General features: G+C 43.1%; 1 protein-coding gene across 1 annotated transcript; it reads left to right on the forward strand.

Moving 5' to 3' along the window:
* Positions 1 to 31,844: 31,844 nt before the first annotated feature.
* On the forward strand, positions 31,845 to 53,894 carry PANX2 (pannexin 2; the record flags this gene model as incomplete). Its single annotated transcript, XM_082496527.1, has 3 exons — positions 31,845 to 32,070; positions 50,221 to 51,672; positions 53,533 to 53,894. 3 exons carry the CDS (start codon positions 31,845 to 31,847, stop codon positions 53,892 to 53,894), a joined length of 2,040 nt encoding a protein of 679 aa, XP_082352653.1.
* Between the last annotated feature and the right edge of the window lie 7,054 nt (positions 53,895 to 60,948).

Here is a 60,948-nt window from a genome sequence, read left to right on the forward strand (position 1 = left end):
ACCTGCCTTTGGAGCTGGAATGCCTGCAGAAGTGAGTATCTGGTCTTCGCTTTAACCTTGCTAGATATGGATCAGTTTACAATATTTTTAAAGCTAATATAATTTGAAGTATTGATAAATACAATAATCTGTGATAGTAGGATTTGATTTTGCATTCTTAACATAATAACATGTAACAGAACCATATTTTCTCCCACCTCATAAGAAAGTTTGAGCATTAAATAAGAGCTGTTGTTGGCTTTGGTATTTTTACATATCCCCAAATGATGCATTACTTATCAGATGACCATCACTTGGAAGTGGGAGATGGGAGGTGCAGGGGAAATGTTTAAGGTGACTTTACTGTAATTAAAGAAATTAGCTTGAAGATTGATTTAAGCATGTCCCTTCTAGTAACACATAATACATTGATAAATGGGTATTACCTACTAGATGAAACTCTTTTTACTTCTTTTTTTTTAATCAAAATTGTTGTCCATGGAAAGATAAGCAAAATTTTTATCCTGTTCCCTTTAATTGACAGGTGTGACTAGTTTTTTAGTGTTCAAGATGCATTCAGTCCTCATCTGTTTGGAAACCAAGAATACTTAACAGAAATTCAGTCCTGAGCAAATCCAGCACCTCAGGGTGTCCTCAGGGAAAGGCACATGTTCTGAAATGGTTGGAAGTTTCTCCAAACAAGATTATTTATGTTTTTTTAAGAAGTGAAAAAGTTGCAATTTAACAGTATAAAATAGTAGTGACAACTTACTTGCTTTTGTGTTTAAAATGTATATGACTTTATGCCTCTGCATGGAACAGTATGCCTGAATCAATAACACTATGCCTGAATCCTCCAAGCTTCAGAAGAATATTGATGGATGCTTATGTTAGCTTTTCCTTATTCTATAATTTTTTCAGCTTCTTAATTTTCTCAGACTTTTGTAGTACCTCCTAAAACTAGACTGTCCCAAGAAAATATGCGTACTGTAACTTTTTATTGTGGGAATGTTACAGTAATATATGCATGATGTGAAACGGAATGATATATTGATATCGCCACTTGACTGATGTTGAGTATCTTAAGCCAAGCATGCTTAAAAACCCTACTTCCAGCTTTTAAGGCCTTTGTATATACAGCTGAGATCACACGGGATTGTCTTGGTTTCCACTGCAGTCCAGTTGTCTGTCAAGACAATGCCTCAAATGGTGAGTTAAAAAAAAAAAAAAAATAATAAAGTCATGTTTTGCATTTCTACAAGTACACTGTAGAATAAAGTATCTTGTTTTGTTTTGACAAAATTAAAAATAACTGATGAGTTAGCAACATTCCTGCTAGTAGCTTTACTGGGCACTGTGCTGTCCCCTTAAACAGTGTTTTTCTCTTTTTCTTGTCCTCTTCTTGGTGATTAAGTCTTGCCCCACAACGCTTTAGGAACAGTTGGACTAGACACTGTGTATAGGAACTGCCAGTGCAACGAGATGGCTTTCTGTAACAGAAATATTTATTGATAGGACTGTAGCCTATAGAGTAACCAGTTGGGGGGGGAAGCTTTTTTTTGCTTGTTTACAGTCCACTCATATCACTTCCATTCCTGGTATGCACTTTACTTTCCTCTGCAATGCACAACATGTAGGTACTGAAACTTGTAAGATGGCAAATGTGGTAAAACATGAAAGCCAGATACTACAGAAGGGTACACCGTACTGTGGCACGTAGCGTAGAGAACCCAGAATGACCTCTTGCCCAAACTGCACTCTGTGACTGTCTCCAGTTTGAGTCACAGCTGTATTTGAGCTGTACTTGAGACTGTTCAGCCCAGCATCTTTGGCATGGTATTACACTGCTTAAACTGCTTTCACTCATGACAGGCCAGAATAGGTGGTTTGTGTTGCAGTATGATGCTGAAAATGATGATGCCATGCCGATATTCTACATCAAACTCAGGAAGTTGTTCAACTAAATCTGTCCTAGTTGCCTGTTGAAAGACCTCTTGTATTGGGATTGTGTTTTGACATACTATATCTCACAAACCACTGTTTAGACCCACCACTGCTTAGACTGCCTGCCAGCCTTGCTCTGTCAGCGTGCCCATGCTCTCTTCAGAGAACAGTGAAGAGATCATAATGGAGACAAATGATGCTTACTTTATTGCCAGATGTAACCCAGAAATTCTGATTAGTATTTCCATGACCTCTGCACAGCAAAGTAGCAGAGGACTGATTATACTTTGATACTTAACAGCTACAATTTAATAACTTTTAACTGTAATAATTTGCATGTTGACATGGGGGTTGGAATAGATGATCCCTTCCAACCCTGACCATTCTGTGATTCTGTGATCAGTTTCTACAAAGATAAAAACCATACTTGATTTATTTTTTAACGTTGTGCTTTTATTACTCAGCAAAAGTAATCAGTTTATTTTTCTATAAGAGTTCTTAGTTTAAAGGGCAAGTACACATTTTTGAGGGAAGAAAAAGAATAATCTTTCATCCAGCAACTATGTTTTGCCAGTGGAGAAACTCATATACCCTTTTCACTGACAACTATTCTTACTGTAACTCATGTCATCCAGAACTAGGGAAAAGGTTTCCAGATTTTGAGTTACTAAGAATAGCCTCTGACAGTTTTAAAAAGTGCTTCCAGAGAAGTGCTTATGCCTCACTGAGATGGATGCACAAAGCAAGCTTGCACTCTCTTTGTGTTGAAGAATAGGGGTTTCTGTTCCTGCTTCTGTTGTTAAGCACTTGAAACTACATTTTTTTTCCCCTTAACCCTTACACTTCAGCCTGCTGCTGCTTATTGATGACTGGGAAGCTGTACTGTGAGATACAAAGACAGGCGGAGAGATTTAGGGTTATTCAGCCTGGAGAAGAGAAGGCTCCAAGAAGACCTTATTGCAGCCTACAGGAAAGATGGGGAGGGACTCTTCATCAGAGAGTGTAGTGATAGGATGAGGTGTAATGGTTTTAAACTGAAAGAGGGTAGATTTAGGTTAGATATCAGGAAGAAATCCTTTGCTGTCAGGGTGGTGAGACACTGGCACAGGTTGCCCAGAGAAGCTGTGGATGCCCCATCCCTGGAGGTGTTCAAGACCAGGCTGGATGGGGCTTTGAGCAACCTCGTCTAGTAGGAGGTGTCCCTATGGCAGGGGGGTTGGAACTTGATGATCTTCAAGGTCCCTTCCAACCCAAACCATTCTATGATATAAAACAACTTTGTCTTCCTCCTTCTCTTGAAGAGTTTCTCGCATCTTTCTGCATACCCAGCTGCTACTGAAAACCTTGCATGAAGAGAGACCTACTCATTGGAATTGTACAGTATTAAATAGTATTTGCAATTTTAGAACAGTTTCTTCTGGCAGCTTGATGTATAGGCAGAGCTAGTTGCTCCAGAGGTGTTAGCCTCAATATTCTAGTCATCTCCTTCATGAAGACATATGGCCTGATGAGCTGGAATGAGAAAAAGGGGAGAAAACAGTTTGAGTTTTCGCTATTGGTTAAAATCATCTTTCATTTTTACCGTGACAAAAAAGTACATAGTTTTCTTTTGGGATATGTGAAAAAGGAGGATCAGCCACTGCATCACAGAGTGAGTTTAGAGTCAGATTCTTCCTTTTAGAGACGGATGAATTAAGTCTTACTTTGCATGAAAACCATGTTCCAGTTATTCCCTTCTATTTAGAGGAACAGTCTTTTCCCAAAGGAGATTAAAAAAAAAAAAAATGCTCTTTGTTATGGCTGTTTTTGATTTGTTAATTCCTTGCCTTACTAAGAACTTACCAAAGGCAGATAGAGGGCTTCCACCATGCGTTGAGGAGCATGTTAGAGGTACATGAAGTCAGCGAACACAGGAACGCTATTACAAATTTCTCTCTTTCCCCACTTCCCTCCAAATATCGTATTAGATATTGTGGGCTTAAGAAAAGCAAGAGCCTGAGAAAGAGGTACTCTGTAAAGCAGACAATTCCTGAGCCATCTAACATAAGCAGTTGAGAGTTGAAATTTAAGAAATACCTTCCAAAGAGTAGCGAAGACATCAGAAAAGCCCACAGGTTTCCTTACCAGAATCAAAGCATGTAGTACTCAGCTGCACGCTGAGCAGGTTCTTGTTGTTTTCTCAGTGTGTTTCAAAGAGTAGCAAAGGTCTGTGAAGTACAGTCTGCGTTGTAGCAGTCTCAGCCTTAGAGCCATCCCAACAACTGAATTCTGTGCGGTGGCAGCAATGGTTCACTCAATGGATGGTCTTTGCTGATTGAAAGAATTGCTTCCACTTCTAGGTGGCTGCATTTAGATTACAAGTAAAAGCAAAAGTATGCACTTCTAATGGTATTTTAGAATATGAAGGGTTTATTAGGGAAGCAATCCCCCAATATTGCTCATTATAGTCTTCCACTGACTATTTTTAATGTTTTTATGTTCCCCTGAAATTTCTGCTGTTCATCTGTCCACACTGGTGCAGTGTAGGTCAGGTGACACTAAATTGCTGATTGATGAAGGAGTTGCTGGGCAACTATTCTTACATGTTTCATTTATTATTTCTGCTAGTTCCACATTTTGGATCTAGTGGTTTAGTTCCACTTGGAATTAAAGCTGGCAAGGGATGTCAAGGACAATAAGAAGGGCTTCTTCAAGTACATCAGTAGCAAAAGGAAAACTAGGGAAAATGTGGCCCTGTTGCTGAATGAGGTGTAGGTGCCCTGGTGACGGAGGATGCAGAGAAGGCGGAGGTACAGAATACCTGCTTTGCTTCAGTCTTTCCTGCTACGGCTGGACCTCAGGAACCCCAGACCCTGGAGGTAGGAGAGAGAGCCTGGAGAGAGGAAGGCTTTCCCTTGGTCGAGGGTGAGAATATTGCATCTAGCTCTGGACCCTTCAACATAAGAAGGACATGGACCTGTTACAGCGAGTGCAGAGGAGGGCCATGAAGATGATCGGAGGGCTGGAGCACCTCTCCTATGAGGACAGGCTGAGAGAGTTGGGGTTGTTCAGCCTGGAGAGGACTCCAGGGAGAGCTTATAGCAGCTTTCCAGTACCTGAAGGGGGCCTACAGGAAAGCCGGAGAGGGACATTTTACAAGGGCATGTAGTGATAGGATGTGGGGGAATGGCTTCAAACTGAAAGAGGGTAGATTTAGATCAGATACCAGGAAGAAAGTTTTCACTATGAGGGTGGTGAGACACTGGGACAAGTTGCCCAGGGAAGTTGTGGATGCCCCATCCCTGAAAGTGTTCAAGGCCAGGCTGGATGGGGCTTTGAGCAACCTGGTCCAGTGGAAGGTGTCCATGCCCATGGCAGGGATTTGGAACTAAATGATCTTCAAGGTCCCTTCCAACCTAGACCATTCTATGATCATTAGGCAAATTTGACACCCACAAATCCATGGGCCCTGATGGGATGCACCCACAAGTGTTGTGGGAGCTGGCAGATGTTATTGCAGAGCTGCTCCATCATCTTTTGAAAGATCATGGAGAACAGGAGAGGTGCCTGAGGACTGTAGGAAAGCCAATGTCATGCCAATCTTCAAAAAGGGCAAGAAGGAGCATGCGGGAAACTACAGGCCAGTCAGCCTCACCTCCATCCCTAGAAAGGTGATGGAACACCTCATTCTGGTTGTCATCTCTAAGCACGTGGAGGAAAAGGTTTTGGGGAGTGGTCAACATGGATTCACCAAGGGGAAATCATGTTTGGCCAATCTGATAGCTTTCTGTGATGGCATGACTGGCTGGGTGGATGAGGGTAGAGCAGTGGATGTTGTCTACCTCAACTTCAGCAAGGATTTTGACACTGTCTCCCTTAACATCTTCATAGGTAAGCTTAAGAAGTGTGGGTAGGATGAGTGGACAGTGAGGTGGATTAAAAATTGGCTGAATGGCAGAGCTCAGAGGGTTGTAATTAGTGGCACAGAGTCCAGCTGGAGGCCTGTAGCTAGCGGTGTTCCCCGGGGGTTAGTACTGAATCCAGTCTTGTTCATCAATGACCTGGATGAGAGGACAGAGTGTACCCTCAGCAAGTTTGCTGATGACACAAAACTGGGAGGAGTGGCTGACACACCAGAAGGCTATGCCACCATACAGCATGACCTGAACAGGCTGGAGAGTTGGGCAGACAGGAACCTGATGAAGTTCAACAAGGGCAAGCGTAGGGTCCGGCACCTGGGGAGGAATAACCCCATGCACCAGTACAGGTTAGAGGTTGACCTGCTGGAAAGCAGCTCTGTGGAAAGGGACCTGGGAGTCCTGGTGGACAACAAGTTGACCATGAGGCAGCAGTGTGCCTTGTGGCCAAGAGGGTCAATGGTCTGCTGGGGTGCATTAAAAAGAGCATGACCAACAGGTCAAGGGAAGTCATCCTCCCCCTCTGCCCTGGTGAGGCCACATCTGGAGTATTGTGTCCAGTTCTGGGCCCCCCAGTTGAAAGACAGGGAACTCCTGGAGAGAGTCCAGTGGAGGGCTACAAAGATGATCAGGGGACAGGAGTACCTCTCTTATGAAGAAAGGCTGAGAGGCTTGGATCTGTTTAGCCTGGAGAAGACCGAGAGGGGATCTCATCAATGCTTATAAATATCTAAAGGGTGGGTGTCAAGAGGATGGGGTCAGACTCTTTCCAGTGGTGCCCGGTGACAGGACAAGGGGCAATGGGCACAACCTGGAACACAGGAAACTCCATCCCAACATGAGGAAAAACTTGATTCTGAGGGTAGCAGAGCACTGGAACAGGCTGCCCAGAGAGGCTGTAGAGTCTTGTTCTCTGGAGATATTCAAAACCTGCCTGGATGCATTCCTGTCCAACTTGCTGTAGGTGACCCTGCTGTGGCAGGGGGTTGGACTAGATGATCTCCAGAGATCCCTTCCTACCCCTACCATTCTGAGATTTTTTTCATGATAGCTGTTTAACTGCGCTTTATTTAATAAAAGTTCCATGCCTACCAGCTACATAGCAACACTTTGAAGGTCAAACTGTGGGCCTCTGACGTGAGCCTAGTTATTCAAGTCATACCAGCTCAGTAGTCCAAGACGCACGCGTGGCCGGATGCTGCCCGGTGCCACGCTGATCAGGCTTCACAGATAACGCTGGGTGTATTTTTCTAGATAATGGGGGGTGGGAGCCCTATTAATTCTTTCTGTCCTTCATTCTCCTGAAAAGTGGTCAGTCTGCACCTGAAGGGAAAATCATTGAGGCAGTAGTTACAACCTGTATTCAACGCAGTCTGATCTCATTTTTTCCATAGGGTGCATTATCCCAGTAAGGACACTGGATCAGTAGGGCAAGAAATAGAATTCAGGGTGTGCCAGCAACTGCACCCACTTCTTCTGCTTCGTCTTCTGCAACCTCAATTTGATAATGTTATGAAAGTTTAATATGCTTTTCTCCTTTAAATAAAATAGCTTCAAGGTGTCAAGGAGCATTGTGCTGCCCATTTTGGAGCTCAGATACTAGAATAATGAGTATTCTAAATCTTAATAAGAAGCAGACTCTTTAAAAAGCAATTTTGGTTTTTTGCAACTAGCAAAAGAGAACACCAGCATTCATTGACAGATTCAGAAACAATTCATTTGTCTCAGTTTTACCAGGCTTGTTAAAATTTATATACTTTGATTATTTAAACAATTGGCTTTTTTAAAAATAGTAATGGTAAGGAAAATGCAATACATTTCTAAGCTGTGGGGAAGGGTGTTCTTCTAGCACATGGTGAAGAGTGGGAGTGTAAAATAATCCTTTTAAACTGCTTAAATTTCCTTACAGCTTTAAGTGTTGTTATGTTCCAGTATCTCCTTAAAGATATTTCAGTACTGGCTTCTTGAGTAATTGCTCTACAAGAGCAGAAGGAGACGCTTCCACTGCAGTGTCTCACAGAAGCACAGGAGGTGATGTGCCGTAGAGAGACAGGAGTCAAACTGCGGACCATGGAATGAACAACTGTATGTAAATAGAGGACAAAGTGCTGTTGAAATGTTACCCTTGGAAAGGCTTGGAATTTGTCCAAAAGGCACAAATCATAGAATCATTAGGTTGGAAAAGACCTTTAAGACATTGGGTCCAACCATTAACCTAGCACTGCCATCACTAAACCATGTCCCTAAAGTGCTACATCTACACGACTTTTAAATGCCTCCAGGGATGGTGACTCCACCACTTCCCTGGACAGCCTGTTCCAATATTTGACAACCCTTTTGGTGAAAAAATATTTCCTAATATCCAATCTAAACCTCCCCTGGTGCAACTTGAGGCCATTTCCTCTTGTCCTGTCACCTGTTACTTGGGAGAAGAGACCGAACCCCACCTCACTACACCCTCCTGTCAGGTAGTTGTAGAGAGTGATAAGGTCTCCCCTCAGCCTCCTTTTCTCCAGGCTAAACAACCCCACCGCCCTCAGCTGTTCCTCATAAGACTTGTGCTCCAGACCCCTCACCAGCTTTGTTGCCCTTCTCTGGATGCGCTCCAGCACCTCAATGTCTTTCTTGTAGTGAGGGGCCCAAAACTGAACACAGTACTCGAGGTGCAGCCTCACCAGTGCTGAGTACAGGTTCTAGTCTAGAACTGATAGTTCTGTTAAGGAACACTAATGTCAAGGAAGAAAAAGTTAGGAGCCAGAAGAGACTATAGGTAATGAAAGGATACAGTCAACAAAGGGAAAATGGGGAAACAACTTTTAGTTAAAAAAATAAACAAACAAACCAACCCACAAGAATTAGTCACTCTTCTAAACTTTATTTGTTCCTCTTCAATGCTCTTCATATATGATTTTCTCCTGCCTAACTGGAAGGTGCGGATGGCGTGGAAGGGCTAGAACTGAACGGAAGATTTGTCTCTGTCATCTGGTGCCTACATAGCTGCTAACGCAAATCCCTGAGAGCTGTGTTCCATCGAGATTGTCTGGGCTATCTCTCTAGCTAACGGAGAGAGGTGACTCTGGAAGGTGGTTTACTTCATCCTAAAACATGTCTAGGATATGGGAATGAATCCCCGAAGGTGCCTGTCCCTCTCCGCTGTCTGGAGAGGGAGTGTAGAACCAGAGACCAGGTGAGGGGGGAAACCATCCCTGGCTGCCAGTGACCTTTTCCTGGAAGCAGAGGAGGCAGCGCCCTTCTCCTATGAGTTAATGAAGAGCAGTGTAGCTAAGAGGGGATACGACAGCATTTGGGAAAATGACACAATTGGAATTTTTTTTTTTTTCTCTTGCTGAGGAAGTAGAGCTTGCTGATGCAAGAGGTACACTGGTGTACCCCTGTGGAATACAATAGCACAAAACAAAATGCTTCAGTGATCACTAACTACTGGAAAGCTGCATTAGTAAAAGAATAATTCTGAATCACGATGACAGAGCTCAGTCTATCATAACATAGAATCATAGAATCATAGGGTTGGAAGGGACCTCTGGAGATCATCTAGTCCAACCCCCCTGCCAGAGCAGGGCCACCTTAGAGCAAGTTGCACAGGAACGCGTCCAGGCAGGTTTTGAATGTCTCCAGAGATGGAGACTCCGCCATCTCCCTGGGCAGACTGTTCCAGTGCTCTACCACCCTCAAGGTAAAGAAGTTCCTCCTCATGTTTAGGTGGAACTTCCTATACTCAAGTTTGTGCCCATTACCTCTTGTCCTGTCACTGGGCACCACTGAAAAGAGCCTGGCCCCATCCTCCTGGCACCCACCCTTTATGTATTTATAAGCATGGATCAGGTCCCCCCTCAACCGTCTTTTTTCCAGACTAAAGAGACCCAATTCCCTCAGTCTTTCTTCATAAGAGAGGTGTTCCAGTCCCCTAATCATCTTGGTAGCCCTATGCTGCACCCTCTCCAGCAGTTCCCTGTCCTTCTTGAGCTGGGGAGCCCAGAACTGGACACAGTACTCCAGGTGCGGCCTCACCAAGGCAGAGTAGAGGGGGAGGATGACCTCCCTTGACCTGCTGGCCACACTCTTCTTGATGCACCCCAGGATGCCATTGGCCTTCTTGGCCACAAGGGCACGTTGCTGGCTCATGGTCATCCTGTTGTCCACCAGGACTCCCAGGTCTCTTTCTACAGAGCTGCTCTCCAGCAGGTCAGCCCCCAACCTGTACTGCTGCATGGGGTTATTCCTCCCCAGGTGCAGTACCCTACACTTGCCCTTATTGAATTTCATAAGATTCCTCTCTGCCCAACTCTCCAGTCTGTCCAGGTCTCTCTGTATAGCAGCACAGCCTTCTGGTGTGTCAGCCACCCCTCCCAGCTTTGTATCATCAGCAAACTTGCTGATTGTGCACTCTATCCCTTCATCCAAGTCGTTGATGAATATATTGAACTGGACTGGACCCAGTACTGACCCCTGGGGAACATGAGGAAGTATGTTAACGTGAGGTGTTACATGCAGTCGATATCAAATTAATCTCATAACAACAGTGATCACACCCTCAGCAAGTTTGGCGATGATACCAAGCTGTTTGGTGAGGTAGACACGCTGGAGGGGAGGGATGCCATCCAGAGGGACCTGAACAGGCCGGAGAGGTGGGCCCAAGCCAACCTCATGCAGTTCAACAAGGCCAAGTACAAGGTCTTACATCTGGGTCGGGGCAATCCCAAGCACAAATACAGGCTCGGCGGGGAATGGCTGGAGAGCAGGCCTGAGGAGAAGGACCTGGGGGTGCTGATTGATAAGCTCAACATGAGCCAGCAGTGTGCAGTCACAGCCCAGAAGGCCAACCGTATCCTGGGCTGCATCAAAAGGAGTGTGGCCGGCAGGTCAAAGGAGGTGATTCTGCCCCTCTACTCCACTCTTGTAAGACCCCACCAGGAGTACTGCATCCAGCTCTGGAGTCCCCAACATAAGAAGGACATGGACCTGCTGGAGCGTGTCCAGAAGAGAGCCACGAGGATGATCCGAGGGCTGGAGCACCTCTCCTATGAGGAGAGGCTGAGAGAGTTGGGGTTGTTCAGCCTGGAGAACAGAAGGCTCCGGGGAGTTTTTATTGTGGCCTTCCAGTACCTAAAGGGGGCCTACAGGAGAGCTGGGGAAGGACTTTTTACTAGTGATAGGACGAGGGGGAATGGCTTCAAACTGGAAGAGGGCAGGTTCAGATTGAACATTAGGAAGAAGTTTTTCACTTTGAGGGTGGTGAGGCACTGGAACAGGTTGCCCAGAGAAGTTGTTGAGGCCCCATCCCTGGAGGTGTTCAAGGCCAGGCTGGACGTGGCCTTGGGCAACCTGGTCTAGTGGGAGGTGTCCCTGCCTATGGCAGGGGGGTTGGAACTCAATGATCTTCAAGGTTCTTTCCAACCTAAACCATTCTATGATTCTATGATCACATGGAGAATGAAATAAAGCCTATTTAAGTACAGTCTTACTAGGCTTGTGAATAAATTTAAATGTACAAAAGCCTGGTGCCGAAGACCTTGGCTTACTGATAAATGCAGAGATCTTCTCATTATGACAGCACTCCTCAAATAACACCACCCACACGACAAGTCCCAGAGATTTGCATGAATTGCCTTCAATCGCTTTAAAATGAATGAACAGTTTAAAGTGTTTGTGATACAAAATAAACATGGGAGTTCAGCGGTTGTTCAAATATGTACCCTTCCTAATGGGAAATAACATTCCCACATAGACAAGTCCTGGGCAGAACTTGGGTCCTTTTTCATTTGCTTTTGATAGATTTCAATATGATAGAATTTGGTTACAATCTTGAAGGGAAAAGCTGCTGCTTTTCATTTTACACCTTGGAGCATGCACAATGTAAATGGTAAAAGTATGCCAATACTGGTTCATGGTTCACTTCTTGTAGTTCTTTCAGCTGGGAAAAAGTGCATCCAAACAGTATCAAAATTAAGGGAAGGCAACAAGTGGTGGAAATTCAGAGATGGCAGAGCTGAATAATGCAGATGAATAATAGAGAAATCTTTCCTGTGCACTCAAGGAGAGAAAAAATGTGTGTACCGTGGGTATCCAGTAATATGGCTGAAAAGCACCAAAATGTGTCCCTGTATGAACACCAGGAAGATGATCCCAGTCACTGTCAGCCTGGTAGGTGATCGGTATTACAATATTTGAGTGTGTTTAGAGGGGTCACAGCAACCAGAAGAGGAGTCCTGCTAGCGTGAGGGGCAAAGGGGAAGCGGGGTCGTCCCAAATAGCGACACTTTTTAAGCAACCGCATGTACCATGTTGACCATAAGCCAAAAAATGCGCTCCAGAGGAAAATCCCAAATGCTGCAACCTGTGTTATTTCCGTCGGTCCTCTTTGGCAGGGTGGCCCTGGGGCGAGGTGGGTGTCCCCAGGGTGAGGTGGGTGTTCCGGGGGCGAGGGAGGGTGGCCGGGCAGCAGCCCACAGCAGTTCCACAGCCCAGTGGAGCCACAGTTGCCCAAGGCAGGTGTAGTTACTGCTGCGCTGGAGGATCTGCCCTCGGCACAGGGCCGCTGCACCCAGCCACGTTCGGTCACCTGGGATGGAGCAGAGCAGCACCCCAACAAATCCCCGGCAACAGTGGGGAGGGGGACAGAGGGAGGGAGGGGAGAGAAGCACAAAAATATGCGTATTGTCAGCTCTTGGCAACTTGCTGAAAATATTTTTGGGGAAGTCAAGGGCCTCGTGGTGGTTTCCATACTGTTGCTAGCAGCCGTGCCCTGGGGCAATGAAGAGGATAAGATAGCGAGGACAGAAGGGTAGTGAAAATTTCCCTTTTGGCTTCCCTTGAATTAATGAGCAAACAGCACAGATGGGATAAGTGAGGCAGAAGAAGAAATCCAGCATAAACATTCCCAGTAGAGTGCCTAAAATGAAGACATCCTTTGTGTGGAACAGGACAGTGACCAAAAGGTATTTTCACCTCTGTCGATTCTGTTTTGGGGAGAGCTTTCTGAAGACCGTTCAGGTCTTGCTACAGAAGAGGACAGTGACGGTAATTATCAGCCCTGTAACCCTCCAGATGTGTATTTCCATCCTGGAAATAGCGTGCTGGTTTTCATAGGTGCCCTACCTCTGCCACCGGCTGGCAGGGGCAGGTGCTGGTGTGGGCAGAGCCCATCGCATTCAGCCCCTGCCGTGCTGCTGTCACACCGACAGGTGATGCAATTCGTGTGGCCTGTCCAAATTTCCACAGTCTTGAGGTTGTGCTGGAGTTGCCTGGTTTAATACTTGGATGTTTGTCAGATGTGACAATGTTTAACTTGAGACCCAAGGCATTGCTAATAACAGGCTAGGAAATAGCACGCAATTGACTTTCTCGGGCTGCTCATTAGTTTTACCTAAGCCACCCGCTATTTTTAGAAGCAACTTGTTTGCCAGTCTTCAGTCAAATTTCTTCATCCAGTATAATACTATCAAGCTTTTATATAAAGTGTGTTGTGCTAGGTATCACTAACTAGGTAACAAGTAGTCCTAAATACATTCCATTCCAGGTGAATGTTACCGTCTCATTTGCACTGAAAATGGTACCTTTAATATTACCACTTTGTACTTTAGCACATCCTGAAATTAAGTCTTAAAAATGATTGTGTGCTATAAGCGTAAGCCTTTACGGTAGTGCCCTGTACATGAACCTCATTTGTGTGCGGAGTCACTGCTGCCACCACAGAAAAGTCTAGCAGGAGAAAATTCAAAGAACAGATATTTTTTTAAAAAGTGACTCACTGCAGAAGTACACATGGAAAGAAACAGATTACAAAAAAAAGCAGAATTGATTTTTACCTAATTTATTAATAGAAATAAAAATAAATTCATAACAGGCAGATTAATGCTGTCATTTGTAAATTGCTGTTTAATCTTTCCCTAGATTAAACTGCAGATCTGCCGGGGATTGAAGTCAACAAGATTTGATCTGGACTCAAAAGCCAATCTTGTAGAGATATCCGGAAGTAAAATAAATTAACGTTGTTTCCTCAGCATGAGAAGTATTAGTAGTTCAAGATAGCTTTCCCTTCTGGTTTTCATTCGTACGTCCTTGTGTTTGCATCCAGGCAAGAGCAGAGTGCTACCTTTAGTCAGAACATACTGAAGAAGGACTGACAAGTAATGAACGCAAATCAGCCCTACACGCACCACAGCTGAAGATAAGGTAGTGCATGTTCTGGTGACAGTGGTTTGAACTGCATGGTAATGTGGTCTCAAAGATTTTCCTTTTATAAATGATGTTTCAGACATTTTAAGAGCAAATTATTCAAAGAACCTGCTGGAAATCAACTCGTCTCACACAGCAGGTAGATTTAAAAAATCTCTTGAAGCCAACAAAGTGTTTTAAAAGCACATTACTTCTCTCTTTACTTCTGTTAGTCCCCAGTGCATCAAGTTCATCGTTATCTTCTACAAAGTAAAATTATGTTTGAGATGCTGGAGCAACTGTGTTCCAAAAATGTCTATTTAAGGAACTCCTTGTGCTTCTACTGTAAAAGGAATTTGCCATTTCCAGGTTTTCATACTGGGAGTTTTTGCCTTGAACTCGTGGCTGGAAACCCGCAGCAAGCCGTACCTTGTAATCCACAAGCCTGAGGTAGCAGGTGTCTGGATTCAGACAAAATTCCAAATAAAATTTGTGTCAGCAAGCCTTCGCCTGAATGACAAAATAGCTCCTCGAGGGATTATCTGATGTAATCTGAAGATAGGGCCTAGACACAAAGAAGTAAATTCACTCATGAGCAATGCCATTGAAATTCAGGCACATTCCTAGACAGTGCTGAGCACTCCATGCCGGAAGAATAATGTAATTTAAGCTTGTGAGTAACCTCATGGACTTCGCAGACTTTTTGAATGGGCTTTGAGAAGCAAAGGGAAACTGTGGATCTATATTTCAAGAGTTTCAACTTTTTTTTTTTTTCCAATTCTTTTTGTGCAGTAGGTTAGGGATGTATGCAGAAAGCCTCAGGATGTTTGAGGAAGACATTGACTCAGTGTCCTGAGCATCGGAATGTAAATGTAGACAACTAATGGTATGCTAAAAGTGTGAACAAACCCACAACATCCATGCAGTCAGACCTGTGGAGCTGTCAGTTTACTTTTTTTAGAGATTGGGAACTGCAGAACTGGTTAAGGACATGAAAAATTAAATTACCCCTGTTTCCAAGTAAAGGTTATCCCAAACATTAACTTTTTAAAAATATCTGTGTATTGTTTGCATCTGGAAAGACAAGTTCTTACTGAGCATTTTTGAAGCACTTTATGTAGTGTGGATACAGGCTCTGTATAAGGACATCCACTCTCCATTGAAAGCAAAGGAAGGAATTCCATTAAAAGCTCAGGAGGTAATATAATTTTAAAAATAATAATAAAAAAAAAAACAACAAACATTTTCAGGAAGTGCATTGTCTTTAAAACAGTGTGCATTTGCATGCATTGGGGCTGAAAACCTTTAAATTATGACCTTTTGTCAGGTATTTATTGAATTTCTCCCCTATTAAGAGAATATTACAGCTATAATGCGACTTTTTGAACAGCTGCCTGCATATTTTGTGATAGATGTGTGCAGTGTAATAATCCATTAACACCTGAGCGGTTCCATTAGCACAGACAGAATGAGACAGGTTCCTCAGGAATTCTTCCACCTCACCGACATCATCTGCGTCAGCAGTGCCTGGGGAGGCATCTCCCTCCCTCTCCCTAGCAAAGAAGGAAATTACCGCACGCCCTCTGCAGTGCCTCAGACTGATCAAATCTATTGCATTTAAAGAAACCGCATAGCTTGATTTAATTCCCCCTGCCAGCAGTTTCATGCCATGTATTTTAGACTTTGCTACAGTTACTCCTCCTTTCCGTTGGGTGATGCAGAGCAAGGTTTACACAGGCATCTTGTTTCTTTCTTCAGATAATAGTCAGGGTTTTGCAGGTTTAATCGGGAAAATGTTAGAGATTGTTGCCACTATGACATTCCTCTAATATTTTTTTTTCCAGCTTCATTTCTTTTACTAATCAAAAATGTGTATTTATCTTACCTTCAGATAAGAAAATACATTATAATCTAATATTGCAGAGACTAATTTTCCTTTTGTGGCTTTAGGATCATGACGAACAACTACAGCCCACAGATACTAAGCTGAACACTCAAAGGGCAGCATCAGATTTTCTGCAGATATTACGTGTCTTGCTTGACCTGACTGGTTTTTACTTGACTTTTTCTTCTAATGGGAAAACATCATTATATACTAATTTAATTCTGCTCCAGCAGAAGCTTTGTTGAAAAACCTAAGCCTGTAAGATTTTCCCATCAAATATCTATGCTGTTGCTATTGTCATACATCTTGGAGCTTGTGAATCAGCATGGAAGTTATTGATATGCTGTAATTTTCTGTATCAAAAATTTAATGAGTTCATGTTTAATATCTTAAATGCTTTCAAAAATTCTATTACATCAAGTAATTATTTCAGAATTTATCAACCAGATTTGTACTTTTGTCCAAATGTGCTTGATACAGTTTGCTTCAGGTATGGATTTCTGGGCTCCTGGTGTAACACCTCGTCTTCTCTGACTTCTCAGCAAAAGACATCAGTTATAAGAAGCTACAGAGACATTACAGTAGTGTGCAGAGCTGGAGCGCCCTCAGTTCCTGCCAGCTGAAAATATGACGTGATCTGACATTAGCAGGGTTAGGAAGAAGCCACATCCATTCCACAGCCTTCATACTGGGGCAGTGTCTGCCCTTATCTTGTTGATTGGCATTAGTTATGATACTGTATACAGCATGTTCTCTGCAATTTCTCTTCAGGGCAGACTACGTGGCCTGTAGTTCCTCATGTCATGGCACTCACCCATTTTAATTATGGGTAAAATGTTTTTTCCAGACTAAAAAGAACTTCTCAAGTAGTTCAAGCAGTTGTTTAAGTTCAGAATTATTCAGTTTGTTTTTTAATTAACTCCTTAATAAACTGTCTGCAGATTAACTAGTTCTCCTAATTTGGTGGTTTTTTTTTCACGACTAGTTATTTTTTAACAAGCTTTAGTAGATAATGATGGACTATAAAATATCTCCCCCTTACTGCAATATATTCATTTTATCTTCCTGCTGCTTTCCAAAGAAAATGTTATTTCAATATAACTCCATTTTCTGCATCATGACTGACAGCTTTACACTCCTTGTCCACTGTTTGATCTGTTTGGCTGTTAGGGTTTCATCTGTTCCAAGTTTATATAAGGAACTTTGCCACTTGTCTTTATCCCCACAAAAAAAAGGTTGATCAATAACTTCAGCTTACAGCTTTAGGCGTACTCTTAACTTTAGCAGTAGGGTCTTATGAAAATCAGTATTTTATAATATAAATTGAGCATAATGGGAAATTACTCAACCATTGATATTCTCTATTCAGAGGTAAGTAGCTCGGTACAGGCAGGTTAACATTGCAGACCTCCACATTACGGCATCTAGATTACAGCAGCACCCAGCAAGAGCCTGCGATGCCCCAGTGCAGACCATTTGCAAACATGTGTGCACTGGCTTAGCCTTCCTAATGTGAATATTTCCACTTTTTTTTAGTGTGGCTGCCTGTGTAGGACGATAAAATTAAGCAAGCAGGGTTACAGAACCAGAGACACAACCAGCAGCACATGCGGGTTTGACAAAACCAGCAGAACAGCACATGAATTAAAAATGTTTTTCCCACGGCTACATCAGATACAGTCATACGATTACAAGAAAAAACTGTTATGTTGGCAGATGAGAATCCAGCTCTTCAGTAGATGTGTTGCATGTAATCTTACCCTAATAGCTCAACACTTACAAAGCAAAATGTTTGCAGCCAGGAATGGAGGGACATGATTTGCAGCAGCTATACAGCACTTACACCACAGTAGCTCTCAAAGGCATATTTTCTTTCTGGATTTGGGCATCTTTCCAGATGTAACAGAGATGTGAAATGCTACCCATGTAACATAAGGTTATAGAATAGGTTTAGCTTGGAAGGGGCCTCTGGAGATCATCTAGTCCATCACCCCTGCTCTGAGCCCATCCAACAGGGTCAGGTTGCTCAGGGCCGTGTACAGTCAAGTTTTTAATAGCTCAAGGATGGAGAGTCCACAGCTTCTCTGGGCAACCTCTTCCAGTGTTTGACCACCATTACGGTAATTTTTTTCCTTCCACCTAATTAGAATTTTTATTGTTCAAACTTGTGTCCTTTCCTTCTTATAGGGAGGTGAAGAGAAAAATATTTCTTCAATAATCTTCTGAAATAAGAGAAATAAAATAAAACAAAAAAAAAAATTGTCTGAAGTAAGCAGAAATTCCTTACAACATATCTGGGAGGACCTGTTCGCAATTTTGTCCTTTACTAGAGGACTAATGATTACTGTCTCTGGAACAAGACAGAATTAGTATTACTTCAAACCTTTATCAGCTTAGTTTGCCTTGTGATAATTTTAGGCATCAAATTTGCTTGCACACCATTTTAACATCAAGTCAATAGAACTACTCAGAGGATGTAAATTACAGAAAGTGTATTTATTATTCAGGTTTTGAACTGTAGTTTTACCTAGTTCAAGGGCACAAGAAGCTAGGATACTCCAGATAGATAGCCCAAAAATCTAGATAACACAGATGCAGACAGCAAAAAGAGCAGTCACACTAATGACCCTGCATGGCATTGCCCAGCACTCCAGAGTCCTGGGGAACGAGTTCCTGTTCCTTCTCAGCCCAGGCAGGTTTCTCGCCTTTGTCCTACACTACACCTGAGCTACTAATCCCTGTGGAGAGCTGGGACGAGGCTACTGGATGGACTAGAAGGACTTCACTGTTTGTCGCTTACTTCTAAGCGCTGGGCAGTTTGGTTGGGAGCGACAGACATCCTGAAGAAAGGACTACTGGACACATGCAGATCAGATCTGCAACTGGAGAGACTGTGAGTTTGCAGATGCAAACACTATGCTGTAGTGCACAGACAGCCTGCTAGCACATAGCAAACCTGATTTACTCAGGACATACAAGACTGGGCACGTAGAAGTTGTGAAGAGTCTCACCTGTGCCAGATTTCATGCACTTCTCTCAGGGAAATTGCAGGAACATAGCAGTCCTACTGCTGGGTGCAATGCAGATGCTGCCTACTGCTGCTGGACCCAAGCTGGTTCTGACAGGGGCAAAACTATGTTTTCACTGTGCTACATAACATAACGTCTGTGGCACTGATATTGATCATTGCTGTTGAGAATTGACTCTATTTCTCACATATATTTGGATTTTAATTTTTTTGAGAAATGCTGCAAGAATTTTTCCCTTCTCATCTCTTTACTTCAGTAGTTTCTAAATCTCTGAGCTGAAACTAAGCCAAAATATTCATGTACAGGCTATAGTCACAGATCATTCAAAGGAGAAAAGATGATTATAAGTTCTTGAATAGCAAAACGAGATTATTTTCTATTTTAACTCATTCTCTTTGTTGCTATACTATTATTAAAATTGGCTTTATTATTAACTAGGCAAAGCACTGGTTTTATTAGGAGTTTTCATCCAGTCTTGTTGTTCCAGAAATATATGGTTTGGCATCCATGAGAAAATATGCCCACATCTGGAAATAAATGCCAGGAAATCTCCATTTGTACGTGCCCATTTGCAAACTTTAGACAGCAAAAGCCACTGGAGATCGTATTCTGGTTCTGCATTACCTTTTCTGTGATTTTTTCTTCTGACAACGAAGAACATCACCAACTGAAGTCTTCTGGACACTAAGCCCTTCCAGTATCTAGTTCAGTTTTCACTGGAACACCTCTTGAGGATAGGCAGATGCCCAAATTCATACGCAGCAGCGTCTGCAAAAAGATGTGACAAAGACTGCCTGACACCCATAACTCAATATACAAAAAATAATTGACCTTACGAGGCAGGTATATGTTAGGAAGTACACACACACCTGAACATGTGCATGCCAAGCTTGAGACAGGCAAACTCTCTTTGCTCCCACGCAGACTGTCTTGCCTAACAGGCTCCAATGCATAGTTGTTGATGCTCATACTGTGCCTAATGGTCTTATGGCAGTTGGAAGGGGCAAATCCACCCTCTCCATGGGAATGCAGAGCTGTTCCAGGAGGACACTTCCCTGCGGTGCATTGTGAGACTTGCTTTTTCTCAGCAGGCTTAAGGGCAGAAGTCGTGTTAGTCTGCCAAGCCATATGGCTTTGCAGGGCCTGCACACTGTGTGGTTCTGTGCTTACTGGCAGTTGTGGTTTGGGACACCAGATCAGAGAGACAGCTCATCATTATATGAAGGCATTGAGTATGGAGACTGAACACAGAGCATATGATAAATCTGGCAAACAAGATGAATGCTGCACTCTCATCCATCAACACTTACAGAGCAGCAGAACAAGCCACAGCTTGGTAGGTGGGATTATACTGCCTTGCTGTCATGGGATGACCAGTAATGGCTCCACAATGTCTGGAGGATGTCATGGGTGTAAGGGAGGTACTCCAGTCTTTCGGGGCCATGGTACAGGACTGAAGAAATCAATCCAAGTACTGAAACAGGCTCTCAGCAATTTTACTTTGCAGTCCAGTACATTCAGAAGACTTAGGGTAGGGTTGGCCTGTGCATGTAGAACACAAAAGTAAAATTGCACTGGTTTGAAAATCCCCTGGATGTCAAGATTGCAAAAGCATGTACATACAGCCATGACTTGCTTTTGTCACAGTCTGTAACTGGAAAACTAGAGGCAGATATTTTTTTTGTGGAGCAGAGCCTACATACTGATGCATCCCTTAACCAAACAATGTGCCCTCATAAGAACTATAGAGTTAAGGTTAAAGCAGGCAATGGAAATTAAGGATGCCATATGTGCTCAAATTCATGCCATGCCTGACAATTCTAATGAGTAACTACTCATGCAAATGCATGTGTTGTTTTGTGGATTGTGAACTGTTGTTAGACATGTTGTACTGATAGCTTACAGATTTTAAAGTGCTTCTTTTGCCTTTTGGGGTTGGTTTTTTTTTGAGTGCTTCTGGGATAAGGGCACTGTTAATCTTTATGGAGTATTTTGTGCCTAATTAATTGTAAGGACTTAGGTAGCTGTGGGCTTTTATTTTCCTTTACAAAATAAAATATCAATTAATATGTAAATCTCTGCAATTGCTGGCTTGGGGACATGGGTTTCCCTATAACTGAACTGCGTAGATTACTCACTGTTTTCAAATACATTAATAATAATATGTTGGCACAGCTGCTCCTTCTGATTTCCTTACAATTAAATGGACACAATACCAAGTGTTAAAAACAAACAATGACCTGTATTAATTTTGCCACTGTATGCAAAGGGGTTAAAATAGTTGTGTAGTTAGGACAGCTGATTGATAATAACAGTTAATGGTCCCTATCAATAAGAATGCAACCTGCAGGAACAAAAACTGATGAAAAATGCAGGAGTTTCACTTACCTCCTTGCCTTTCCTCATTTCCTTTCCCTTTCACGTCTTCACTTGGACATGTGATGTAGGGCTGGCTAGAGACTACCTGGATGAGAATTGTTTCTCCCCTTTGCTTGCCTGTCCATCTACCTGGAATCATCTTCACTCTGCGGTTGCAAAAACTGGGAAGGCCAGATTAACTCTCTGTTAAGCATCTGCAAAGGAATCTTTGCAGTGAAAAGCACATGCATCTCTCCAGAACAAGACACAGGGGTCTGACCCACGCTGTGGGGAGAGGGGAGCTGTGTAACTCATAACCCAGTACAGAATCACAGACCCACAAGAAAACATGCTGGAAGTTGCTTAGGGTGGTTGTGAACCAGCGTGGCTGTCACTCACTTTGACTCTCTCCGTCTTATTCTGCAAACCTGTGCGAAGTTCTCTTTCCTTCTGCATCTCTCTACCTTCTGGAACATGGCCTCTTCTCCTTTGCCTCTGCAGCAGTATCTCCCACAGCTCTCCTCCTAAATTCCCTCCAGGGTAGCAGCAGTATGCTCAGCCTTCTGGCAGCACAGCTTATCTTGCAGATCCCAGAGCTCGGTGCAGAACCCACCCAGCTAGAATTCCTCAACAAACATGCAAGAGAAGGAATCCCTCCTGTACTATTTCTGTATGCTAAGATGTCGGGTTAAAATCCCCCTTCCTCTTAATATACCATTTATTTGAAGGCTGATGCACAGAAATAGCAAGAAAACAACTGAGCATAACTGAATGCTCTGAGCAACTGTAAAATTACAACATTATCAATTTCCTTTATGTTTCATTAAAGAAAATTCTAACATCCTGTAGCAGAGGAGACAACATGATAACCTAAGGGTTAGAGCACTTCCCTGGGAACTGAGAAATGTGAGGTTTAGGCCCTCTTTGGCCTGAAGAATTTGAATCTGTACTTCTCAATAAAATGCCTAATCATGCTACAAAATAGGCTACAGCAGTGGTGTTCTCCGTCCTTCCTGCTGAAGCAGAGCCAATGTGCAGCAGAGAGTGCAAGATTAATGGGACCAGGGAGAGGGGACAAGCAATAGGGGATCTGTGTGTAGCACAGCAAGATGAGGACTCTCAGCAATTTATGAGTCCTGAAGGGTTTTGTTCCTTGCTCCAAATGTTATTTAAGTATTTTGGCTTGTGATGCTGAAACAGACAGGACTAGCAGCAGAAATCAGGGCTCTTACCCCTTCACTTAGGGTTTCACGAAAAAAAGCCATCATCATCTCATCTGTACTTCCTTGTTCATTTGCACTACGAGTTTACTTCAACTTTAAATGCTCCTTGCTACACTGAACTGGCATTATGACGGCCTGCCTTGTGATACTTAATACCACTGCCTGGCAGGATGAAGCCTTTACTTTGCAAGCTTCAGAGTGGAGTTTGAAAGAATGTTGCTGATTGCAGTCTGTACTAAGCAAAGCGGTTAAGCATGTGCTTTGCTTTCTTTTGTCAGAATTTGAAATTTTGAAGTAAGAGACTAAAACAAGAAACAAGCTGTCTTCTGGCAACAGGAAGATATAAGTGTAAAGACACCATCAACTCAACACACAATACATTTATGTCTTTAGTCTCCTCTGAAGTAATGCAAACTGCCAAAATTAAATTAAAATAAATTTTTAAGATGCTGTTTTCTTCAGGTTTTCCTTTGGTGATAGTTTCTGTACTTCAGTGGGCTCTGTCTGAATGTATCTTATTGCTCTCTACAACTACCTGAAAGGAGGTTGTAGAGAGGTGGGGGTCAACCTCTTCTCGCTAGTAACAAGTGATAGGACAAGAGGAAATGGCCTCAAGTTATGCCAGAGGAGGTTTAGATTGGATATTAGGAAAAAGTTCTTCACTAAAAGGGTTGTCAAGCATTGGAACAGGCTGCCCAGGGAAGTGGTGGGGTCGCCATCCCTGGAGGTATTTAAAAGATGGGTAGACGTGGTGCTTAGAGACATGGTTTAGTGGTGGTTTTGGCAGTGTTAAGTTGATGGTTGGACCTGATGATCTGCAAGGTCCCTTCCAACCTAGACAATTCTATGATTCTATGATTCTATGATCTTCAATCTCATGCTGGTAATTTCATCTCCAGGTTGCGTGCACTATCACACCCAACCTTTCTAATACTGTATGCATTTCCTGCCACGAGCAATCTGTATCCAGCTGCAGTCTCTGCTACTGAAGCATTTCAGCATCATGTCTCACCATCTTCAGCTGTGGTATTGAGCCTCCACAAAACATCCACACTGGGACTCCATATAGCCTTCTAGCTTGCACAACTGTAAGCTCTCTTGACTCCACAATGATCAATGCCATAATGGTATCAGAATAAAAGCACCAGGTGAATGCTGCAAAAAGTCCCACATCACAGGACACAAAAGTACTCCCTTTTTTATTTTCTTGGTCATTGTTGCTAACTAGTTGGCAAGTCTTCGGGAAATTGAATGGTTTTAGCCTTTTGCATATAAAATAGCTTTTAAAATAAGGATGATAGTATATTATATGTCTGAGTCTTCTCCTTTAGATTGGAGACCTAAGATATAACTGATTAACAGTTTTGATGTTTATTGATTAATCAACACACCTCTAAGAAACTGATAATACCTTAACTGGCTAATGAACAAATGTCTAATATCAGCAGTATTCGTTCACAACTGCACCACTACAAACACAACAATTCTGAGTTGCCTGTTAGTACTAGTAGGTGTAATTCACAATTATATTACCGAATCACAGAATGGTCAGGGTTGGAAGGGACCTCTGGAGATCATCTCGTCCAACCCCCCTGCCAGAGCAGGGTCACCTACAGCAGGTTGCACAGGACGGTGTCCAGGTGGGTTTTGAATGTCTCCAGAGTAGGAGACTCCACAGCCTCTCTGGGCAGCCTGTTCCAGTGCTCTGCCACCCTCAAAGTAAAGATGTTCCTCCTCGTGTTAAGATGGAACTTCCTATGTTCAAGTTTGTGCCCCTTACCTCTTGTCCTATCACTGGGCACCACTGAAAAAAGACTCTTCCCAGTGGGTCCCATATTACTATGAAGAAATCGTATAAATCACATGCAAGCTCTGTCACGTTACAATTCTATTGCCTTCCACTTAGTATTGGGGCACAAGCCCATCCCTTCTCACCCCACGCTTGCGCGCCAAGTCTTTTGGCTGTAGACCTGATGAGAGTCCAGTGGGTTGTCCCAAAGGTATTGTCCAGCATCCTGGGGGGGTTGGGGCCACAGGTCAGCTTTACCACTGCAGGTGCCACAGTTCTGTGACCAGAATATCCCACCCTTCTTTGTTCTCCACGGGATTATATCTAATTGCTATTATATAAATTATTTCCTGATTTTTTCCCTATTGAATGATTTTAATTTCTAGTGTTTATTCCTTATTTTCCTGAATCCACCTTTTCACCAACCCTGCATCTCCCTTTCTCTGCCTAGACTCCTCTCAGACAAATGGGACCTATTTAATGGCCTGCCCCTAATTATTTTTTCTTCATTGGTCCCAATTCTGCCACATCCACACCCAAATTTGGTGTTTCTAACACTTATGTAGGCAGTTTTGACTCAATATGGTATTACTCATACTGGTATCTAGATAGTCCCAAGATGCCCTTCAGCCCCTTTTGTTCAAGCTGGTTACATTTCATCTATAGCACGGAACTATCTTATCTGACTTTAGCCTTGACTTCTCTCCTAGCTCTAATTAAGCCAAGCAGTTTCTTGTTTTATGCAGGGACAGCTTGCTACAAGAGCAACAAAATAACCCATTTTGTGTTCACACAGTCTCTTTGCCCTTGAACAGTTTCAGTCGCCCTCCTGGTTCCCATGGCAGGCGTTCACTGGCTTTGAAGCCCAGTGTTTGAGCAGGACCTCTTACTCATGGTATGGCCCTGCACATGCCAGTGCTTCCATAGAAGTGCATCCCCGTACATGGCAAGCAGATGGTGCAGAAGCCACTAAGGGAATGTCTTGCTACTTCAAGGCCTTTCTTAGCACAAGAGGACACAAGGAAGAAAAAAAATGTGAAGAGGAAGGCAGAAATCAGTCTCCTACAGCCTGCACTGCCAACACGGTGGCAGACAACAGCAGTGGGAAAGAGCCCACACCAGATCATGTCTTCCTGCAGCAATCTCTTCCTTCTTCTGCACAGCAGAGAGAAGCTGAAGTAGAAGCAGCAGGAGGGCAAGCGAGTGGCCAGCCAGCTCAGCACCCTGCTGTCACTGGCCAAGCCTGCAGGGCCAGCACCATCTCCTGCCGCCTGCACGGGTCTCTTTCGCTTGAACATGTTACCAACACTCAGTAAACATGAAAGGGAAGGGGACCTGGGATCAGTACTCCTTCACCAAGCATTTTAATGAGGCTGGTTGTATAACCTCTTCATACATCTCTTCATGCAATCACTTCACCTGAATGAAAGGGAGCAAAATTTGCTTTTGATCTCTCACTTCTACTTGAGAAATAATATACAGCACAGCGAGCAGAAACTTTTAAGGTTCACTTGAATAGGACACAGGGAACTGCAGGACTGGAAGGACAAGAGACTTAAACAATCCTAGAAGAGATCCATTAGCAAGGAGACATGCATTGCTGCAAAAAATACTTCACTGATGTCAGCTACAGTATGACATCTTACTGTTAAGAGTCACTTTTTATTGACAGGGAGCACAGAGCCTCCTCTTACTGCCAAAGCCTCATCTCGGTGCCAGCAGCCACAGCCAGGCTGCACTGCCAGTTGCTGCTTTTCACTGTCATCTGGCATCTCACTTCACTGTACTGCCAAAACCCTCACCCCAGTGCTAAGCCCCACAGTCACAGCTCACTGCCATCTGCCAGATCCCATTGCCAACCCTACACAGTCTCGTCTCACCAGGTGCATCTGCGAAGGCACGACTGCTCTCACCAAAGGGATGGCTGCTGCTCACGCAGACAGCCATCAGTATCTGCAGAGCTGTGGCAGCACTAACTGCAAACCTGGCCCAGTGAGAGCAGCCATACAACCAGGGGAGTAGCTGGTCTGCACGAGGGTCACACACTGCCCCCACGCCACTGCTCAGTGAGTGATGCGATGCCCAAGGTGGGCTGATGGAGTAAAGGCTACGTGGATTAGAGTCACAGTCTTGGCTGAAGGCAAGAAACACCCCACAGCTGCTTCCCAGTCCTTCACCTCGATGATGCTATCAGTGAAGCTTCATCCTTTCCATAAAGACATCCTGGAGGACTGCATGAAGGTGTGGAAGGTGTCCCTGCCCATGGCGGGGGGGTTGGAACTAGATGATCTTTAAGGTCCTCTTCCAACCTAAACCATTCTATGATTCTATTCTATGAAGGATTCACAGCAGCACAACCGATGTTAAAATCACCAGATTAAAAGGCAGCAATTCCCAAGTGACTAGGAACTGACAAGGACAGCATGCAGTCGCCCTTGGGGAAATGGCTAAGCTGGGACAAGCTGTAATATAAGAGACAGTGAGTGGGATTCATGTGTAAACTCTGGACACCTACAATGTGGAAATGATTCATCTCATTTTGAAGAGGACATCTGCATTTGGTCACATGAACTGCACCATTACATTTACTTATTTCTCCTCCCACATGATTCAGGAATAGTACTCTGCAATATCTAGCTCAGATGCCTTCACGTTTGAATAGATAAATCTCACCCTGCATCTAGAGGTAGTGTTCCCTCTGCTTAGAAGGCAAATTCTGAAGGCTACACATCTCCCTGCCAGAATTTTTATCTCCCTCCCTCCCTTTTCATCTCCCTCCCTCATTTTTACTCATTTGCTTTTAAATTTCTGAACTTTCAAAACTTCAGAAAACAATATTTTAAGAAGCTACTCTTTTACCTTCAAGGATCAATATATTCTATATGATAACACCAAATGATTTATTCAAACTGTCTAAAAATAATACTCCTTTTTTGATCTTCTGTTAGAATTAATTAGAATTCATTCACACGGCTTTCCACTTTGATCTGTAAATCAATTTCTGACCCTACCAGCAGCTTGTGAAATATTTATTAGCACAGGATTATTATCACAGCCTGATTATTGTCTAGATTATCCAGCAGCATACATGCCAGCATGTTATTGCTGAGAAACTTGGCTATGGTGTTTGTCTATAAATTATGACAGTAATTTTCCGTGTCTCATCTCTGCCCTACTACAGGTTTCTGTTTACCCACATGTTTTGGTTTGACAGTACTGTTCCATCTTGACTGTGCCTTTGGCTTGCTATACAGACATAATCTTGCCAAGCAGGACTACAAAATCGATATGATTAAATCAAATAATGGTATTATAATGAAGCAACCTTCAAAAGAGAAATTTAAATTATTCATGGATGTCATACTGATTTTAAAAACGGAGTGTCTGTTTTATGGTTATTTTTCTATGTCAGTAGGACTCCTTGCATATTAAATGTGGAACTAGATATAATTTAGGGGGAAGATATAATAGATGCCTACAAAAGCATATGTGTCATGGAAAAGATGGTTAGGGATTGATCCAAATACCTTCCCATAACTATGGCCCATCAAATTAAACTGTTTGCAACAAACGATCAAGGTGGTTTTGATATACAGGTTGTAAGCCTGTGGAATTCCTTAACAAAAGAGGCTGTGGATGCCTGAAATTTGCACAGTCCCAAGGGGAGACCAGAAAAAATACTCTGAGACGAGACCTTTTGGGGGTTATTTACACCACCACAAGCTCAGGAAACTCCCTGAACACAGGTGGAAGCTGGGACAGAGTTAGGGAAAAGGCATCAACACAGGTTGCCTCATTTTTGCACTTCCTTAATTATCCAGTTTCAGCCACACTTGGAGATCTAATACAGGACTAGATGGACACAGGATGGCTGCTCTTATGTTCATAAAGTTTGTCGATGTTAACACCGAGGTTTCTCGGAAATGGTTACTAGAGGCTGGCATTATTTCCTCATGGGAAAACATGAGGAAGCACCTAGAGTCAGGATCTAGATAGCAGACAAGTGGTAAGGGCTTAGGCAGGGGAATACAGGAGGAGGAATACCACAGGAATCCTCTGGAAAAAAAAGCAAGCAGCTTGTTTTGAATTAAGTAACTGGATGGGCAAAAGAGAGGATTCAAAAAGGAGATGACAAAGTGAGGATTAGGAAAATGGTCTTTCAGCAACATTCTCAATGAGCAGGACAAGATTGTCAACAGCAGAGAAAAGCATGGTGAAACGATTACGATGTTGAAAGTCTGAGCACAAGTTTTGCAGAAAATGAGCTGTACTGCCTCAGGGTATCGGTCCATCTTGCTCAATTATCATCCCTCTGGCAACAGCAACATGAAGTCCATAGGAAGTTTCAGTTGTTTGTTGTTAGAATGGAGAGCCTGTATGTTAGGGGCTGATAAAATACACACATAGCCCAAATACAGCCATGGCAGGCTCCTCGCTGCTCTGCCTCCTACGCGCCCTGAGTGGGGTACAGCTGGTGACCACAAATTCTCTGCTGCACTACATCGCAAGTACCCACTGTACCTGCACAAAGGGGTTAGAAGATGGTACCTCTCCTCCTTGTCTTCTGTCCATGAGGCAGATACTGTGTGTTGGTCCTTACAGAGGACCAACAGAGCCCCAGAGCCTATGGAGGGTGAGGAGCAGGGAAAATGAAGCAAGCAATGGTGACAGCTTCACATTTAGGCTCTCCTGCCTTCTCATCCTCAGTGCTCTTCAAGAGCATGTGGCAAAGACAGCTTTGTGTCTGCCTGCCTCCAAGCACAAATACAGGCTGGGCAGAGAATGGCTTGAGAGCAGCCCTGAGGAGAAGGACTTGGGGGTATTGGTTGATAAGAAGCTCAACATGAGCCAGCAATGCGTGTTGGCAGCCCAGAAAGCCAACCACATCCTGGGCTGCATCAAAAAAAGCGTGGCCAGCAGGTCAAGGGAGGTGATTCTGCCCCTCTACTCCACTCTTCTGAGACCCCACCTGGAGTACTGCCTCCAGCTCAAGTCCTCAGCACAAGCAGGACATGGACCTGTTGGAGTGGGTCCAGATGAGGGCCACGAAGATAGGAGGGCTGGAGAACCTCTCCTGTGAAGACAGGTTGAGAGAGCTGGGGTCATTCAACCTGGAGGTCACATTATAGCAGCCTTCCAGTGTCTGAAGGGGCCTACAAGAAAGCTGGAGAGGAACTTTTTACAAGGGCATGTAGTGATAGGACGAGGGGGAATGGCTTCAAACTGGAAGAAGGTAGATTTAGATTGGACATAAGGAAGAAATTCTTTACTGTGAGGGTGATGAAACACTGGAATAGGTTCCCCAGAGAAGTTGTGGAGGCCCCATCCCTGGAGGTGTTCAAGGCCAGGCTGGATGGGGCTTTGAGCAACCTGGTCTAGTGGGAGATGTCCCTGCCCATGGCAGGGGGGTTGGAACTCGATGATCTTTAAGGTACCTTCCAACCCAAACCAGTCTATGATTCTATGATTCCATGATTCTATGATCCTTCATCAGGGCGGTTGCCATCAGGACACCCCTCTTGCCTTGCTCATTACATCCCTGCCTGGATGGAAGGACCTCTGCCAAGAAATATCGTTTAAAGCCTGCACCCAATATTTAAACTTTAATAACATGCAGGACCATCATATTATTCACAGTGACTAGTAAAGGGAAATTTCAAGGCAAAGATAAAAATCTCTGCCTTACTCATGCTGCATTGCAGATGACAACTGCAAATCTTTGAGACAAATGTCAGCAATATGGGTTTAAGCGTATCTCTGGTTTTCATCTAAGTACTGCTAAATATAAAATCCATAAACAACTAGAGAAGGAAGAACTGTGACCTGGAGCTTTTCTCCGAATGCCATAGCTGCTGGCTATGATGTCCTCCTTTGACGCTGTGTGGTCCAGCTTTTGCCCGTAGAGTAGTAATGTATGATTTGTCCCCGGCCAGTTTCCAGAGATGGACAGCAAGGTCTGGCCACCTCTGTGAAGACACAGGCCTGAACCCCGTTAGGCTGAGGCAAGCTAAAAGCCGCCCTCTGCATTTCGGGCAAGCTCTCTACCCCTCAGCCTGTTTTATCAGGCGTGACTAACCCCGTGTGAGCTTTGAGAAGCAAGCGGCTGTAAGGGTGTCTAATGGGAGCACCTAAACCCTGGTGTGCCCGGAGGTTCAAGACCTCCAGGGCACAGCCCGCTTGGGTGAGGGTCTCCCTTTCCCTCACGGCTTTCTCACAAGCCACCGGGCTGCAGGCGGCGCCGCCTGCCCTGGGCTCCCCTGAGCGCGCTGCGGGGCGGCCTGCGGGAAGGAGAGGGGAGGGGAGGGGAGCGCAGGCTTCCTCCTGCCGGGGTCACCCGTCCCCCTGCTGCCGCCGGGTCCCCTCCGGGCCCTCCCCACCTCCGCGCCCCTCAGCGCTCGCCCGGCCCCGCGCCCCGGGAGCCGCGCCGGCGCATGCGCGCTGCCGCCGCGCGGTGGCTCCCGCAGGGACGCGGCCGCTGCCGCCGCCCGGGGCCACCGCTGCCGCCGCCGCCGCAACCGCAACGTGTTGCGCGCTGCAGCCTCCCATGTGCCGTGCCCGGATCGGCTGCCCGCGGCCGCGCCGCTTCCGGCCGCGGCTGCTCCCAGCACAGCAGTCTCCCAGCTCTTCGCTTTGAAACCTTAAAGGACCTCTGCGTTCTCGCAGTTCATTCCGGTGCTGCTCTCGCCTCCTCCTCCTCGTTCTCCTCCTCCTACCCGTGGCTGCTGCCAGCCCCTTCTTGAACTGCTCTGCACGTTACCGCTGCTTGGTGCAGGCGGGCACTTCCATGCGAGCGCCAGCCACCCGCCGCAATAACGAGCATCAACACATCGTTCGCCTCCCGCCCCGAATCCGGAGCGATTTTATTCCTTGTGGAGGCGCGGGGGGGACACCTTTTTTTGCCGGCAGGAAGGTCCAGTGTAAGTTTATTTGCGGCTTCCGCTGTTATTTACAAGTCATCGGTTTTGCTCACCATCCCCTGGGGACCGAGGGAACCGAAGTTGCCAGGTAAATGCCCTCTTCCCTTGTCTGCAGCACTTTAAGAGAGGCAGCTCCCAATCTGTCTAGTGGCATGGCTGCTTCGCCGCTATTGTACAGCACGAACCGCAGAGCGCAGGCAGCCTTTTAATTGCATTTAGCTGTCAGCCGGGCAGCCCTCCTCGCTGCCCGCCTCTCGCCACATTGCTCTGCGCGGTTCTGGGCAGCGGGAGGCTGCTGTGTACCGCACCGCTGCCGTTCCGCTGGGCTGCATCGTTATCCCGAACCCCCTTTGCACCGCTCTCCCCAGGGCTGTGGGGGGTGGGGGTATGCCCCCTGCCGGGTGGTCGGCGGGGGAGCTCGGCGCAGGGCCCCGGCGGGGGGCTTTGGGGGGGGGCGCGGGCAGCGTCCCGCCGGCCCCAAACATGGTGCCGCTGCGGCAGCGGAGCTGTGCCGCGGCCCCGCCGTTACCACTGTCGGTGTTGTCCCCCCGCAGGCCGGGCGGGCGCCGCCCCGCAGCCAGCCCGCCGCAGCGCGCCGCCCGTCCCCGGGGAGGCCCGGCGGCGTTGAGGCCGCCCGCCGCCGCCGCTTATGCAACACATCATCGATAACCACCCCGACATGGCCACCGCGCTGCTGGCGGGCGAGAAGCTGAAGGAGCTCATCCTGCCGGGGCAGCAGGATGACAAGGCGGGCGCGCTGGCGGCTCTGCTCCTCCAGCTGAAGCTAGAGCTGCCCTTCGACCGCGTGGTCACCATCGGCACCGTCCTCATCCCCATCCTGCTCGTCACCCTCGTCTTCACCAAGAACTTCGCCGGTAAGGGCGGCGGGGAGGGCGGGCGGGGCGGGACGGGCGCTGTGGTGGTGCAGCCGCCATCTCCCGCCTTCGCGCCTTGGCGAGCGGCAGCCGAGGCCTCGCGGCGGCGGCCCCTCCCTAACGGCTGCCATCGCTGAGGGGGCGGCTGCTGCCTCTCGCCTCGGCCGGGGCGGGGGAGGGAAAGCGCCTCTCCCCGCCGGTGGGGGGGGCACCCCGGCTGCCCCCTACCGCCCTGGCTCAGCGAGCGGCCCCGGGTGGCAGGGCCTGTGGGGAGCAGGGGCACAGGGTGGGTGTCTGCTGCCCTGCGGCAGCTGAGAGCTAGTGTGGGTGAAGCAGGAAGCGGCTTTGTGGTCCTTGAGGTGGATCCTGGGCAGGTCCTGAGCTGGACCCTGGCTGACTTCAAGCGTTTGTCCTGATGTTGGTTCAGGTGTCGACAACATGAGTGTTTAACTGTCCTGCTAGGGAGAGGCAGGTGCTTTCACGGAGACTGGTAGACTATGTGCAGACACGTGCAGACCCTGCTTTGCCATATTGTGATAGTGGAAATCATGGCTGTCTCTTGCTGTTCAGGGCCTACATCTTGCATACTGCCGGTAACAATTCAGAAAGATGGATTTGGTTGCCCATCACTGCCAGTGCGGGGTCCTTCCAGTCTAGGAAGGTCAAATTTTGATGAGCGTTGAAAATTACTGATCCAGTAAACTGTTTTGACACCTTTCAGGCCGTCAGCACACATGTAAACATTGTGTTATTTTCTGAAGTATAGGCTTGATGAGTGTAGCTGCCAGTGCATGACTGCTTTTAAGGTCCCCTCAAGCTCCATGCTGAAGATCCATGTAAAACTATTAGCGCTTTAATATACAGGACTGACCTGGCAGTCTGTAGCTCATGAGGTTGGTGAGAATTGACTGTATTCAGTCAGGCTAAACACACCAGAATCAGACTCTTGCTTTGCACACTGCTTTGGGATTGACTTCCAAAACTTATGTATCCTTAATAACTTGTTTTCATTATGAGAGAAAGTTAAATTACCTAGAAGAATGGAGTCTTGAGATTTTTCTTAATTATAGTTAAAACTTTTTCAATCTACCTCAGTTTTTAAACAGACAGTTATATAGCTCGTGATCTTCACCCACAGCTAATGGTAAGAGCCTCATTTTTTGGATGGTCATCTGGAGGTATGTCAAAGAGACCGTATTTTCAGGGCATGCCAAGCTTGCTAAACATCTGAAAACCATCTCTTCATAGCGACTGAGAAGCAGGATTCAAGGTCACCTTTGGCGATCCTCTGTAGAATGCAAAAGTTTGGGGAACCTTTCCTCTATTTGGTTTTAGAGAAGTAAACTAATAAAAAGGCAATCCTACAGAAGCTCACAAGACTGCATACCTATATATGTGCCCTCATACTGTTTGAGATGTGCAGGTTTGAACCTCAGTAGGCCTAAAGATAACCTTGGGTGCAGGAAAGGTCATGCCCCTTCACGTGTGTTCTTTACATTGTGCAAGTTTCCCAGCAGAAGTCCTTTGATGACTCACTGCTTGTGCAGACAGCAGTAACTTGTTCTATATGAACAAATCCTCCGACACTGCGGATTGCGGAGGAAGCCTCAAGTGTAAGAGACTCACATTAATACAGTGGTTGTCCCTCTACAAGTCTGAACTGTGGTCCACGAAAATATGTGGAAGAGAGGGTCTGCTGAATTTCTGCATTTGAGTTTATTTTATGCTGTGGAAGACTATTCTCCAGGCTGATGATTGTGTTCCAAATTTGTTTTTCAGCAGTAACAAAAGCAGTATCATTTGTGTCTGCTTACAGACCATGTATGCTCATTTGACCCAGTAAGATACAGGGCAGTAACCTATTGTGTCCTGCCAGGACAAAGCTTACAAGGCAACACAGAAAACTTACATCTTTGGAAAAATGTGGGACAACACTCTTCTGTCATATGATGTCATGTGTTTGTTCAGATGGTCTGCAGTTAGAAAAATAATATGAGGAAAAGGAAAAAAATTAAAGATACAAGGGAATGTAACAGAAACATTGTAAGGGTCTGCTGAAATTAAATAGATTCCTTTTTGGAGTGGAGTTGTAGAGCTCCACAGAGTTCAGAAGCAAAACTCTTTGTGACCTGAATCGGGTGTTATTCTGTTACCAAAACAGTATGTACTAAGTCAAGCTTGTCCAGAGACACTGATGGTGATAATAACAATAGTCCAGCTGGATACATGCTTATTACTGATTCTGCAGTTTGTGTTATGTTTCACCAATGCGCTGCCATTGATCTTTAAAAATTCCATCTTTGCTTGCTTACTTTGGGTGCTACTTCCTGTGTGCAATTTAAGTAACACATACAAAAAGTGCAAACTTTGCTGACTTACTTTGAGTAAGGTTCCTGCTGCCCCGTTGGTTGTCAATATCATAGTAGGTTCCCAAACTTTGCTTTGGGCCCTTGTGTGCATCAGTTACTGCTTCAGAATAGGAAATAAAAACTGACACTTCATTATTCCTACTTCTGTTAATGGTATCCAGTGCAAGCCATGGAAAGCTACCATCGTGACACTAAACTGACAACAGCCCTCCTTTCTGTGATCTATCCCCATCTTATTTAATCAGTGTTTTTAAAGCTCTTGAAACAGTGGTGTGTGCGCTTGAGACATAGAAGTGTAGCGATCAAAAGCAGTGATTTCTCACAAAACTTTTTGCTGTGGATTGGAAGGGTCTGTACGATTAGTGCATAGAGGAAATAAAAGTCTATGTACTTTTTTGATCTACCTTTGAGTTTATGTGTGTGGGATCAAGCATAGTCAAGAGCAACTGTACAATCCAGTGCAACAAGTGTAGTGATAGCTGTTTGGCTGAGCAGTGCGAGCGTCCTGCCCTGGGGGTGTGCGGAAGGCACCCCCTTGTCCCAGGAAGCCTGGATGTCCCAGGCAGTGCTAAGCCTTCTTGGGCCAGAGGCTGCGGTGAAGCATCTACAAAAGCAGAGTTCAGCCTCACAACACAGGACAAAGAGAGAGTGTGTTGGTTATTTAAAAGATTATAATTAACAACCTTAAAAATCATTATGTCTGTAGTATAGTATATTGTATGCTGTAGTTTGCCTGTGGGTAAAGATAAGGTTATTTAGTTAATTATGTTGTTTTAGTGCCATGGGCATAGTCATTGTTAATGCATTTGCTGTTCATGTAAGTGATTTGTTTGTCCTCATATTGGAGTGTTCTGATCCTTACATCACTTTTGAGAAATTAAATCACAACTTTCTGGTTTAGTAGCATAAAAGGCAAGACCTAATTGTTTACCAAATACTACGCAGATATTTTAAATAAATCAAAATCCAGCTGAATTTAATGTGTTACAGATGACTTTAAATTAGGTATTGGGCTTTTCTTCTGTACATGTATCATAGAATCATAGAATGATTTGGGTTGGAAGGGACCTTAAAGATCATCTAGTTCCAACCCCCCCACCATGGGCAGAGACACCTCCCACTAGACCAGGTTGCTCAAAGCCCCATCCAGCCTGGCCTTGAACACTTCCAGGAATGGGGCATCCACTACTCTGGGCAGTAAGTTAGTAAGTTAGTAAGACTATTGATTTCAGTGGGGACAGGACTTGAGTCTGATGGCTGAAGTAAGATACAGTTCTTGCACTGGCCCCTCTGCAAAGAAATGCATACATAAGAGAAAAGAAAGTCACTCAGCTAACCTCTTACATTATAATTTCTGAGTCTCCCAATTCACCTTTAATGCTTTTCAAGCAAACCAGTGGGATTCCAGAAAGAACACCCCAGAAAGTTAATTAAAATAAATCCAAGTGCAGTATTTGTACTGGGCATGAGATCATCCTAAAGTCATTTAGGAGCAATAGTCAGCTACCCCATACAAAGAAAGCCCACACGAGCACGCACAAGAGAGGAATGAATATTATTTCCCTTTCTAAAAACACACACATGGACAGACTTCATATAAAACCAGGATGTCCTGTATTTAGGGGCCAGTGTATGTTGACCTTGAAAAGAATAAGGAGAGTTTGGGAGTTTTGTTTCTCTGACCCAGTAGATAGATCTGTATTTAAGTGGAATTGGTTTTCTGGAGTCACAGGGATCTCAGCCCTGGTGAAGGTGCCTAGAGAAGGCAGCATAGTCTAAAGGAAACCTGTCCCATAGCAATGTTCTTGTTGAGAATAACAATGCGCACAGTTGGTAGTCCCAAGGGAACTTACTTCAGTTTGCTCCGCTTTCATTTGGAAACTGCTGTGTTAAAGATAGCAATTAAATTTTTTATTTAAATATGAATGTGTTTGAATTTCTGTCAGAACAGTGACATGACCCCCCTTACGTCCTATATATCCTTAGGCATCTGCTGGAGCACTCATGCAAATGTCTATGCAGTGCTTTGCAAAGGCCTCTGCTTGTATTTGACTCGCTAGAGGTTTGATTTCTCATACCTGAAGATCCAGAAGCCTGACTTGTCATTCCGTAGCAGCTTGAACAGTTGGTTATTCCTGTGCAAACTAGAAGTAAAATACAACCAATATAAATGGAGTGTTTGGTAGTAGTGTGCTGTCCCAGTGCAGGAATAGGTGACTGTACCAGATACTGGCTGGTGGAGAAACAAATTGTAAGCCTGTAAGTATAGGTTGTCACTTTTGTCCTTCCATTTTTTCTGTATTGGAGCCTGCTGGATTGTTCCTTTTCCCACAATAAAGGGTTTGGGGTTATTTTTATTTATTTATTTATTTATTTTTAAAGCGAGTGTTTAAAGTGTTTTCATGTTGAAGCAGACTAACCTTAGATTAATATTTAGTGAAAAAATGGTAAGCCACCAAACTTTAATTAAGTGTTAGTAGGTAAGGCTCTAAAATATGTCGTTGTAGTCCAGCTACAGCCTGTGTCAATGTTCAGCAGGTGTTTTTAGTGATGATATTTCAGTATCTCCTATCAAGGCATGGTCAGCCTGGGGAGGTACAGATCTAGATAAAAAGGGATTGGTCCCTTAATGCACTGCCTTTCCATTTTCACTTCCTTTCTAAAATACGCAGAGTATTAGTAGACTGCAACAGTCATTATCAGTTTGAAGTGGGTCTGTTTGGTGTTCCATGTGATTTTCATCCTTTCCTCTACCCTCCCTGTTTTTACCATGGAACCTGTACACACAGACCATAGCCATGAGTCAGATGCTGTTGGGTACTTAACACTGGTCTTCACCAGCAAGTGCCATATTCTGTCCTCCATGAATAGCAACGACGCTACTGGCAGCAAGTGGCAGGCTTTTCTAGCGAAACATCTCATGGCATTTGCTGAATTTCCAAGACACTGTTCTACAGTCCAGTAAAAGAAAAGATACTCGGCTATCACGATGTGCTGCATGGTTTGTTTGTATTGTTTAATGTTTTTACTAAAGTGATTTAAATATTCTGGTTCGGTGTTGTGCTGTGTTCAGAAGCAACACTATCAGAAATGTCTTTGGGAGGTTCTCTGCGAAAGGGACCAGAGATTGGTGGGCCCCAAAGGAGAACATTGCTGTTTATGTTATGTGTTACCTTCACAACATTGAAATATTTTGGTTTCCAAACTTTCAAAAGATTTAGGACTGATGTGGTCAATTACAGGGATTGCTAAGTCTCATCCCTCTTGTATAGTGCCTCATGCTTTCTATTCACAGTGAATTATTCTTTCTGTATTGCAGTCATGTTTGCTTTTCCCTCAGAAGCTGTTAAATACCAATACTTTATTAAAATAAAGCAAAACTATCATCCAGCTGATTTTTATACTTCAGTCAAAAGCCAAGCTTTGGCATTGATTTTCTTGCTAGATTTATAAAACAGTGCCTACAAAATACCAAAAAGTTGCTCATAAATACTGTATTTCTATGTCTCTTAGCAGTTACGTAGCTCAGCCCTCTACCACCCTTCTGCTAGAAAATTCTCATGAGGAAGTAATGGAAGGAGACAGTAAGTTAAATGACTGAAGGGTCAGTTCAAGTTTTTATGTTTTCTTTTCTGATTTGTAATCATTTTGCATAAGCAATGCTTACTTCACTGTGTAGTACAGTATATGTGTGAGTTCAATGTCTTTTTATGTATTTCACCCTACAGTATGTTTGAAACAGTATATGTTGACGATTTCTCTATTATAAGATGGAGTTTTATTTTGTATTTCTGGTCAACTTTTTAGTTTGTATTTTTGTTTCAGGTTGTGGCCAACATATTTACACATGCTCACGTGATTTATCTGTTAGATAGCTTTTGAGCTTCTTCTCCATTTTTTAACTGCACTTAAAGCCACGTAGAGTAAGAAAGGGAAGATGACATTTTTCCAAGTGATTATTGTTAGTGCTAAGAGCATAGGGCCAGATTGTTTTATGTACATGACAACACCAGTGCAGAAATTGATTCTGAGGTGGTATTAGCTATGATAAGAGAATTTAAGGAGTGTCTCAGTACCACTTGAGTTTAAGTGCTTTCCATACATGTATTTTTAAGAAGAACTGAAATAGTACAAGCAACCACAGGCTCGCTGCAGTTTTAGCCACTGGCTGTTTGCACTGCTGATGGAATTTTTCCCAAAGGGTAAGAGCAGTTCACACACACACGAGGTGTACACAAGATGTGCAAGCTGGCTTTCTGTGCATTTTGGTCATTAAAAGATATGAAGTTACACAGTTGAATGTTAAATGGAAAGGTAATCTTGAGGAAATGCATGAGCATCATGTGTAATCATTCCACTGCAGTTCGTAGCAGCTACAGCTATTTTTCTTTCATGAATGCTATTTCTCAAGTTCATTGACACACATACATCACATTTTTTTCATATGAAATTTCATAACCCTGTTTGCACTATTAAACCCTTCACCTTCCCAAGTGTCACATATTTGAAGAGGTCCAAAATGTTCCTGAGATTTAGCTTAGTACGTGCTTACAGATAACTTCAACAATTTGAACAGATGGCAAAAAATATTTTTGATTAAGAGCTACTTAATTCATGCATCTTAGTCAAGAGGAAACATTGTGAATAAATAAGTGTAAGGTCAAGACTGTTTTTAATAGGAGCTCTGAGGTATTTTGAAGCTTTTTTCTCCCTAAACTGAATAGAATTTTTGCATCAGTGATCTAGAAGAAATCTAAGCTTGTACTGTTTCTTAGAACTGTAAAACTCTTCAAGAAACCACATCATCACTGAGTTCCTTAGCTTTTGTCAGCATTAAAAATGATTGCAGTGGGCAACTTCAGTAGGTATACACATTTAATTACAATAGCTGAATAATTTCACAGTAGACTGGCATGATTCTTGTAGAGTTTTCCTTTGTTTCCCATGATAATAGGATTTATTCTAAGAAAAACACTGAAATCAGTGCAGATATTTCCATCATCAGGGATTTTGTTGCAGGGCTGTATTATACTCCTGCATTTGAATGGGGAAAAACCAGCAGATCATTATAATAGAAGGGTTTGGGGATTTGTTTGCTATTCTTTACTGGCACCATGCCTGTTGTGCAGATTCTAAGTTACCAGAGCAGTGATGCAGGCAGGTGCTGAGATGCGTGGTGTGGGGTTTTTTGCAACTTAGAGCTCAGTGACTATTTCTGTAGCATTTTAGTTATATGCTGAAATAATTTTGAGGTTGAGGTGCCTTGTCTTCTGTGGGATCCATGACTTGTTCAGGAGAGCAGGAGACCTCCACACTGGAAATGGCGGATCCCCTGGGACCTTTGGGAGGCTGATTCTCCTGGCTCTATTGTGATAGGTCAGAACAGTTCTGATACTTTACAATACCCAATTTCTCTGCACATGGAGGAACCAGTTTTCCAAAAAAGCAGTAGACTGGCCATCCCTGCCTCCTAAATACTATGTTATTAAAATAACTTAATTACCTAATGAGCTAACTATTGGCATTTTTCTTCTTATTGAATGTGAAGTTTTCCGGGTGCTGTGTTTATGCCAAGAGGTACTTAATACAAGCCATCTTTTTCATTTCTAGTTGTTAGATAATGATAACGCAGTAGAAGAAACCTGCTGTTTCTTGTTGCTTCCTGTGTTTGTATTTTATGCTTGACTCTTGACTTAAGGGAACCAGCCCTGTCTATGTATCATCAGTTTCACTGGATTTTCATAACTCATTTCACTTTGGCATTTACATTTTCTTGCAGTTTCCTTTAGATGTTACTCTAGTCCACATTATCACAGTGTCTGGGTACTTGTGTAATTGCTTTGGGGTTCCATCTTTAGAGGGGAATTTTTGAATTGCCAGAAAACATTAAAACACTTCTTTTCACACACTAATTCTTCTCCTATGCAGAAGATCTGGACATTACCAAAATTCCACTCACCTCCTCATATAAGCGCTAAATTTAGAAGTAAATATTATTCAGATCTCTTTTGTAGGACTGTCTGCATGGTTGAATTTCATTAATTATATTTTGATGAATACATTCGTTTAAATTTGGATCTAACCTTCCCTCAAACCTTAACATAATACAAAGCAACATTATAATACAGAAACATACCTCTATGTACAAATAGAAGCATTCTAATTTCCTTCCAGGTGTTTTCTGTGTTCTCACAGAGCTTTCTTGAGTGCAGGAAGAAATACTTCTAGTGATGTTCAACAGTACAGTCACTATAAATAAGCTCTCTTTCCAATGGCGTTACTACCATACTGCATGGCCATCACATGGTGGATGGTAGCTCATTATTGAGAAAACGTTCCACTATAGGAGCAGCCTAAGGGATTTCATTTAGGTGTTTCTGCACCTTCTGCATAACAGTTGCCATTTATGGAATAACCTCTCCAACAGACTTCAACATACCAACCAAGTAGGAGTAGGTATCTTTCTCTGCTGAATAACCTGGGCAGGCGTTACAAGTCTTTAAGCCTCAGATTGCTGGTAAGTGAACTTCAGCATACCAGCTAACTTTAGAAGAGCCAATGTTTACTATATACAGGGAATATAGTTCTGTACGCTTATATATACACTGGGAAAGTGCATTACTAATTTATTGATTCTGCGGTTCAAACTGCAGTCCTGCAAGGAAAAAAGACCCATATTGTAAATACGGTGAAACCTGCTGCTGCCTTTACATTGCAGTTACCCCTGTGGGTAACCCATTACCTTAACCCGTTACCTATCAGTCTTTGAAACTGCTTATTTACATCTCACCCATCACAACTAATCCTTGTAGAATATAGGCCAGTAAAACTTACTAGCAGCAGTGGTTTCCTGTCTCATTTCTTTAGGGACTTTCTTTTCAAGATTTTTTTCTTAAACAGGACAAGTGGTTTCAGAGAGTGGCAAAAAAGGCTATACCTTACCTTGTTGATCATGGAGAAATTTGTACCTTAGGAAGACTTCATGGGCATGGAACCTATATTCAGATTTGGAAAGAATATTCCCTAAGAAAGGTAAAGGTATTGTCTTTTTGTTTTGATAAAAGTAATAATTCTTAATAATTAGCTTGCTAAGTTAAGGAGTAGTTTGATGAATGTTTTCTTTTCTTATGAGTAAACTCGGTGAGTTAAATAGGATGGTATGACTACCGTTGATACACAAAAGTAATTTCAGGAATCCATCCTCATGCTGTACTAATTTCTAACCTTTAAATACCCTTTATATAAGTAGTTGAAATAAACCAGTTAAATTAAGGGAATTTTTCTTTTGGCTGTGAATTAATTTGGGTATTAGCCAGCATTTTTTAAAATCACATTCAGAGTAGAGAGTTACATATTCCTTGTGGACTGTGTGACTGAGATGGAAAACCTGTATACTGTTTAGATAATGTTATACTTCCTTAGACTACATTTTCAACCTAAGTAACATGAATGGTTTTTGTTCTTTTTTTTCCAGAGAGAAGAGGATCAAGGACTTTTCTTCTTTTCCATTTAAAAATTGCTGAAAAACTACTAAATAAATTATTTATGTTTCTCAAAATAAACAGTTTGCTACCTGCTTTCTTGTACAATCCTTTTAGTACCCAAAATGAATGAGGCATGTATGTCTGATTACTTACACTTATGTGACACAATGTAAGGAGAGCAGTATGATAAGGACTACCCTTGTCGAATACTGGCATTTATTGCTGAATTCAGAGAGTTTCTCATTTATCTTGGCTGTTAGAAACTTGTGTTCTGGCATCTGATGGGCAGGGAGATTCAGAGATTCTTCCTAAACACTAAATTTCTCCTTAGGGTCAAGTGGAGAGGACTGTAGAAGCAGTGCTTCAGAGAACTTGACTGGAATGCCAGCTTTTCTTCATAGGCAGGTTGGCACCGGCATGAGGATGATTTAGCAGCCCTCTTCAAGAGGGCAGAAAGACAATTGCTAGGAAGCACTAGGCCCAGGGTGAGTCTGTAGTATATTTAACTCAGTAAGTATACTTATCAATATACTTACCTGATCCTTAACTCAGGTCTCCAGAATGAGGGTTTAGGCACTTCTTCAGGAGCTGGGATGTCCACCCTGTTCAGCAGCACCTAGGCACCAGTTCTGCTGCCTATACCCAGTGTAGGACCATGGTGGTCAGGCTGAATGTTTACTTCTAGATCTTCAAATAATTTTTTTTCACAAGAGGCATACTTACCTTTGTCTTGGTGTAGCAAGCACAAGAATTTTCATCTTTTTGTTTTTGAATTTTCTGAAAACTGGGTTCCTTTTTTTCTTCTTTTTCTGTCTGCTGTTAGAAAATTGTGCTATTCCTTCTGCATTACTCAATTATTGCACTAGAATGCTGAAATCATGCAATTCAGTTGGAAGATTAATGAGGTGTGCTTGCTTTTTCCAGAATAAATTCTAAAAGCTGGAGGTCACAGGAGACGTACAATGTATTATATGGTTTATATTTTGCTTTGGGTGAATATACTTTATTTCACTGGGAATATGGTAGGTGTGAAACATCATTTGCCCTTTTATATAGGGGCATATACTGTTTATTACTAATATTTTCCTTCCTTACTTTTTAATGTCTCCTAAAAGCATTATGTGTTTACTGTATATATTTAAATAACTTTTGCTCATAATAACATTTTAAAAGTTTGAAATTTACACTCCTACAGCATCAGTTCTACAAAGAGAGATGCACATGCCAAATTTTATGCACTGTGAGTAATCTCATTGGCTTCAAAGGAACTGCCCAACACATGATGCCACTTAAGTCTTTTTAGGAGCAGGTCTAATTTTTTATAGTGTTGAATACCTGGAGATTGGCATTGTTATCTTTATTTTGAAGGGGCAAGTGAATGCTTGTGTTAGATGCAAATCACTCACTTTGCCAGGAAGACTTGTAAAAACTTAATTTTGCAAAGGTGATGGAGAGTGATACGTCTACAGCTTCACCGTGTTTCTTGACAGTGTTGTTTCTGTGTACCATGCATCAGTTCACTTTTTTTTGCAAGGTTTTCTTTCATGGATAGGCAAGTACACATGCACGCATGCGCACACATGCACACATAGACCCTCCTTGGTGAACTGTGTTGCTGATATCTCTTCCTTCAACTGAAATGCAATACGGGGGCGTGAATTCTAGCCATTTTTATTTCAATGGTAGCCTTCCAGCCATATTTTACCTAATGTGTTCCTAGTGCAACTGGCCATTGTATTCATTTTTGGAAACGGCCATTTCTCAAAAGTGAAAAAAAAATTATTCCTGCATGAATTAGCCATTCTTGCTGGACATGACCTAAAGAAACAAAAAGTTCACCTTGAGGACAATCAAGCATTTGAGCAGGTTGCGCAGGCAGCTTGTGTAGTCTCCATCTTTAGAGATTTCACACTGACAAAGCCCTAATCAAGCTGGTCTGAACTCAGCCTTGACCCTGCTTTGAGTGGGACCTGGGACTAAGTAACTTCTGAGGTTTCTTCCAGTGTTTCCATGATTCTGCATTGGTGTATAACTTCAGGGAATGATCTACAACAGCAGTTAGCAGATTTTTCCATTGGTAACTCCATTTCCAGATCTGAGATTTATTTTTGCAGTGGGAAGTTTTACAGCGGTTGCAACCCCCAAACCTCAGCACCCCAGCCCCTTGCTGGAGGAATTTCAGAACTTAGTGTTGTATCTCCTGGTTGAAATTAAGCAGGAGATTTATTTATCTAACATATTTTCATGCCTAGCACTTGCAGGCTGACAAACAGCGTTTCATTCAGGGCCATGTACTTTTAGTATACATCCAAAAGCACTCTTCAGTTGGCCCTGAATGAAACGCTGTTTGTCAGCCTGCAAGTGCTAGGCATGAAAATATGTTAGATAAATAAATCTCCTGCTTAATTTCAACCAGGAGATACAACACTAAGTTCTGAAAGTACATGGAGGTTGGGGAACCACTGAAAGGAGGTGGCTGACCTTGGACTGGGAACAGTAGGAGTGGGAGCCTGTGCCTGGAGGAAGCCTAGAAGCATGTCTCAGAGCCTTCACTAACAGGCAGCAGACTTGGCAGCTCCTAGCTTCCATACTTTGCCTTCGCTCCTTCTTTCCATACTGTCTGTTTAGATTCTTTCTAAAGAGGTTTTTGAGCACAGCCGCTTCCTTCATCCCTCTCACTACCTTGGCAATATTCTCACAACTATGCACTCTCTTTCATTCCCTTAAAGTATGCCTTTTGTACCACAGTACTTCCTGCAAGTCATTTTTCTCCATTTAAGTAGTACTTAAACTGATGGAACATGCGATAAAACATAGCTACCAAGGGATTTTAATTTTTCAAGTGGCATAACACAATCAACTGACTAAGTAATTCTGTGTTGATGATTTCATCTTGTTTGCATGTCCAAAAAATTCAGTGAGATGTCTCTCACACCTTATCCAGGAGAATAGTCTTGTGGACTTCTAGAAGCTACATGTGTGCATAGTGAGCAGGTTAATATGTATTTATGTACAGCCGTTGAAGACATCTGATGTAGTGCTCCTGTGATCATCTAATAGTGTAGAAAAAGGGAAGCTAAGCCTCTTAGTATGCATCTTGATACTCAAGTCAGTATAAGATAAAGTGTAATATACTTTATAATATATTAACATCAAGGACTTTTTTTCTGATGGAGTAATTATTTCTGCAGAGCATTAGCACGGGGTTACTTAGTCTCTTAAAAATTATTCGAAAGGAAAGTTTCCTGGGAATTACAATGACTGTAGGAAAGTATTACTGAAGACAGGATTTGTTCTTAGGTATTCCTAGTGATGTTTTCTGAAACTGTGTTGAACTTAGTATTCTGGCATGTAGTTAACACATTTGTATAGGTGAACCTGAGGGCAGACCTTCAGACTTTGAACTTAATGAGATTTTACTCCGAGCATCAGAACTAAAAATCTTGCAGTAAGCCATCCCATTTAATGCAGAAGTGTTTGGTATTCCAGCCACCAATAACAACGGCAGCTTGGTTACCTTACTTTTTTTTTTTTTTTTTGCCTTTGCCTCAGATGCACATGTGTGCAAATCACAGATACACATCCACCCTGAACCACCTTTTCATTGCTGTTTGGAACTGGCAAAAGATTATTTTGGAAATTATTACCTTACTCTCAGGTTTTTTTGGTAGGAAATTCTGTCTCTTGGGCTCACAAAAATGTAGCTATCAAGGAGGGTGGAGGGATAGATTATATTTATGGGCTTAAGCTTAGACAACATTAAGAAGACGACCAATCCACTCAGCCATAATAATGTCCCCTAAGCTTTTAAAAAAAAAAATTCTTTTCAGAATCTTACTGTATTGTCTTTTCCTACACGATTGAGCAGTTGCACCAAATGCAATTAAACCTCAGAGTCTTGAGGAAAAAGCTGCATTTCATGGTGGCTGGAGTAGTTATATGAAAAAGAAACTTCCTAAACTGCTTGAGGATTTTCAGGGTGAGATAAGAGTATCAGTGGTGGAAACTTTCTATATTTATGAATATAAAATTAAAAGCAAATACTTTTTTTTATGTTGCATGATCCAATGTCAGAGCTATGATTTTAACACTGTTACAGCCTGTTTTTTTTAATGCTACTTACCTATCAAGAGAACATTGTAAAATAAAAAATACATCTGCTGTGCCTTCTTCAAACTGCATTAAGTAGGGCCTGCACAGCTCGAGTGAGCTGTGTGAGAACAACTTGTTACTCCCCCATCCTCATCAGATCTGCATGTTGAGATCCAGCTAGATGTTACTGCCATCTTTCATAACAAACAAGACTAGTTATTGACGTGATGCTTTTCTTTTTCATTTATTCCTGATTGACACAGATTGCAGTAGAGGAGAAACAGGTCCATACCCTACTATGATGGGATCAAACACCTTCATGATGTTGAATGCCACGTTAAATGCTGCCATCGCCTAAGAAGTAACATCCACAAAAGCTAACTCAAACCTAGTGGCAATCTTGCTTGGCAGCCTTTTGTCAATGAAGAGAGGCAGGCTCCCCCAGGCAACAGCTAAATTAGTTTTTTGAGTTGAGTCATTTTCTGGAAGGGTCTTCCTCTCTTCTGCATTGTCTGGACCATTTTCTAGATGAATGAGCTTCCTAAGGCTGATGCTGTGTTTTGTGAATCAGATCCTATGCTGAGAAGGTTAAGCTAAGTTGCCCTGTGGAGTAATTTTATCACTGTTAGTGGCATTCACTGACAGTCAGTATGGCTCAAGCATACTAGAAAATACCATTTGAATAAAATTGCATTGTAACCTCACTGCCCCCACTTCAGTCAGTTATAAGAAATCCCACTGACTTCAGTGAGGATAGAGCTTCATCTGAAGGGTCTTAGGATTTGCGTGGCATATAATGAAAATCATGCCAATTTAACAAATATGCAAAGAAAATACTAGGCTAGCATCAACAAATAACAAAACGTTGAATAAGAATGGGACACCATACTCAGCTATCCCAATAAATTAAACATCTCTTACGACTTACAGGCAATGTGAGTAGCTAAAAAAATGTTCAACATAGGAAAAGCAAACAAATTCCTGTAAAATTACATTTACTTTCTTTACTGATCTGGGCAGCCCTGTTTTTGAAGTAGCCTCTAATGAAGCTGTTCAGTCCAAACCGGAGTTGTGAAGCTCTCCAGTCTTTTTTCACTGAAGTTGTGGCAATGGATGGAGTGCATAGTTAGTCTTTAAGTGGTCTGTCCAACATAAATGTAAATGTTAAGACATTTTGGGTGGTTTCCTTTTTTAATTTATAAAACAGATATATATTTGACTATTGTTGTATATATACAATTTTGGTAGAAGTCACCTTAGCATTCAGGTCTCAGTGAAGAGAACTAGGGGTAGACCTGCTGGGAAGTAGTTGTGAGGAGAAAGATCTGGGGGTCCTGGTGGATAGTAAATTATCCATGACCCAGCAATGTGTCCTTTTCGCCAAAAAGGCCAATGGAATCCTGGGCTGCATAGGGAAGAGTGTGGCCAGTAGGTCGAGGGAGGTCATTCTCCCCCTCTACTCTGCACTAGTGAGGCCACAACTGGAATACTGTGTCCAGTTTTGGGCTCCCCAGTTCAAAAGGGACAGGGAACTGCTGGAGCGAGTCCAGCGTAGGGCAACTAAGATGATTGATGGATTGGAGCATCTGCCTTATGAGGAAAGGCTGAGAGAGCTGGGTCTCTTTAGCCTGGAGAAGAGAAGGCTGAGGGGTGACCTTATTATGGCGTACAAGTATCTAAAGGGTGGGTTGAAGGAGGATGGAGCCAGGCTCTTTTCAATGGTTCCCAGTAACAGGACGAGGGGTAATGGGTACAAGTTGGAACATAGGAAGTTCCATTCAAATACACGGAAAAACTTCTTTACGGTGAGGGTGACAGAGCACTGGCACAGGCTGCCCAGGGAGGTTGTGGAGTCCCCTTCTCTGGAGATTTTCAAGACCCGCCTGGATGCAGTCCTGAGTAATGTGCTCTGGGCAATCCTGCTTTGTCACGGGAGTTGGACTAGATGATCTCTAGAGGTCTCTTCCAACTCTGAAAATTCTGTGAGTCCGTGAACTGTTCACAGTTTGTTTGGTAGTAGCAACCGATACATGAATCCGAAAATAATCCTTACAGATGATTTGTATGACTACTTGTTGCTGTCTTCCCAAGTATTTGTGGTGTTAAGACCTAGGAGAAATTAACCTATGTACGTCACTAACTAGGTTTCGTATTAGCAGGTTCTACTGAGCCTAGGGACACCCAATTCAAAGTATTTTTGCTTATGAGAAACACACCACGCTTCTTTGCCTTTTTTTTCCCCATGGGAACATTTTCACATAGGAATCTACTTTGTCTCCTAGGAAATCATACGCTAACTCGTTGATAGTAGGAGTTGAAGTTTTTTTATGCATCCCTTCATGGGTAGGGGTGGGAGAGTATGTAATTACCAAAACCAAGAGAGTTAGTGAGCATTTTTCATGTAACACGTAGCTGTGAATACACAAAAATAGTCTAAATGGGAAGCTGTGTAACATGAGAGTGCTTTAAGCTCTCCTCTGAGGTTGAAGTTAGATCATTTTAAAATAGACTTCAAAAGGGATTTTCAAGAATTTGCAGGGCTTACTCACTTTACATGCTGTCTTGGGTAGCATCATTTATTCTATAAACTCTGTTTAAATTGGTTGTATTTTTAGAAAAGAATCCTCACTGAACCACTTTTAAAAAAAAAAAAAATCTGTACAGTCCTCAGCATGTAGGTCTCTGTAGGTCACAGAAGAGGTTTACACCTCAATATTTTACCAAAGAACTAGTAAATGCTTTTGATTTGCATACATGTGAAAAGTAGTTGGTCAAGGAAGGAGTCCTCTGTTAAGCCAAAAGGATTAGGGTTTTTTGCCTGCCTATTAATTTTTAGTATTTTATTTATTGCTATCAAATGATATAATATTTTATTATTTCTCTTCATGATTTGTATTAGTAAGAGAACAGTACCACCACCCTCTTCCAGTGAGCTGTTCTCAATCTGAATTGTAGACTACATTCGAAACTGAAGCAAGCTTGGCGTTCTTGATTCTCAATTCAAGAGAACATGCCTTCTTCCTATGGGTCTCATTTTAGGAAGTTTTTAAAAGGTATACCAATACCCTGTAAAATATATTCCTTTTGTTCTACCTGCCAAAACATGAAAATATGGTCTTCCTCTTTGAAGAGGGTGTTTTGATAATGGTCAGTTCTTTGGGCAATTACTGTTCTAGCTTTCACAAGCTTTTCTACCTTACTTCCATGTATTGCTAGAAAAATGTAATTGTATAAGACCATAACTTATCTACTGGGTCAAGACAAGTGCTTTTAGCCCAACATCCTGTCTCTGATGATGGCAAAAAGCAAATGCTTAGGAAGGAGTGGTCAAATAAACAAACATATGGTGTTAGTTCCTTTGATAAAGCCTTCCACCTTCCAGCAGCCTGTGGCTTAAACATGTCCCGAGAGAAAAATTGCATCACTATCTGTGTATTTATAATCTTTGCTATACTTTTTTTTCCATTACTTTGTCTGTTTGCTTTCTTGATCCACAGTATTTGTTTATTCCATAATACTGTATGAGAGCGAGTTCCACCATTTATTTTCACATTGTGTAAAAAACCAATGTTACAGTTTCAAATGTAGAATTAAATTTTCATAGTGATAAATACAGTTAACACACCAGATTCTGTTCTGGTCAGTCACACTTTAACTCAAGAGTGTTAGGTGGGAGGGATACAGTTGCCTAAATGCTGATATGTCTTTAAGTTTCAATTTTTTCTACCATATTCAATGAGTAGACTTTGTTAATAAGGATTTAAAACATTGCCTTCAGCTATATCTAACTTCTTTGTATTTAGGAGAATATTTAGCTGGGATGAACATTAAATTTCACCTGAATGAGCCTTTCAGCATTTGCGCATAACATCCTCAGCTACTGTACAGTAGATGTCAGGTCTTTTAGCTTTTCGGAGCTTAGACTACAGGTACTTAGGATATTGTTTTCAGAGAGGTAAATAAACCCAAATATGTATTTCTTGCTGACATTTCTTGCTCAGGTTCATTCCAAAACTTCCAGGTAAATAGTTTTGCCTGGGGGCTTGTGAAGACTTGTGCAGGTTGAATTGTCCAATAGACATGGAGGGCTTAACGGTCATGTAAAGATACAGTAAAATAGAATTGATATAATTTGAAATGTTTATTTTCCAGAGCTCCTTTTGTAGGTTAAATGCACAGCAGTGACTTTTCTCTCTGTTATACAGAGGAGCCAATATACTGTTACACACCACACAACTTCACCCGCGATCAAGCCTTGTATGCCAGAGGATATTGTTGGACAGAATTAAAAGATGCCTTGCCAGGAGTTGATGCCAGCCACTGGCCCTCCTTGTTTGAGCATAAGTTCCTACCTTATGCACTGCTGGCTTTTGCTGGGATAATGTACATTCCAGCTCTGGGCTGGGAATTTCTGGCCTCCACCCGACTGACTTCAGAGCTTAATTTTTTGCTTCAGGAGATCGATAACTGCTACCACCGTGCAGCTGAAGGGCGGGCACCAAAAATAGAGAAACAGATTCAGTCCAAAGGCCCGGGCATCACCGAGAGAGAAAAGAGAGAAATCATTGAGAATGCAGAGAAGGAAAAAAGCCCTGAACAGAACTTGTTTGAGAAATACCTGGAAAGAAGAGGACGAAGTAACTTTTTAGCTAAACTTTATCTTGCGAGACATTTGTTCATCATCTTTTTAAGCATCATACCGATTACGTACTTATCCACCTACTATGCTACACAGAAGCAAAATGAATTTACATGTGCATTAGGAGAGCCTCCAGACAAAACGAGCAGCTCCAAATTGCACATCAGAGTGAACTGTAAACTGCCATCTGTCCAGCTCCAGCGGATTATTGCTGGTGTAGATATCGTTCTCCTCTGCTTTATGAACTTGATAATCCTCATCAACTTAATTCACCTCTTCATATTTCGCAAGTCCAACTTCATATTTGATAAACTGAACAAAGTTGGAATAAAGACCAAGAAACAGTGGCAGAAATCCCAGTTTTGTGACATCAATATTTTGGCCATGTTTTGTAATGAAAATCGGGACCACATAAAATCATTGAACCGTCTGGATTTTATTACAAATGAAAGTGATCTGATGTATGACAATGTGGTACGCCAGCTGCTTGCAGCGTTGGCCCAGTCCAATCATGATGCCACTCCAACCATGCGTGATTCAGGGATCCAAACAATAGACCCAAGCGTTGATCCAGCAGACATTGATGCTAATGAGCAGCTCATCATTAAGAGACCAAGGAAGAAGATGAAATGGATCCCCACTACCAATCCCCTTCCTCAGCCATTCAAGGAACAGTTAGCCATTATGAAGGTTGAAAACCATAAACCTGAAAAACCGAAGCCTGTGCGGAGAAAAACTGCAACAGACAGCCTTATAGCTCCTTTGTTAGAGTCCGCTGCAAAAACCTCACAGCAATCGTCTGCTCATAAAACCGAGCCAAACGCCATCCCAAGCACAAGCAGTGAAAAAAAACACACACGACACTTTTCCTTGGATGTTCATCCATATATACTTAGTAGCAAAAAACCCAAGCCAGAGATTCAAGCCATCCCCTCGATGCCTACGTCTAAAAGCCAAGAGGGTGGATTTTTAAACCAGGAAGAGAATGTCGTAGTACATGTTACCTCCTCTCTCAAAGGTACAGTATGCTGTAATGCCCGTACCACTTCCACAGACCATAAGTGGCATAGTGATCTTCAGGAACTCAAAGCTTATCTGAACTGTTTGACCTACCTTGCTAGATGTTGGGATAGCTAACGATCTTAGAGCTTGCACGCCTCAGAAATAGGGGTTCTCTCTCTTTAACAGCTGTATGGAGGGTAAGGATTATTACAGGTAGAGCTGTACAAGACAGCCTACAGGCTGTTGGTGCAGGTAATTTTTCAAATGTAAGCAGATTTTCACAATTATGAATGTGGTCATGCCTTGCCCAGGAAATGAGGAGGGTTTGGCCTCCATGATCCCCATTCCTGCTCCACCAGCACCTGGCACGTTTCAAACCTGCCTTATTTTCAAATCATATGGAAAATGCCATGGTAGATGACCAGTACTCTGACCAGTAGTAGCCACTTAGGAGTGTGTGAGACGCTCTGCGAATGGCAGTTAAAGCTGCCTGTAGAAAAAAATCTCTTTAAGTGCCAATTCTTAGAGGTTGGCATGTGTTTGTCACCTAGGAAATCACAAATCAGATAATTTATATTGTTGTTCACTCAAAAGACATTGTAAATTGCTTGTGTGGATGGTCTGAAGTGTGGGTGCTGGTCAGACGTCCAGGAATTCTGCCATTCCCTTCCTGTGTGGCCTCAAAGGAGATGCTCTCTCTGTGCCTCAGTTCCGTGTGTGTGTCTTGGAAATCCTGTTCCTTTCTAACCTCAAAGGAGTGTTTCAAATATATCAATAATTGTTAGGTGCTAGAATGATGGGGAAAGCCATGTGAGCACTAAGAAAAGTGATAGATAGTAGATAAACAGATAGATAGATGTCGTCTTGTTTATTTTTGTAAGCTACTGACGTAAGAAAGAAGCACTATGCAGTTGAAGTTACAGAAAGATTTGTACATACTTAAAGCAATGGCTCTCATCTCATTACAAGCTAAGACCTCCCTCTGGGCTTCGACAGACTGACAGCTACCGTCACCCCACTGCCCAGCAAAGAAGTGATTTGAGGTATAAGTTTCTGTCACTTCCAAATCCTTACGCTCCTTAGAGCCCTCCAGCTCCCCAGTGTGCATGTGAGCTATTCTACAGCATTCCTTATCCAGTCACCTGCTCTGATACCAACTCCTCAAAACTACTGGGGGTTTCTGGTCTCAATTACTTTCATCTAAATTAGTGCTTGAATATTTTAAGGGCAAAAAACAATTACTGTAGTTTTGGGGCACTGTTACTCCCCATTCCCATTAAAAATTTTCAGCTTTGCTTTTGAGTTAGACCTACATTGCAGTCCATCAGGTAAGGTAGACTTAAAATATCTGGAAAGAGACATCAGTTAATGTCAAATTGCTGAGTTCTTTCTAAAGACAAGTGGCTTACAATGTGTAACCACTATTTTTTCCCATTGACAATATCAGTGCTTTTTTGTATTCCATCCTGTGGATTTCAACATTCATAACATTTGTCAAAACATTAAATCATAACATTTATAAGACACCTGCCAGACTGTAGAGGAGAATAAAAGATACTTTTCGGTTGTTTTTTGTTCATTTTACGAAACTACCATTCCTAAGGAAGCATGAGCATGCGTAAAAAAGAACGAGATTTACAAAACCCATTTGTTGTTTGTCCTGTTTCCCTGAGCTTACAACCCTGTTGTTTTGAAACAGTCCTGTTGGATTTCTCAAAGGGTCGCGGGAAAAATCATTTTTGGGTCCACTCCTGCTCCCACTGAAATCAGTGGCAATACTGCCAATGGCTTTTACTGGTTCAGGACACTCCTCTCTGATGGACCGGAAGGGTGAAAGACTACCTGTCTTTTAACTGGCTGTTTTGTTTTCTTTTAGACACCCCTCATCCTGCAAAAGAGATTCTATACTCATCTGAAACGTGCAGAACTGTGCCTGCTGCCGGGACTTTTGTCACATGTAACCACAACCATATAGCCACAACCACTGCTGCAACGAGTATGAGTTTGAACCAAGTCAAGCCAGAGCCAACACCTGCACTGAACTGCAACCCAGCCCACCCTTTGCTGCACATCAACACTCTGTATGAGGATCACGAGGAGGAAGTTTCAAACATAATAGACAATGGTATTCACTCACCAACTGACACTGGGGAAATTCTCTCCATCCCTACCCCAAAGCAGATAAGGTTGGCAACGTTTGATGAACCAATGGCAATAGTGAGCTCAGTGGAGTACTGAAGACCCCGGGCTGCACAGCTGCGCCTTCGTGGCCGGGCCGAAGACCACTGCAGTGCAGACCATGGTCCCCTCAACAATGCAAATCACTGCATGAGCATGGAGAGTTTTCACACAGACTATATAGCTTTTGGTAATAGCACCAAACGGTTTTTCAGGATCACATCATGAGCACTGTCAGTCATTTGCAAAATAGAATAAAGAAAATCTGGTGGAAATAGACCTTTAACACCAAGACAAGCAACCATTAGCTCTAGCTCTAAACTATAGCTTCCTTATTTAAAGGGGGATTAGCACAATTTATGAACGTTAAGAGTCTGATGGCATGCCACAGTAATTTTAGTGAGTGTTTAAATCCTTTGCATTCAGAATCACTGATTAAAGTTAAAACAACATGGAGGTGAGGTATACTTTTTTAATGACAGCAGTTAAATAAGAGTTTTTTTCTAAGCAGAGAGGATTTTTTTTTTCTATTCAGGATTATGAAAAAGTTATAGCAAGCAAAATTTTTGTTTGTTTCTTTAGCTCACTAACGTTGGGCTTGACGGAGACTTAGCTGAAAGGGCCTTACTACCACCAGCATTTAAGTGCAAAGAGATCGATACACTCAATCTCTCGCGTTTGTAAATGAAAATACCTGAGGTATGCCCTGCCCTTTAACAAGCTTATACGTTTGATGGAAGATGATGAAATGAAGAGTTTATTTTTTTAAATATATTTTACCATGGGAAAAATTACTTTAATAACTTTCCAAACCAGGTGTTGCTTTTAACAAAATGTGTAGAAGAGAGTCATTGTAGCTGCTTATTTTTTCATAGTGTATTTATGAACCAGGTTAGAAACTTTTCATGGGTGCTTCACTGATACGAAAAATCTTACGAAGGTCATTAAAAAATATCTTACAAAATATGAAACCAGCAAAACTGTTTTCAATTAACACACAGTTAAAGAAGTCTATGAATTTAGGTCTGCAGACTTGGCTAGTCCTTGATTCAGCAAAAACTTAAGGCCGTGGATGACACTAAAATGACTCATGTCTAAAGCTAAGCACACACTGAAATGGCTTTGCTGGATCTGGGCTCTGGTGCAGGCAGACAATAATCCTGCAGTATGTGCTATCACTCTGATTCAATATTTGCCTTCCTTGGCTCAAAGCACATCTTCATGCCCATCTTCCTATAACTGCAATATGTGTGATTTAATAGAAAACTCTAGTATAACTAAAACATCTATTAAAAGTGTATCATGCAATAACCATTCTCAGCAAAATTATAGTGAAACAAAAAGTGACTGTGTTAAAATAATATTCCTAGCTGCATTCAGAATTATGGACTATGTGTGTTTGCTTCTAAATTATGTATAATGGTAGAAAAATATGCAGCACAAATATGGGACTGAAATCTTGAATTTATTTTTAATTTATTACCTCAGACATGGATATATTATACCAATATTTAATGAAAATAGCACTGAAAATAAATACCTATTATTCTGAATAGTTTAATGCGTACTACTTCCTAGCTGAGTTACATACAAGTGGGGTTTTATTATAAGCAGTAGGCGGGACATGTAAAGCCACTATTCCCCCCCTACATTACTTCAGTTATGCCCAACCTTTGTGGCCTGAACAGCCAAATACCAAAAAGGCAGCAAGTCACAGCACATGTACCGCAGACAGGGCAGGGGGCATTGGGGACAGCTGAAAGACCTGGCTGTAACTCCCCGAGGTCTCAGCGTGGGGCAGAATGGAGCTGATGGGGGACATGGAGCTCAGTCCAGGGCAGCAGGGAGATGACGGGGTGCAGTGGCTCCTGCTGGCTTGTCTCCTTCCAGCCCTGGGGCATCGATGTTCTGAGCTGTCTGCGTGAGTCAGCCATGGGATGAGCAGGGATTTGAGCAGTTTATATCCTGCCTGTGGCTCCAAGGTTGTAGGTTGGTCACCCCTCTTCTAACCCACTCAAACGCAAGCTGCAGGGTGTTCAGCATCACTGCCTGCTTGGCTGATAAACTGGTGTGACCTTTTTAAATAACAAATCTTCACCTGTGTAGCCAGGGCCTCATTCTAACCCAGGTACAGGAGGAAGCTTTCTGCAGCGAGACAGCCGTGGAGCGGAGCATCACTGGTGATGGGACTGCGAGCAAGGTCTCTGCCCAGCCTGATGGGTGACTGCCCACCATTCAGAGTCACCTGAAAGCAATGGCACATAGAGACTTTGGAGGTGAGCCAAATGTCCCGCCGCATCCTATTCACTTAGATGAATACTGTAGTTAGAATTAATTTTTCAGGCAAATTAAAACCGTTATAGTGTAGTACTTGTTAAACACCAATAAATAATTAGAAAAAATATGGAAAATTGCCTTAAGAAAATCAGGAACCTGTTAATAAAAGCAGACTTAAAGAATAGGACCCTGAGGCCAGATTTAAAGAGATGTAACTCCCTTATGCCACTGTACTTTCAATTGCCAGAAGGCAGTGTGGCAAATTCCTTCCTGGTTACAGCAGCTCAGCTGACAATGTAACAAGTGTATGGGGAAATCCTTGGGGTTGCCTGTTTGCTCTCTACTTGGTGTCACACATTGAGCAATATGTCAGCCATACGGGTCTGTAGCTAAAGTGATATACCAATATCTGTAAATACCAGTGTCAGGCAAAGCAGACTATGTCTAAAAACTAAGAATCTCAATTTTGTGTAGTACACTGAAAAAAGCAACATTCAATAATTAGAGGGATTTTCATTATGCAGAAAATGCAGGGCTGGGTTCTGGGGCAGGGACACGTCCTGATCTATTGAGCGTGGTGTTTCCTAGGAAGAGTTGCCCACTAAGGTGCACATGTCCCCTCTTCATTGAAGAGCAGGACTCAAGTTTGTGTGGTCACACTGGCATTCCCTGCTGGTTTCTGTTGATTTAGGATCCGTCAGTGCCCTTGTAGAAATCAGTATCAGACTTGACTGGACCAACTTAACAAAAAAAAGGAAACGTAGCTTTCCTCATCCCTGGGACTAGCTAAGCTCTCAAAACAACCACTTTACTCATCTTTACCTGTTGTGTGACAGGAGGGTTGCACCATCCTCTTTCACAAGCTGGAGGCTGGGGATGTCAGGCTTCCAGCTCTGAGTGTTAACACGCGAACTACTTGCTAAGGGCAGGATGGTGACCCAGACATGGTGTGTCACTGACCAAGCAAGCAGAAAGCGAGTGCAGCTTAGTCTTGGCTGATATGGGGCAGATAACTGACGCAGACACATAGCAAATGCTGCCTTGCTGAACTGAAAGGACAATATTAGTGTCCTGCCCACCGAGAGGAACTTACCTAAACTGAATGACCAACGATGAGAAAGATGAGAGACAGCCTCATTTTTAAACATCTCTTAAGCCTGAATCGCGTTAGCATCTCCATCTGCCTACTCTCTGCCTAATGGTTTCAGCTTGACAGATCAGATGACTCACATTCTCCAAGGCTGCTTTCCCATTTCCTTCACCAGGAAACGGACCGCATGTTGAGAGCACAGGAACCCCTTTCTTCGGGGTACTCTTATTCAGATTACGTTTGACAACCAAACAGGAGAGACAAGTGTGTCAGAAGCATCTTTTGAGCTATATTTAGGCTGCCCAAACCCAGCAGGAGATCGGCCGTTTCTGAATCACAGCCAGATGGAGAAGTGCTTCTGTTGGGATTTTTTTAGTGCAATAATGCTTTTTAGTATTGATGTTACTAACATTTAGCTGTACTGAGTAAATGTACACATACACATGCACACACAGATTTATACATACCAACTGTATACCCACAAATTCTATATATACATGTGAATATGCATCTGCTATGTAGAAATCGTCATTTCTACATAGCTCGGAGGAGAAGGATCTGGGGGTTGTGGTAGACAGTAAATTATCCATGGCCCAGCAATGTGCCCTTGTTGCCAAAAAGGCCAATGGAATCCTGGGCTGCATAGGGAAGAGTGTGGCCAGTAGGTCGAGGGAGGTCATTCTCCCCCTCTACTCTGCACTGGTGAGGCCACAACTGGAATACTGTGTCCAGTTTTGGGCTCCCCAGTTCAAGAGGGACAGGGAACTGCTGGAGCGAGTCCAGCAAAGGGCAACTAAGATGATTAAGGGCTTGGAGCATCTGCCTTATGAGGAAAGGCTGAGAGAGCTGGGACTCTTTAGCCTGGAGAAGGGAAGGCTGAGGGGTGACCTTATTATGGCGTACAAGTATCTGAAGGGTGGGTTGAAGGAGGATGGAGCCAGGCTCTTTTCAATGGTTCCCAGTGACAGGACGAGGGGCAATGGGCACAAGTTAGAACACAGGAAGTTCCGTTCAAATACACGGAAAAACTTCTTTACGGTGAGGGTGACAGAGCACTGGCACAGGCTGCCCAGGGAGGTTGTGGAGTCCCCTTCTCTGGAGATTTTCAAGACCCGCCTGGATGCAGTCCTGAGTAATGTGCTCTGGGCAATCCTGCTTTGGCAGGGGAGTTGGACTAGATGATCTCTAGAGGTCCCTTCCAACTCTGATAATTCTGTGATTCTGTGATTCTGTGATTCTCTACTTTGTCAATAAGTGACACAGCCATTTCTTTTCTCTTCATTTCCCATTATCGTGCATTAGGCCCAACCTAGCAACATTATGCGTCTTTCTGACTCCGCTGGGATTTTCTGATGCTGGGCTGCTGGTGAGGATGCTCCATTCCCTGCAGAGCCAGGTGTGCTGGGTAGTTTGTATTTTTTGATGTTGACAGTGAGTCAGGCCCTGATCTTGGCAGCCCTTTTCTACGCGGTGCTTCCTACGACTCCTTGACACCAAAACAACAGGACAGAATTAATCTCTGTGCTGGAATGTGCGGGTACTATAGCTGACAGCTATTTTGCACATCCTTTGTATCTCCAGAGCCGGCTCCCACAGCCAGCGTTGGACCCCGAGGCAAGCAAAGCAGAGTTGAAGCTCCTCTCGCTTGTCCCTGGTTACCAGCCACCAGGTTATCTACCAGTTAAAAATACAGCAGGGATAGGGCTCACAGGCGCTGTGTCTGTAAGGGAGAGCTGCTGCACCAAGGGTATTTCATCTCTAGCTTTAAGAAAGCTTGTCGCTGCCCTTTCGGGCTTGCATCAAAAGCGGCACTATTGAAAAGCCAAGTCTAAGAGCATGAGCCCGGGCTCCTACAGCCGCCGACTCAGTGAAAACTGAAGGCAGCCTTAAACACACTTGACCTAGCGCTGCGTCAGGGAAAATTCTTCCTTTCATCTCACCATCATAGAAGAGTATTAATAGGAATAGTGAAAACCTGACTTTAACCTTTCAGCCAGAGGGTTCAAGAAGCTCTAGAAGAGCTCATCATTATTGTCCCCAGCTCACAGACGCAGACACTGAAGCACAGGAAAGTGAAACAATTTGTCCCAAAGCTATTTAGGCTGTGTCTAAACTATCTAAACTAGAGCTGAGATCATGCCATAGGTACAGCATCTTGGTTTTGGGTGCTGCAGGAAAGCTCTCTGAATTCTTCTCCTAGCCAAAAATTGGGTTTTTTGGGTTTTTTTTTAATTCTACCAGAAACATTGTGGAATATTGATCAAGGGATGTTTTGCTTTAAAGAAACAATGGGTTTTCTCGTTAAAAATCATTCTGCTAAAATACAAGCCACAGAGCACACTGGGAGTTTTAAGTGGGACAATTATTTTTCAGACACCTTCCAATATTTTCTGGCTTTTAATGAGGAACATTCCACTCCATCTGCAAACAGACTGTAACTAATGGGAAAACATTCTATGTACATTATTTACAAGCAACAAATTTTCAGCTTTTCCTATTCTCTGAACAGTGTTAAAGCACTTCTTCGCTGTTTTGCAACATTGTACAAACAAAAAAAATTATGAATGATTCTGCCACACCGATGAGGATCTCAGGGCCCTGCGGGTCAGATTCAAGGAAACGCTGCCCCGCCAATCCTGTTGTCCTCAGTGGTTATTGACGCTTCTGACTTAATACTTTACTGACTTGCTATTTGTTCATAGAATGAATTTGCCCACAGTCAGAGCCAGCTTAAGCTGAAAGAAGTTGTTGTTGGGCCTCCTGCTGGGCTCGAGAGCAAAGGAGTGTACTGACTCTTTTGGTTAACTAGAAATAATTTTGCTTTATAATCTCAGGGCTTATAGCATTCACCAGTCCAGCTTTCCAAAAACACATCCAGGGACTGCACAGAATACAATAAATCCCTGGAAGAGGAATGATTCACATTCATTCCTCTTCACGTTCATTCATGCATAAAGAGGCATGATTCACAAGCAAAATCTGATGTCTTGCATGAAATGAGACAGAAAACCACCCAGACCCTCCACTGCAGACGCCTGCCTGTAAAGAAAAATTACATGCTTAAAAGATTATATCGGGTTTTGCTCTTAGAGCTTTCATACTATGTCAATAAGGCCATGGCAGTTTACCGCAGTTATTGCTCTGGGATAACAAGCCTGTGCCCGGAGCCTGGGACGCACAGCAGAGGAGACAGAAGGGTACACTTTGTTGCTGAGGGAAAGAGCTTCTGAGAGCAGTTCAGGAACTTGTTTTGCAAAGTGATGGATGTGTTCATCCACACAAACTTGGAAAAAGGATGTGCCAGAATGGGGGTTAAGGAAACTCCGTACTGTTTGTCCTCTGTGTACAGTCCTGCGGACTTCACGTTGACAGATTCATCCTGTTACTGGAAAGGCTAAACAATATAAAGGAGTGATAGAGGTATAGAAGAAATGAATAGCCTGGAGAAGAGAAGGCTCCCAAGAGACCTTATAGCAGCCTTTCAATACTCAAAGGGGGCTTGTAAGAAAGATAGAGATGGACTTTTTAATAGGGCCTGTAGAAATAGGACTCTCTCAGCAACAGGCTGAGAGAGTTGGGGTTGTTCAGCCTGGAGAAGAGAAGGCTCCAGGGACACCTTATAGCGTCCTTCCAGTACCTAAAAGGGGCCTACAGGAAAGCTGGGGAGGGACTTTTTACAAGGATATATAGTGATAGGATGAGGGGCAATGGCTTCAAACTGGAAGAAGGTAGATTTAGATTGGATAT

This window comes from Vanellus vanellus, assembly GCF_965231255.1.
Source record: "Vanellus vanellus genome assembly, chromosome: 1".
In the NCBI taxonomy this organism is placed as follows: Eukaryota; Metazoa; Chordata; class Aves; order Charadriiformes; family Charadriidae; genus Vanellus; species Vanellus vanellus.